Here is a 72,089-nt window from a genome sequence, read left to right as displayed (position 1 = left end):
GACAAACCTAACCTTTCTCAGAGTACATTCAAATTTGCCTACAAAATGTTGCACAGGCCTTCAGGCAGATTGCACACTAGCAATCTTAGGGGAAATTGAACTGATATTAGCGGGATTGATAAATTAATAACAGCAGATTTCTTAGTAACAAAGCAGATCCCACTGACATCAAGTTTGGGAAGTATCTCCATCAGGAGCATGAAAAACTTGGTGGAAATCTATGTAACCTGCACTCCCATGTTTTATCCATCACCAAGTCCTATAGCCTATTCTACTTGCATCGGCTCCTTGCTCCTCAAATCTCCAGCACACAGCTCACTTCTTTCAGTTTCAAAATTGAAGGACCCTGAGGCACTCACCCCACCATATCAACGAATCTAGAAGCTAAGGGGCCTGTGTATCCTGCTCTCCTTTCTGTTAATTGCGTATAATGTTTCTCTCACTTCTGCCGAAGGTAAACCCTCTGCTTACTCACCGGGTGCCCATAATTTTCACTCTCTCTCCTGTCTCCTGTCTTTCTTCTCCTCTCTATTGAATCACTCTTTTCGGCATTCAAACATGTTGTAATTTCTCCCATCTGAAAAACATTTTCTTAGCCCTATTTCCCTCCCTAGGTAGCACTTCGGTTTTGTTTCCCTTAACAGCAAAACTTTGTGAAAAAATTGTCTACTCTTCCTTTTCACTGCCTCCAATTTCTTTCTCTCTTGAACCATCGGAATTAGACACTCTCCCCCACCATGCCAACACCACTGATCTTATAAATGTCACCTCTGATGTGAAGTTTAGGAAGCAGAGCCACACACAGCAAAGGAGAATGAAAAGGACATGGCAATGAAGTAGGAAGAAAACTAGGATCATGTGCTGTCCTAGAAACTAAGGAAAGAAAGAATTCAAAAGGGAGAAAATGATGACTTGATTCAAAATCTGCGGAGAGGTAAAAATGACCTTTGGACTGCACAACTTGGAAGTCATGGGGGACGTTGACAAGAGTGGATTCCATGCAGACAGTTAAATGAAAACCTAATGGAGGGGGTTCAAAAGAGAATGGGAATGAGGCGAGTGATGGAGAGTCCCCCAAACCACCCCCAGGTTCAACAATTTGCTGAGAGTACTCATAGAACTCAGCATATAGTGTACTCACATCTATGATTTATTGCAGTGAAAGGATACAAAACAAAATCAGCAAAGGGAAAAGGTGCAAGGGGTGAAGTCTGAGGGAAACCAGGCCCAAGCATTCAAGGATCCTCGCCCAGTAGAGTCACATGGAATGTGTTTAATTCTGTGAGCACTGAGTTGTAACAACACGTGTGAAGTTGTGCCAACCAGAGAAGCTTATTAGAGACTCTGAACCCAAGGTTTTTGTTGGAGCCTGGACATGTAGGCAGCCTCTACTGGCATGTACCAAAATTCCAGATGCCCAGGTCAAAGCAGGTTTCAGCATAAACCACTTTGTTTATGCAAACAGTTTAGACACATTCAGTCAGTCTTATAACTAACAGTGGTGGGAGCCCTCCCAAAATCCAGGTTCCCTCATAAGCAGGCCTTTCAAAGTCAGGCCTGCTTATATTAACTCTTTTCTTCGCAAGGAGAGAGAGTCAGCAAGCAGAGACTACTCCTGTCATGAATTTTGCTGTAAAGAGGATAAGAGAAATCAGATGGCAGCTGAGGGAATATAGGATGTCAAAGGGTTTTATTTTATCTTAGTTTTAATGGGTAAAATTATAGGATGTTTGAAGGCTAAAGAGAATGATCCAGTAAGGAGAGAAGATTTGATGATGTGGGAGACAGAGGAATACTTAAGTAGAAAAGAAGAATGGGATTCAGCACACAACTGAAACATAAGCCTTATAATGGAATATGGGAAGTTCACCCATCACTTGAGTGATTATGATAACAAATATATGTCTGTCTTAGTTATAAATTTTATTAACAAGAGAGGTCAGTATGATGACAACTTATGTGACTAACTATACAAAATCAATAGCTGTCCTATATCAAAAAACTAATGAGGAAAGAAAATCCCCATTCACAGTCCCAAAAGAAAAATACATGTGGATAGAAACAGATACAATGTATGAAGGACTTTTATGAAAAACAGTATAAAATGTTACTGAAGGGCATAAAAACAGACAAGAAAAAATGGGGAGACATAATCAATGTTCTTGGAAAGAAAGACTAAATATTATAAGAGACTATTTTATCGTCAAATTAATTTAATCAGTTTTATTCATTCAAATCAAAACCAATTTCAGAGGGAAGAAATTTAAAAGAATAATTTAAAAACTTTTATGGACAAAATTATCCTCAAGTTATCTGAATCAAATTAATTTTGATTCATGTCAAAACTTAATTGGATTTTATAGGAGTAAAAAGTAAGTAGTACATTTTTTTCTTAATAATGTTTATTTTTGTATTATACAAATAATATATATTAAGTGTAGGAAAATTTAGAATACACATAAGGACATAGTCTTTAGAGTAAAATAAAACCATCTGCAAATGCAAGACCCAGAGACAGCCACTCTCTCTTTTTTCTTTTTTTTTAGATTGGCTCCTGAGCGTTAGCATCTGGCAACATCTGTTGCCAATCTTCTTTTTTTGCTTCTTCTTCTCCTCAAAGCTCCCCAGTACATAGTTGTATATTCTACTAGTCATAGGTCCTTCTGGTTCTGCTATGTGAGACATCATCTCAGCATGGCTTGATGAGCAATGCCATGTCCTCGCCCAGGATCTGAACTGGCAAAACGCTGGGCCACTGAAGTGGAGAGCATGAACTTAACCACTTGGCCACGGGGCTGGCCCTGCCACTCGCTCAACATTTTGTTGCACGCTCTTCCAGGCTTTCTCTGTTTGCAATCCTTGATTTGCATAGTACTAATATGCAAAAATTTCAGTTCAGTTATATCTCAGTCTCCCAACAAAAAGGTTTGAATTTCAGTTTCTTTGTTATATTAACTGTGAGTAACTGCACAAAGAACAAACTTTGCTTCTAGCTCTTCGGTCCACCAATCACTTCATAAATAACAGATGCACGTCAGGATGGGTGACCAATAGTATTATTTCTATCAAAGTCTGTCAGTGATTGGTCACTGCACATTTGTTATTCCATTTACACACAGACAGCAAAGATTGTAGCTGTGTTGCCTCCTTGTCTCCCAGTGATAAACCCACGTGACATTTTAGAAAACTGAATAAATTGAAAGAGGAAATTGGCCAACAAAGTGAAAGCTCAGCAAAAAGTAGTAATGTTAGAAGTGAAATTTGAATAGAATGTAAATGGAGTTATAGAAGAAATGGCTGACTTTCAGAATGCTGACACTGCCCCTGGAGGGAAACTTAGTGAAGGCAAACCGACAGACACAAATGAGAAACACAGTTGTGACAAAATAATGAAGATGTCCCAGAGGAAGTGATGCTAGCAAAAGTCTTTCCATTAAAGAAACTCTCAGAGATATTTCCTGACTTTGACAGCGGAAAGGGTAAAATGTTGGAAAATGACCCAAACTGAAAAAGGAGTATGACAATTAGCCATAGCATAGAAAAGATGCTTGCTCCCTATTGTAAGTTGTAAAACAAGAAGGCAAGCACTATTCAAACTACTCTTGATAATTTTTTATTAAGAAATAAAACACTTTAATTCCCAATGCTTCTAATGTTTTATATTGTTTACTAAATAGATATTAATTTTACTATTTTTTCATTTCTCTATACACTTATTACAGATAGTAAAAAGGAGCTTGCAGTGTCAGTTTTACAGTTCCACCATGCAAAGCAAGTGCTGCCTGTATTTCTTTCTCGCATTCATTCTCTCTCTTTCTCTCTTCTCTATCTCTGTCTCATATCAGTACTTTAACAAAAATGGTACCATAATAGAAATGTTTTAAATCGTTTTTGCTTCACATATGTGATTTCCACGTCAACAAATATAAATATACACCATTTTGCATTTACTGAATGCAAACTATTCCACTGACTGGTTGTGCCAACATTTATACAACGATTCTCCTATTAAAAACATTTGAGTTGCTGCTTTTGCTTTCTGATTATCAACAGTGCTACAATACACTTCCTAAAAGCAGAATTGCTAAGTCAAAGGGTAGGTATGTCTATTTTTTAATTGATAATATATAACTCAACTGAGTTTCCAAAACTTACACCAATTTACACTTCCTCCTGGAGTGAAAGAGAATCCAATACTCAGAATCCACATCAAAAGTGGGTGTTTTTAATCTTTCTAATCTTTGTTAATCCAAGAAGTAAAACACTTTATTGTTTTTTTTATTGAATTGTTGAACTGAATTGAACTTGTATTGGCACAAAATAAGAGATCATGGCAAATTTTATTTTACATTAGGAAGTGTAAATTTTTAGGTCAGATAGTTTAGAGGTAGTCATATGCAAAGAGGGTTTTCTTGTAGTTCTCCAAGGACTTTAACTGTTGTTGTATAGCAATCAATGTCACCTCCATCTTCACGGACTAGAAAATAGAGGTTACACAGAAACAGAATACAAGTTTTGGATTTTGTTTTGGTTCTTTTCATTGGCCCGCTGGCCACAGATGTTTAGATCTTCATAGTGGTCCTCATGGACATCTTCATATGCTAAAGATGCTTCTAACATTGGAATCCCAAGAAAATGGAGCAGGGATTAACAAATATTGGTTAAGGAATAGGTTTTATATCAAGAACATAAACGAAACACTGAGAAAGAAGAGAGCTGAGAAAAAAAGTAAATATGAGTTAAAGCTAAGCAATAAATCAAATTTATTTCAACATGAAAGGTTAATTATAAACTTTAAGTTAAGCAACAACTTCATGGTTTATTCTGTTGTGAAATGATGTCCTTGCTATTTATGAGATTTGGCTAGCATAGCAGTTTTTTAATAAATGACAAAATTTTAATACTGGAAATGTTCAAATTTCCAATTTTTCTTGAATCCTCAGAAGGGCTGATAACATGAGACCTCTCATTCCCACAAGGAAACTGTAGACAGACACTGAAAAGTAATCTGCTTCCTTTACAAAGGGGAAAATTTCATAGTCTCCAGCTCACCTTCTTTATTCGTTTATATTGCCTGCCTACCTTTTGCTCAAGAAAGTAAATCAATCTTGAATTTCCTTATAAATTTATATTACTAGGGGAAAGAAATGAAATCTTATTATGGACTCTGATTAACATATCAATTATACTTGAAAGGGACAGGAAATAAGTTTATTATTCTCTTTAGACATTTTATTTCAGAAAATGATTTTTTTTCTTTAATATTGTTCTGTTAAGTTCTTTCTGACTACCCTCCCGAACAGATGACCTAATGCTAAAACACTGTGAGTTAACTCACCATTTGGGGGTTACATAGATTTCCACTGAATTTTCCATGGTCCCAATGGAAGCACTTACAGGACTTGATGCCAGTGTGACCTGCTTTTTAGCTGAGAAACCTAGTCCTTTCATTTATCATCCCCATGATACTGGTCCACTTTTCTGTAAGAAAAGTGTATAATCCTCCTGAAGTCACTCTCAGTATTTTGTGGGCCATTTCAGCATCCTCCGAGATGGGTTATGCTTTTCTATTCCAACTGTAAATGATTCGCTTCAGAATTGACTTGGCTATGAAAAAATTCTCAAAATATGTGTTTCAGATAAGTAAGTGAATTTACATACTTACTTATATGTCTAGGCACTGGGCTGGCTCAGCCATTCTATAAAAAAATTCTCCACTTTTGAGTCTTATTTATTGTCAAACATTAGAAAGAGAGAATGAACGGCATTTAGCTGGTTTGCCATGAAGGGAACAGAATCCATTATGGTAATGAACAGAGACACGAACAGTCAAGTCTTAGCATGGTACTTCCCAGCTCTCTAAAATTAGCTGATTAAGCTGGGTCATCCACCACTTTCTTGATGGTCTCATAGCACACTGACTCCTCCCTGATAGAAGCTCTTTTCTACTCCGTGACTTACTACAGCTGCTTGTTTACTATTTGTCAGAGGTCTGTATCCTCATCATTTTTATAGACATGCCAGTGACTAGCTCCTTGGTCTGCCCAAAGGAAGCGCTCAGTAAATGTCAGTCCATTGACTGACTCAGACAGTGCCTGACTGAATACTCTTCATACTCCTATTGTGGGCAGGTATATCTCTTTCGTCCATCACGTCAATCACAATGTCCCATTAGCACCAGTGACTTTATGTCATATCCATCCTTTTCTCTTCATCCCTCCTTCCAAGATCCAGTATCAGGGACAGGTTATCTCTTACTTGGACTCTTGCGGTATCATCCTATTGTCTTCCCTGCCTGTCTTTCTAACACTACGTTCTAAGCATACCAATCCTCTTTTAACTCTTTAGTGCTCTCCCCTCCTTACAAAATGAAAACTCTTGGGATAATACAAAAGGCCCGTCAGGAACGCTCTAACCCCTGCCCAGCTGTCTAACTTCATTTCCTATTACACCTAGGATCCTATTATAAATTCCAGTTATCACTGAATAATATGTTCAGAAGCCCTGGATTTTGGAAGCACTTGGAGTGCTGGGCAAAATCCCTCTTGGTGGAGACATAGTACTCACTAAGAGAATTTGGAATCCACAGTTCTGATTAAACCACTTGCCACCTACCTCGTGAGCACCAAACGCTAAAAAATGGTTAGAGACAAAATCCAGAAGAAGTTTTCTCTGGGCTAAATGGATAGTTAGAAATGACTTTGAAGTGGATGTTAAGGCCCTGTATTTACGTAAGCAGGGACTAAGGACAACAAAGTAAATTTTAGTGCTGAAATCAGTGTTTAATCTAAAGGCTAATGATGACAAGAGGCTTGGTTTCTAACTGTTAAAATTAAAATTGAAATTTAGTATCTCCATGATGTGATACCACACCTAATAGAATGAATAAGATGGAAAAGACAAATAATATGAAGTGCTGGCAAGAATAAGACACAAGAACTCTCACGCAGTGCTGATGGCAGTGTAAATTTGTACAACCAATCTTGGGAGATGTCTACTAAAGCTGAATATATGCAAATCCTCTGACTCAACAATCCTACTTCTAGGCATAAGTCCAACAAAAATAAGTACCATGTTCACCAAAAGACACGTATAAGGATGTTCACAGCATCACTATTTGTAATTGGAAAAAAACTGGAAATGACCAAAATGCCCATCAATGATCATGTGGATGATTAAATTTTGAAATGTTCACACATGGGACACGATACAACGAGAATGAACAACCCACAACCACAATAATCTGAATGGAGCTCACGACCTTAATATTGAGCAAAGAAGACACAAAAGATACATACTGTATGATTTTATTCAGATAAAGATCGAAAATAGGCAAAATGAATCAATGCTGTCAGAAGTGAGGATAGCGTTATCCTGGAGGAATTGGGCAGTAGTGTCCAAAAGGGGCAAGAGGTGGGCTTTTGGGATTATGGTCATGCCCTCCTTCTTCATCTGAGTACTGGTTACATGGATGTTTTTAGATTGTGAGAAACCATTGAGTTGCACACTTACGATTTGTATACTTTTCTACGTATATTTTATACTTTGATAAAATTTTTTAAAATTGATATTAAACATCAAGTTGAAGTAATATAATGTGATAAAAAAGTTGGTTACCTTATAAATAACAGACACCCTGTCTTCATAGCTGAATCAATAAATTATGATCTGAGTTACAGCTTCCTCGTTTTAAAAATGGGGGAAATGATATCAGTTCTGTCTATTCATAGCATTGATTTGAAAATCAAGTAAGTTAATGGGCATAAAAAAAGAAACTTTGTAAACTGAAAATGCATACACATGGAAGGAACTGTTGGAACAAAGCAAGAGGGAGCTTTAATTTTAATTTTTAAATGATTTTGCACTGTTAAGAAATAACTCCCTTTGGCAAATGATAGTAATTGTAAGTGTTTTGGATCAAGTTTTAAAAAGCAGGTTTGTCAATTATATAATGGTCTTTAATGTACTCAGATTGTTGCTTTTGTTTCAGAAAACAGAAAATTACATGATAGCTTGTAAATGGCACATTCAATTTCACACACTGAGAATGCTTGAAAAGTGAAAGGTCCACATATAATGCAGGAACTCAAATTTAATGGCATCAAATGATACATAATTTGATTCGTTCAACCACATTTCCAGAAATTAATCACCAAGGGTCAGTATCTTTCTGTCCTTCGTGACTTGGTTTGTCAAAAGAAAACTGCCCTCTGCCATAGCACTGCTAATCAGCAGTAGGTGGTTCTTTGGATTTAGCATTTTAATCCAGTGATCAGCATCTGGAAACATTTTAAAAGGTCAGGCTGCTACTCCCTTACTCAATTTAGTAAAGTTTCACAAAACATAATGAGCTTTCTTTCTGTGCCTCCAGATATGCTTTAGAAACACCTTTAGAAATCAATGGAAACTTTGTTAGAGTAAAAATTGGGAGTAAGGATTAGGAGAGGAAATTGGAACGTACAACCTGTAGCTTCTTCCTCTCCCACTGATGTTTCTCTAGATCTGAGTGTCTGAACAGTGTCACAAGTGAACTTTCAGGATGGCTACTTCTCTGCGGGGTGGGAGGGTAGTGTCCTGCGCATTGTAAGATGTTCAGCAGCATCCCTGATCTCTAACCACCTGATGCCAATAGTACCTTCCCCCCAAGTTGTGACAGTCAAAAATGTCTCCCGCCATTGCCAAATATGTCCGAGGAGGGGAGAGAGGGTTAAAATTTCATCCAGTTGAGAACAACTGCTCTAGATGGTTATCTGCTAACATCTTTGTCTTCAGATCTTCTCTAAGACGTCTACACTTTTGTACAATATCTTCCAAACTTTCTGGAAACAGTCTGGATTGAAGGTGCCCCGCTCAGAGGGTGTGCAAGTAGCCTAGTGGTTTGGCAAAGTCATGTTGTCCTCTGGGCATAGTGGGTCACTCTCTGGTGTGTATATCTTTAGAGCATATCTCCACTGAGAGTATCGAATTTTGAAAGGATCAGAGAGAACAAGAATAGAAAACATGGGAAAAGAGGCAATCGCTGAGGGGAATGAAGATAAGATTCGGGTCTGCCTGGGAGGGGACTTCATGATGCCATTTCGTGTCCCCACGTCCCTGGCGCATACTAGTGCTGCCCTGCTCATATTCCCTTACACTTACTGGTGCGAGACTTCCAATTGCCAGCAACTGAGATTCTTTACCCTTTTTTCTGGCCACAGAACACCTTCAAGCTCGGAGTAAGGGCTGAATGAAAGAGCAGGGAAATTAGTTTCACTGGGAGCAGCCCTCAGTCTCTGATAGACTACATGGGAATTGGCGCATAATGATTCCAGCTGTCTTGTCCCTTGATGAATGGGAGTAGTGGATAATGATCCCAGCTCCCCCGACCCTCAATTGGGATATCCCTGAGGTGTGTGTTCTGTGCGGGCTCCCAGATTTCCCCGCAGGATGGAACTCGGCCGGTAACTTGGCTGCCTCCCCTTCCCTGTTTCACTTCCCCCACTTCACCACCAGTGTTGCCTCAGATCACCTCCAAATAAACTACTTGCACTTGAATCCTGTTTGGAGGTTTGGTTCTGAGGAAAATCAGAGCAAGAGGGTCTGGTGGGATACAGCTTTATGCTGTCACATCAGGTTCTAGAATATTCCCACCCCACAAAGCTAACCTTGGGAGAATTAGAATGCACAGGGCTTCACCCGGTCCAAGTTATTTGATCAGAAAGAAGGCCTTCTCCAGTTTAATGGGGAGTTTCATAGTAATAACCCTCTCTAAGAGGACAAACAGCACAACATAAGTGGGTGGTGTTTTCTTTGTCTATTTTTTGTCATCTACTCATGTAGGCACAAAATGTTCACAGTAATTCAAAGCTCTATGAACTGTAATTTACTCTTATAAGGTTATAATCTAGTAACAAACAATTTACAATGCCTGTTTAAAGGGGAAAAGAAAAAGGTTTCTGTAGGACCTCGAATCTCCACAGACGCCAAATGAGTAGCCCTAGAAAAGGAAATGTACTTGATTTATTTCCTAAAACATAGCTTATTCATATATCCAATTGATAAAATAGAATGCCTTTTACTTTAATGTCTGGGTTTAAAAATCTCTCCATATATAACTCTTCAGTATGTTTTCCTCAAAATTCAACTGGAATGGTTTTACATGATGAATTGAGCCATCTATCGTGAAGGAATGTAGTGAAAAACACAGGTGTGAACTACAAATGTTAAATGGACAGCGGACAAGCAGGAAGTGAGTGTTTATCAATATTGTGTGCATATGAGCACTTATTTACTTAATCTTTTTGAAATCAGGTTTAGGATTTTGACATAATATATAGCATTTCAAACCTTTTTGAAACTCAAGACAATGCATGAAATCTTTTAAACACTTATCTGTTTACTGATTGATTAGTTGATCAAAAACTATATTGAATTTTATTATTTATCCATATAATCAAGTTTAAAAAGAGGTTTTAAAAGTGTAAAAATGAATAACCCACAAAGAAACTTTCTAAAATACAGAAGGATACTAATAAAACTTAAAGAGAGATGTCATTTGAAATATATTAAACACTGTAATAGCTAAGATAGATCAAAAATGATGCAGAGTAAGAACAAGCGGAAATGAACAGAATGAAACATAACAAGACTAATCAAATAAATCACTAGGCATGGCAGGTTGAATGTACCAATGCTGTATCCATGCCCTTTGGTAGTTCCCTCCCATACTGACTCTGGGCTTGCCCATGTAGCTTGCTTTGGCCAATGAAACAGTGCTAACTTGATACAATCAGAGGCTTGAAAATGTGCTTACATATTCTTACACCATCTTTGAAAGCCCACCACTTCTCCGAGAACAAACCTGGGCTAGCCTGCTAGAGAGACCACAAAGAGCAGCGCTGAGCTGTTCTGGTTAAGACCATCCTAGACCAAGCACCCTCCAGACACCCCACTGGCTAAATGTGGATGCTTGAGAGAGCTCAGGCAAGATTAGCCAAGCCTGGCCCAGAAGCAGAACTGTGCAGCAGACCCAAAGACTTGATGGAAATGATAAAGGTTGTTTTAACACCACTAAGTCTTAGAGCGTTTTGTTCCGAGTAATATTAGATATACCCTATATATTAGGTACAGATAATCAATAATCACTGGAGTAGAAAACAAGATGGGAAATATTTGTCATGAATGTGGGTTAGCTCTTACACTTGGGATAGGATATTGAACACAAGAGTTAAACATATCAAATAAATGTAGGCACCGTAGAAAGGTTTCATGACCCCATTGTCAAAGGTGATTTCTCTATTAGGAGATTTGCTAAACGATGTAAAGTAAAAATCCAGAGAACATATACAGAAGTGCCACCATTCAACAGTTCTCAACAAGTACTAAGGTTAAACCATCTCCTGGACTGTTATATTTGAACTCATCGCTAGATTAATCAAAGCTTTGGAATTTTATTAGCAATTATTAAGTGTATTAAGAAATACTACTGATGTACGTATGCCATGTACACTATATATGCTACACCATTAGTATGTTTCAGCATGATTTTTTTCTTTTTTTGAGGAAGATTAGCCCTGAGCTAACATCTGCTGCCAATCCTCCTCTTTTTGCTGAGGAAGACTGGCCCTGAGCTAACATTCATGCCCATCTTCCTCTACTTTATATGTGAGATGCCTACCACAGCATGGCTTGCCAAGCGGTGCCATGTCCACACCCGGGATCTGAACCAGGCAACCCCAGGCTGCCAAAGCAGAATGTGCACACTTAACTGCTGCGCCACTGGGCTGGCCCCTCAGCATGATTTTTAAATGCTACTAGTCTGAAGTAAAGAACAATTGCTGCTGATTTCATAATAAAGTTTTAATAACAGTTTTTTAAAAAGAAAGTAAATGAGACTAGTGATTCTCAAACTTTGCTGCATATTAGAATCCCCTGTAGAGTTTTTAAAAAAATCCTAATGCCCAGGTGACAGCCGAGAGCAAATACACCAGAACCATGGGACTGTGACTCAGGCATCAACATTTTTTCAAGTTTCTAAGGTGATTCCAATGTGCAGCCAAGTTTGAGGACCAGTGATCTAGTCTGAGATCTGTGCCGTCCAATACCATAGCCAGTAGTCACATGTGGCTACTAATTATTTGAAATTTGGCTAAAGTGAGATGAGCTGTAAGTAGAAAATATACATCAGATTTTGAAGATGGAGTATTAAAACAAGTGTAAATATGTAATAGTTTTTATATTTATTACCTGTTGAAGTGATAATATTTGGGATATTTGGGTTAAATAAAATACATTATTAAAGTTAATTTCAACTATTTTGTTTTGTTTTTTTAAATATGACCACTAGAAAATTTAAAATTACATATGTACCTTGCATTTGAGGCTAAAATTTCTTTCTATTAGAGAGCACTGACCTAGACTGTCCCATTAAACTAGAATATAAGGTATGGAAATAACTATTTTAATATTCATGTGACTTTACAAAACTTTGCTTACTGAAGTACAAGTTTACATTCTAGAAAACTGGATCTAATGTTCTGTAGGAGGTTCATTTTTAAATTAAAAAATCCTCTGTAACCCAATATTGAGTTTGTTGCACTGTTTTTGTCATTGCTTATACAAAAAATTTATATACATTTCTTTTTATGATTATACATACTCAATATTTTAAATGTCATACTGATATAAAGTTTATTTAGGATTCAAAACTACAGGTATATGGGGGCCAGCCCCATGGCTGAGTGGTTAAGTTCATGTGCTCCACTGTGGCGGCCCAGGGTTTTACTGGTTCAGATCCTGGGTATGGACATGGCACCACTCCTCAAGCGATGCTGCAGTGGCATTTATTCCATATGCCAAAACTAGAAGGACCCAAAACTGAAAATATACAATTATGTACCAGGGGGCTTTGGGGAGAAAAAGGAAACATAAAATATTAAAAAAAAATACAGGTATAATTATGGGGCCCGCCAGGTGGCATATCGGTTAAGTTTGCGTACTTCAGCAGTCCTGGGTTCGCTGGCTCAGATCGGATCCCAGGTGCGGACTTACGCACCATGTATGGAGCCATGCTGTGGCAAGTGTCCCACATATAAAGTAGAGGAAGACAGGCACGGATAGTAGTTTAGGCCAATCTTCCTCAAAAATAAAGTAAAATAAGATGTGTTAAAAATACAGGTATAATTAAAATGTACAAAAGTTAACTTATTGAAAAGTTGTGTCAATCAATCGCATTTTGTCAGTAGGATAAAATATTAAAAGGAAGAGAGAGGTAGAACCTATAAAGAATAACCAATATTGTGGCTATTAGCCATTTTATTAAATTTTGATTTTTCATGATTAAATATTCTTATAGTGAGAACCACTTATACTGCCATTCTCTTTACTGGGTGGGCAACATTCTGCTTGTGATACTGATCAGGTTGAATTCTTTTGAATAGCATTAATAAAACAAAAATGATGGAAAGGAGAGTAGTGCACATGAATAGTGTAGAGCTAATTGTGTTTTAAGTCTAATTTAAACCATTTAATGCTAACACATTGGTTAAATTTATAAGGCACCATTTCAGGGTTTGTAATTGCTAAAAAAATCCGACTCAGGATGTATTTTAACTTATTTCACATCTCCTATCATCATCATTATTATTCATCAGATGATAATTAACATCTATGGCCAGAGGCCATTCCTTTCAATTTTATTAAAACTCTTCCTTTTCTAGTATAGGGTTTCCTTTAATCCCAGATTAATTTATTTCTCATTCACTGTGGCAAAGCTCCTGAAATGAATATGTTCACTAATTCTCATAATAAAATAATATCCTAATTAAAGTATATAAATATATATTTTAAAAATATATAAATGTAAATTAATAAATTACATAATAATTTGTAATTATTTATATAATTATTGATGAATAAATGACAAGCAATAGGATATATTGGAGTATATGAGGAAGCTATTTGGTTTAGAACTGATTTGGCCTGAACTTGTGTTTCCAGAAAGTTCTGATGTGTGCTGTTGAGCACGCATTCTACATCTGCTTTAAACATTTACAATGTCCCAAAGCTAAGAATGATGCCATTAAAGATAGGGATATGGTTTCCCCCATATCAGCATTTCTTTAAGGACAAGCATCTCTTCCCAGACACTAAGGATTAATTGCTGACTTGCTGTGTTCACCTTGTGACCACTGACCTGCTGACCATGGACATACTGTGCCAGCAAAAGTATCCCTTCACTATTGTAAAAGGGATATTCTTGTCACATGTGATGTATGCTCTTTGTCCCAAGATGGTATATGACCACTCTGTACACCCCACTTCTTTGGAGTATTTCCTTCCTTTGTGAAGGTACTCTCCCAGGTTATATGTCCTTAGGTTTGGCTCATAGTAAACTCACACCAATTTTGCTTTATAGATTGATTATGGATTATTTGCATTGACATTTCCTAAATAAATATAATTATTACTAAAATGCTGTATGTTTTCCCCAAATCACTTGCTTTTGCCAGTCCTGGAGTTGGTTTACTCTCATCCACAGTGGAATATTTCATTCTCAGCCAAAAGGAAAAAAGAGGTCACATCATGACAGCACTTGTTACAGGACAAACATGATGGTCATCTCTGTCCACCTGGCTAATGATTTCCAATTCAGTCATTCCTCGTCCTTTTATGAATCCAAACCCCACCTTTTGTTATTTTCATGTTAGTTTTTATGTATTTTCCTCATAAATCTCCATTATGTTGGGGAAATTTATCTCAGTTTTTTGTTTTCATTTTTTTTAACTCGAAAGTTAAATTCTCCTTTAAATAAAACAATAGGCATGACAATAAAGACAGTGAAAACAAAGAGAAGAGGAGATTACATCTGAATGGGTTGTAAATACCTCTCCTGCCCCACACCTGCTTACTGTATCCTGTAAACTCTGAAGCAAGTGAGTTGGTGGAACAAGAATGTTGCTTTGATACTTTTGATATTTATCAACTTTGCTCAAAATATTTTTAAAAGATGTTGCTCTATCCCATTGGCTTGCACCATACTAAACTGTGCAAAGCTGGGGCCACAACGGAGGCAGGATTGGAGAGTGAGCCCCCAACATGACCTTCTTGAACAAAGCACAATTGGCCCAATCATTTATGTCCCTCCTAAGGCAACTGCCACCTTCTGCCTTAAATTATACTTATGGTTATTAGTTTTTTTCCTAGGATTTGATAAATTCCTAGAGGGCAGGGATGCTGCTTAGTACATAATAAATGGCAATGTTTGTAGATTAAATGGAACATTTTACCCATTTTTGCATGCTCCCAATTGCTACAGGTGTGCCCCAGAAGGAATTCAATGAACACATTGATTGAGTGCTGTATCATGCACCTACTCTGAGACCGGGAATTACTTCAAAAGTAAGCTCTTCTTAGGTTTCTCCTTCCTAGTAGGAAGTAGAGTGACCTGAACAGGCACTTAAATTGCAATAAAATGTTCAGAGGTGAATTCATAGCTCTGCTTTACATCGTTGGTGTTTTAAGAGTACAGCTAGAGTTTCTTTTTACTTAAATGGCATTTATTTGCAAATAATTTAAATATTCATATGTATCACCTTTGTAGCATGTCAGAGCTAGGGAGACTAAAATCTTCTGTTACCTCTTAAATCTGTTTTAAATTTAATATTATTGCTCAGTGAACTGAGAAAATGCTTTCACAGTGCAAGTGTCTACCTTCGCTCTTCTTCTGGTTTTGTCTCTGATATTCACTCACAAGTAACAGCAGTTGTCATTTATTCGGCCCCTCCTACGTGCTGGGTGCTTTACTCACTTGTATTTAATTTTTTATAACCTCACAAGTTAAAGATTATAATCTCTGTTTTTCAGATTCAGATGATAATTAATTTACGTAATCTTCATAACCTTGCAAGGTATATTAGTCAGGGTTCTCCAGTGAAGCAGAACTAACATCTATCTATCTGTCTATCTATCGAGAGAGACACTCACGCGCTTGTGGAGGCTGGCAAGTCCAAAATCTGAAGGGTGGGCCTGCAAGGTGGAGACCCAGGGAAGAGCTGCAGTTCAAGTGCAAAGGCAGTCTGCTGGCAGAATTGATTGGATGAGGCCCGTCCCCATTACGGAGGGCCACCTGCTTCACTCAAAGTCTGCTGATTTAAGTGTTAGTCTCATCTGAAAAAAATATCTTCAGAGAAACATCTAGAACATGTTTGACCGAATACCTGAGTACTGTGGCCTGGCCAAACTGATACACAAAATTAACCATCCCACAGTAGATGAGCACAGTAAAGCTCAGAGATATTAAGTAACTTGCACAATTTCAGAGTTTGTTATGGAGATTCTGGACTTTATAAAAGAGATTTTTGTTTTCCAAAGCCCACGTGTCTTTCACTATATACTTGTTGTTCGTGTCGTTGAGTCCATTCAGACTCCTAGCAACCCTGTGTACAGCAGAGCAGAACCCTGTTTGGTCTTCTGTGCCATCCTCTCACATTCCAGCACTCTATCAGACAGTGCTCTGATGCTATTCATAGGGTTTTCATGGCCATTTCTTTTGGGAAGTGGGTGGCCAGGTCCTTCTTCCTAGTCTGTCTTAGTCTGAAATCTCTGCTGAAACCTGTCCACCAGGGGTGACCCTGCTAGTATTTGAAATACAGTGGCATAGCGTTCAGCATCACAGCAACACCCAGCTGCCACAGTATGATAATTGACAGATGGCTGGTGTGGTTCCCTGATGGGGAAACTGAACGTGGACTGTGGCAGTGAGGGCCTCAAATCTCAACCACCATCTCTCAAATTAACAGTTTTTCAGTTGAGTAGAAGTAAGTTCTTCCTGGGCCAAAGTCATGTTACAAGAAGCATTTAGTGACTGTAGCTGTATATTTTAGAAGTCTAATTTGTCCACTAATAAATATTTACCAAGGATGATAATTTAATCTAACGAAGTAGGTGTCCGTTGTTATCAACAGCTCTGTACACCCAAAGCAGCAGTGACAAAAGCTAGGGAATGCTCCTGTCCTTCACAATCTCTGAAAACTTTTCCATGCTTTCCCTTTCTGGTGCCAACACTTGAATTTAGGACTCTACTACTTCTTACTAGAATATATACTACATCATTTCACGTCTCTAGTCTTCATATTCCTAAATTCTGTATTTAATCAGATCACCATGGACCCCTCTCCTCCCATCTTTAGTATTTCTCAATTACCCATTGCAAAAAGCTTAAATTTTGAGGGTAAGCATTAAAAATCATTTCCAGACAAGCTTTGACTACCCTTCCACCCATGGTTTTTGCCTGTCACTATGAAGAATACACTCAGGTTAAACTTGTCCCCAACAGGGTTCATTAGCTGACATATTATTTTATTTTTTTTGCCACCTATGCCTTTGAATTCACCTTTCTGGCCAGGTGAACTTATCTTCTGACTCCAGCTCTTACTCCACCAGGCTTCTCAAAGAAGTTTTCCTCATCACCACAGCCAGCAGCAACTCTCCTTCTCCAATTTGCTGAAGAATGTAGTTAAGATCTGCAGTTTTAGGTACTGGGTGATCTTTATTTACGCACTCTCCTCATCTGTTCAAAGACTGGGCTCGAATCTGTGCCAGGGAAGATTCCCAAAGCCGAAAGCAATGGGTTCCGAAGGATGTCCTGCATCCTGCACACCGGCTCTACCAAAGTAGGTGCTCAATAAATGTTTAACATATTAAATGATGAATGAACCAGAGAAGAAAACTGCAGTTTCTGGGACAAGGGACTCCTGGCACTTTTCCACTTTCCTCCCTTTCACTGGTCCTGGGTTACCGCCGCTCCGCAACCGGACCCTAGGAAGGGACACACAGTGCGCATGCCCCGTATCCAAGGCCGCCTCCGGGCGAGCCGCTCGCTCGGCCCCGCCCCCTCCCGGCGCTAGGGCACGCGCGCGCGGCCCCGCGGAGCGTGCCCTGCGTGCGGGTGCTCGCCGAGCCCGCCGGGCGCTGGATCCGGAGTGCCCGGGCCGGGGCCTGAGGAGCGGGCACCGGGGCCGGGGCGGCGAGCGGCGAGCCGTGCAGAAGGCGGCAGCTCCCAAAGCGACGAGGAGCGCGGGCGGTGAGTGAGGGCGCCGCGGGTGAGGGAGCGGGCGCCTCCGCGCGTGCGCAGCGCCCGACTGCCCGGCTAGGGGCGCGCTCCCGGCCGCGGGCCGGAGGGGCAGAGCGCGGCGCGGCTGGGACCGGGACCCCGGGGCCGGCATGGGACCCCGGGATGCAGGGGCGCCGGGCTACCACCCCCGGCCTCGAGAGGCTGTGGCCGCGCGGGCGAGCCTCGTTAGGGGTTCCAGGCGGGACGGTGCGGGGCCCGCGCGGGGGTCCCATTGCCCCAGGCCAAGGGGCAGGGCCAGCTGCAGCCCAGGGATCCGGTGGGGGACGTGCTGCGGGGCGGGGGTGGGGGGGTGGGGGGCGGTGCGAGCCTCCCGCTCCCCCTCTGATCCAGCCGGCCGCACGGGCGCCCGCGGAGTTGCGCGACCCCCGGAGGGGACGGAGGTCAGGGGAGGGGGCGCGGCCGGGAGCCCTGGCGCCGAGCAGGTGGCGGGGCCGCGCTCCTCGCTCTGGGGGCGCACGGTTGGAAACCGGAGCAAACTTCCCCCAAGTAACTTTATTGAGGCGCTGCCAGCCGGATCCGGGGGGCGGGACCCGGACTGAGGGCTTCAGGGGCCGACACCCTGGCCTGGCCCAGCCCTGGGCGCAGCAGGGCCCCGGAGAATGACGGGGGGCTGCGGGGGTTCAGTTTCCTTCTGATCCTGGAGCTCGTCTTCCAAGTTCCGAGCGGCATTCACGGCCCATTCACTCTTAAAATAGATGTGTAAGTTTGATGTTTCAGTGAGAAGGATGTTTGGTCTCTTGGGAAGAAAAAGCTTATACTGCCCGGCCTTTTTATGTCAAAGAAAGTATTGTTAGGGCGTGCTGGGGATTCCTATTTATCAAGAAACCTATTGTCCTGTGTGTGCTTGGAGAAACCCAACTAATTCTATTATTAGCCTTAAAAAGACAAAGATAATTGTGCTTTCTTTTTCTTTTTCTTTTTTAATACTCTCCGCCACCTCGTCAAATCATGGAATACAGTAGTTCCCCAAATTCTCTGCACAAGAGAATGACTGGGGGATTTTAAAACTCTTAGGTTCAAATCGCACCCCTGACCAGTTAGAACAATGTGTGTTTTAAAGACCCCCCTAGGTGATTCCAATGTGCAGCAGAGTTTGGGAACCACTGGTTTAGTAGAAGAAACTCACGATTTGTTTTACGAAGTAGCATGCGGTTTGTAGCTTCGTTTTCCTTAGACGGGAACTCACAAAGTCTGGTCTGTCCCCCCCCCCCCCCCCCCCCGGGAGGGAGGGAGGGAAACGTCTCTAATGGCTCAAACTTTAGCTGAGCTATAGAATGACTCTGGCGTGTAGAACATTGTTCTAACTGGTCTTTTGAATTTCTCTTGGGCTTTGGAAGCCCATCTTCTCTCACCCCTGCCACGTTTTCATCTTTTAACCCTCTTTCAAACCCCCTCCCTTTACTCTCCCCGCGTCCGCTTTTTAACCATCCGCCAGCCTCTGGGAGGATCCGCCTCCCCCAGACCGTAGGGGCTCTGAAGGGTTCCTGCGGGTTCCCATAGCAGCGGGTCGTCCAGGGGAAGTGGGCGGGTCCTCTTACCTTCGGCTTTCTGAGTAGGACTCTTCCTTTCCTGCAGATGTTGAATTACCCTTTTCAGTTTTTGGCCTCCGAGCAGGTAAGGGTGAGCTCATCCGGTTCTAGTTTGTCTAAGTAATTACAGAGTTAGTTATTAATACCGTTGTATGGGGTCATACTTCTAGCAGCCGTGTCGTTCTCCCCTGAATATTCATTCTTTCCCAGTCTTTGCACTGAGAACTTGTTTTAACAAAGTTCCAAAATGAGTTGGAAACTATTTTTTTTTTTTTAAGAATTTTCCTTTGGGGCGCACAAACCTAAAGATTGTATGCATAATTTCTCTAAAGTCCTCTGACTTATTTAAGAAATTTAAAAAGTGAGATAAAATCCTATATCCATGCCAAAAACCTTTGATAATTTGTGGCAAAAAATGTTTTATCAGCTTTTAAGTTGTTCGGTTCCTAGAAAGTGCTTTGCCATGATTCTTTACAAAAAGTAAAAACCACTTGTAATGTTATACTTAAACATAACAAAGAAAAGGCACAGTTTGTCCAGATTCGCCCACTCCTTTCCTTCCCCAACACACACATCCAAATAAAGATAATTTTTAAAAATTCAATCTTTTATGCTCATAGTAGATATTCTGTAGCCATCTAATTCCAAGTTGCCTTGCAAGGAACTCTTAAAACAAAATAGTGTGGAAGTATGTCATTTTTGTATCTCAGGCTTTTTGTTGTTTGAAACCTTTCAAACTTTACTGTGTGAATAAATCAGAATTCAGTCAGTCGGTTCCAAAATGCTTTTAGTAGTCCACTGACGGAGGATGTATTGGGAGTTGAAGAGATTTTTCTCTTGCTACTATCTCGTTTTATGTGCTGAATTTCAGCTGACTGGACCATCAGGCAAATTCTGTAAGGCTGATGTCCATTTCACTCTGAGAAAAGAGTAATGATGGGAAACCCTCTCATTTGATGGACTTTGTCTTTCCGTTTTCGTTGCGTATTTAAAAATTGAGGCCTTCCAGGGGCCAGCCTGGTGGTGCAGCCATTAGGTTCGCACGTTCCACTTCAGCGGTCCAGGGTTCGTGGGTTCGGATCCCGGATACGGACATGACACCTCTTGGCAAGCCATGCTGTGGCAGGCGTCCCACATAGAAAGCAGAGGAAGATGAGCACGGATGTTAGCTCAGGGCCAGTCTTCCTCAAAAAACCAAAACAACAACAACAACAAAAAATCGAGGCCTTCTAAGCAACTACAGTTGAGAATTTCTGTTGTTTTTAAACATTCTGTTAAAAAAGCAGTTATCCCTGTTGTAGGCATTTTGGGAATTACAAAAAATAAAATTAAGAAAATAAAAATCACATTATCCAGAAATACACAACTCTTCCTGGGATGATGTGCTTCCATTTGTCACTTTTTGTTCATCTGCATAGACATGTTTAAACAAAATTGGCATTTTAATGTCATCTGTAGTTTTAAATACTGTCCTTTCACTTAATAATCATGGACATTTCCTATGCCCTTAAATCTTCTTTGAAAATAAGCCTTTTTCTTTTGAGTAAGCTTAGCCCTGAGCTAACATCTGTCGCTAATCTTCCTCTTTTTGCTGAGGAAGACTGGCCCTGAGCTCGCATCTGTGCCCATCTTCCTCTACTTTATACGTGGGATGCTGGTCACAGCATGGCTTGGTAAGTGGTGTGTAGGTCTGTGCCCCGGATCTGAAGCCCCGAACACCAGGGAGCCAAAGTGGAATGTGCGAACTTAACTGCTGCACCACAGGGCTGGCCCCTTGAAAATAAGATTTTTAATGATGGATATGCCAGAGTTTAACTAGTTTTCTATATTTCCATTTTTAGTGGTTGAGAATATGATATTGAGCATTGGTTGCAAATCTTAGCTTGGCCGCTTCCATTCTAAGTGAACTTAATTACCTAATTCTTTAATTGCATGTCCTTTATCTGTACAAGGAGGGTAATAAGGGTCCCTGCAACATAGAGTTTTGGGAGATGGAGTGAACCATGTAGAGACAGGTTCTCAACAGCGTCTGGCAAAGGGAGCAGGCTCAGAAAGTACTAGCAGACAGGCGGGCAGAGCTGGGATAAAAGTCCTTGTCTGAAAGACTTGGTGTGTGACTTGCTTAGGGCTAGATTTATAGCAGAATTCCTGGGGCAGAGGTGAACGCTTTTATGACTCTCCAGGCCTGTTGCCAAATTGCTTATGCCAAGACACATTGATCCCCTTACGCGCTGAATGGTGTTGGCACGCCAGTGTTTAATCTTTCCTAATTTTCTATAAAAATGTGGTCGTATTTTAATTTAATTTATATTTTTTGTTAACTAGTAAAATTAGTCATTTGCTTTTTGTTTGTTTGTTTTACCTGTTGAGAATTGTCCCTTTATCTACTTTGCCCACTTTATTAATTGATGATTTTTTAAAAAAATGATTTTAAATACCTGTTTTAAATAAAGAGTATTGTGGCTTTATCGTATTGGTAGTGATTTTTTTCCCCCACGGCTCATTATTTGCCCTTTAATTTACTTTATGGTGTTTTCCGAACAATACAATATTTCACTTTTTTATGGTCAGCTCTATCTTGTCCTTTATGCTTTTCCTTATAAACGTTTATGTTTGGAAAGCCTGGAGGTCAGGTGAATGAAACAAACATTTTGGAACTATGTTAGATTTTTAATTCTATCTTATCCTGTGGATATGGATTGTCTTACACCACCTCCTCCTCCCCAGCTAGCCAGTTCTCCCAGCATCATTTCTTAAATAGTGCATCCTTTCCTCATTGGTTTGTGGTCTTCCCTTTGTTATGTTTTAAAATCTAGGCTAGCTTTTCGGTCTGCTTCTGTTTTAGGTCTTACTCATCGATGCATTGATCTCTAATCTTAATCAATGCCAAATCTTTTTATTGTAGATTTCGAATACATAGAAATATCTGGTAGAGCAAGTCACACTGTTCTTTAAAAAATCATAATTACGGGGGGCTGGCCCTGTGGCCGAGTGGTTAAGTTCGCGCTCTCCGCTGCAGGCGGCCCAGTGTTTCGTTGGTTTGAGTCCTGGGCGCAGACATGGCACTGCTCGTCGAGCCACGCTGGGGTGGCGTCCCACATGCCACAACTAGAAGGGCCCACAACAAAGAATATACAGCTATGTACTGGGGGGCTTTGGGGAGAAGAAGGAAAAAAAAATCATAATTACGTTCATCTGTCCTTTCAGATAAAGATTATCTTTTTATCTTTCATACATGCACATAATTTAAGTCTAAGAGTACTAAAAGCCATATTGTAAAGTAAGGGGTCCCCTTTCCGCCCCCAGTCTCCTTGGCAGCCTTTTGGTTGTTCACTGTTTCTCCTGGGTTTTTCACAGGGCCATTCATAGGGTCTTTCCTCTTGGGCTGGGCAGAGTGGTCTTCCAGCGTCTGTGCTGAGGAACGGGTCTAGCAGCCGGTGTTCGGGAGGCATCTGACTGGAGTCTTAGCGTCCTCTGTGCAGAGTCACTTTGGGGAAGGTTCCTCTGCTCTCACAGTCCAGAGACTTGCCTGTTTTCTCTGTTCTTCTGAGAGTCGGTCTCCAGTCTTGCCGGGCTCTGGAACTGTCAGCAGAGCTTTCTGGTGAAGTGGGAAGGGCTTCCAGGGATGGAGGGTTTCTCAGACAGCCTGTACTAACCTTATTTAGCCTACCACCTTTTCCCCTCCAGTTTGTGAGTAAACTGGAGAGCTTCTCAACCTTCCTCACTGATGGTGTAGCTTTTCACTCTTTTAGGTCTGCTAAGTTGCTACTTGTCCATCTGCTTTCCACTTTCATGATTTTGTTGTGGTTTCCACTACAGTTCTTTAAGTCCTTGGGCCTTTGTCTTCTAGAAAGATCTCTTTACTACCATTTTAGTGGAGTTTAGAGAGGGTATAATTGAATGTTTTGTTAAACCTGCCATCTTAATCTGGAAGACTGTGGATAAATCCTTAGAACTAAGAAATATCCAGTTATGTTGTATTATGGTTCTTTGTCAAGAACTGCCGTCTACATGTAGAATTTTCAGTGTTTCTATTAAGGGTTATGAAAGGTTATTCAGACCGTCTCTCTGTCCTAGCAGAGGTTTTGTTTGTTCGTTTGTTTTTTTTTTTTTCACATAAGCCCTAATATTTCTTTTAGGGTTCTCCTTAGATATTTATGTTTTTGTTGGTGTTGTGGTAGGTTCTTCAAATTGACTATTGCTGGTATAAGACGGTTGTTGATTTTGTATGTTTATTTTATAGCTGGCTCTTATGCTAAGAGCTTTGCAGTTTATTCTCTTGGGTTTCCTAGTTATATAATCAATTGCATATAATGACACTTGTGTCTACTTCTTTCTAATAATTACACCTTTTATTTTGGTTTTATGGCATTAGTGTTAGCATTCTGGAACATTATAAAATGCTTCTGGAACATTATCAAATAGTAATGGTGATAATGTGGAAACTTGTGTTGTTCTTTATTTTAATAGGAAAAACAGTAGTACCGTAACAGCTTTTGGGTTATCATCGTTCCTTATCAGGACAAAGAAAATCTGTCCTTTTATTTCCAGTTTACCTTAAGGTATTTTTATTTTTTTAAGGGTAGAAATTGAATATTAGCAAATTACTGATAGCATCTGAAGTTTATCACTGTTATTTTCTTTTTTTTTTTGAGGAACATTAGCCCTGAGCTAACTGCTCCCTCTGAGCTAAATCTTCCTCTTTTTTGCTGGGAAAGACTGGCCCTGAGCTAACATCCCTGCCCATCTTCCTCTACTTTATATGTGGGACGCCTACCACACCATGGCGTGCCAAGTGGTGCCATGTCCGTACCTGGGATCTGAACCAGCGAACCCCAGGCTGCTGAGAAGCAGAACGTGCACACTTAACCGCTGCTGCACTGGGCTGGCCCCTATCGCTGGTATTTTTTAACAAATCTATTCATTTGAATCTCAAATTTTAAATTGGAGTAATTCCTTCCTTTTGGATAATTCTTTAGAAAAACAAGTTCAATTCATGAGAAAGTTGAAAGATAACATATTCAATGTGTAATTGTGTCTTTTGGGGTGAAGGTGAGATAGGATACAGGGCTTTTTCAAAAGAAAATAATCCAAGGGGCTGGCCTGGTGGCCTAGTGGTTAAGTGTGCGTGCTCCACTTTGGCAGCCTGAGGTTTGCAGGTTTGGATCCTGAGTGTGGACCTACACACCACACATGAAGCCACGCTGTGGTGGCATCTTACATACAAAAAATAGAGGAAGATTGGCATGAATGTTAGCTAAGGGCCAATCTTCTTCACCAAAAAAAAGTGAAAAGAAAAGAAATCCAAACTGCTAACTCCAGCAGTCAATTCTCTTCTTTACCTATTGGTAAAATTTGGTTTGTCATTCCCTCTTTTTTGACGTACTCTCTTCATTTGATTTTGAGGATACCTCACTCTCTTGATTTTCCTTCTATACCATCAGCCCTCTGGTTTCTTCTTTTTCAGTTGTTTTTTTAAACTTTGTGCTGGTTTCCTCTTCCCACCAGCTTGTTATTTTGGAATGCCTCAGGGCTTAGTTCTTGTAGGACTCTTGTCACAAACACTTGTAAGACTTTAATAAAATACCATGTAGCTTCTTAAGCCTCCCAAATGTGTATTTCCAGCTCAGGCAGCTCTCGTAAACTCCTGATGCTCAGACCCAGCTACTTTCTTGACTTCTTCACTTGAATATGTAAAAGACACCTCAATTTTAAACAGGAGTAAAACTGGATTTCTGATCTTCTCTGCAAGCCTGCCCTCCCTGCAGCCTGCCCCATTTTGGTGGGTGACACCTCCATTGTTTTTGGGTTATTCAAGCCAGAAACCTTGGACTCATTCTGGCTCTGCTCTTCCTCTCCCACTCTACATCCAGGCTGTGAGCAAATCCTGCTGCTTTATCTTCCGAATGCATCCAGAATCCTGTCTTCCAAACAAATCCAGTTCAACCCGTTTTCCTACCTCTGCTGCTCGCTTCCTTGTCCAAATCTCCAGCACCTCTAGTCTGGATTATTGCAGTGGTCTCTCCTTTCTCCTTCCCTGGCTTCCCTTTAATTTGTTATCAGAATGATCTTTGTAAAGCCTAAATCAGATTACGCTTGAAACCTTCCAGCGGCCTTCCATCTCACTCAGAATAAAAGTCAGATTCCTCATAATGATTCGCAGAGCCCGCCACAACCTGGTTACCACTAACTGCCGTCTCCTCCACATCCCTTCCGCCGCCTGCCTCTCTTGTTCTCCGTTCCAGCCATCCTTGCCTCCTTGCTCATCCTGAGCACATTGAGGTCTTTGTGCTGGGTTTTTCCCCTGTCTGTAATATTTTCTCCCCAGAATTATTCATGGCCCGACTCCCTCACCCCTTCTGAGTCCTCACTGAAATATCACCTTGTAGGGTCTCCTTATTTGTAATTGCAAGCTATGCCCTGTATTCCTCTTGCAAGTGCTCTACTTTTTCTTTTCCGTAGCATTTATTACCTTCTAGACTGCTATATGACCTATTTGTTTGTTTATTTTTGGTGAATTGTCTCCTTCCCTGACCCCTGCTAGAGCAAACGTTCCATGTGGGCAAGTATTTTGTCTGTTCAGTAATGTGTCCCAAGTGTTGGTACATAGAACGTGCTCAGTAAATATTTTTTGAATACATGAATGAGTGTAGTCTGCCTTTTCTGTTTTTTTCCCAATGAGTTTCTCATAAAGCAGCATAGTCCTTTGGCATCTGTGGATCCAACATTGATAATTTAGCATCCGACTAGCAAGGGGAAAGTTCCAGAAAATGTATAATTTATAATGGACATAATAATACATAGAGTGGTTGTGCGGATTAAATAGGATGCTGTCTGTAAAGTGCTAAACTGTGCCAATGTGTGGGACCAGGCGCTTAACTGTGTGAAAAGCCCAGCCACTGTCTTGATTCACATCTGAATGATGTGAATTGTGTTCTAGAAGCCATTCTCTTTGGATTTCAGTTTTTAACCAAGGGTGGTTAGTGACATCACCTTGGGAGCTTTTCAAAATACTCCATGCCTGGCGCTCCCTAGGAAATATCCGTGATGTATTGTTACTGTATCGGGTCTGTAACTGATCTGTTGAAGTGGAATGGAACCCATTGTTTTCTCCTTTTATGCTTTCTTGCTATTCAGGACATCTCTCATGTCCCCTTTAAACCTTTTTTCTTCTGAGGTTCTAGCTGAAATAAGTTCTTCTATAAGGAGATGTTGAAACCCTTCAAAGCCACGGAGAGACACATAATTGAGCATGATACTGAATTCACAAAATCAAAGGATCTCAGTCCTTTGCCTTCAGTTCCCAGACGAGAGCACACTGTAGTCATGCCTTCAGCAATCGTTATAGCAGTCATTTTAAAGTTTTGCTTACAGTGTTCCTAGAGTCTCCTTTTGTGTCCTTCAAATCCAAGAATATCTCAAAAACATGAGACTCCCTTTCCTTCTCTTTTAATAGAGCAAGAAATATTTGTATGGTTTCTACTGTCGCAATTGCTATGCAAATAGGTGGTGCCATGTACAAAAAAAGGATGATCATTTTAGAGATTGTGTAAGCAACCAAAGAATAGATAAACCAAAACCATAGTGTATGTAACTCTATAAATGCACAAACTCAAAAGCTGTTACTTAAACATAAAATGTGACAATTTTCAATTGCTACTTTTGTTTCCTCGAAGCATATCTAGTTCCTTATTTTGTTTACTTATTTTTTCTGTAATGTATATGAACAAGAGCAGTCCCTGTATTCAGTTAGAGAGTGTAAACGTTTTAGCCATGATCACTATACACATTAGAAATAAAATTTCACAACACTGAAGGTATGTTTGCTGGTTCTGGGTAGGCGAGATCACCATTTCCAAAAAACTGGATGAATAAAAGAAAAGATGGCAATTAACAAAAAAGTCTTCACTAAGAGAACAAATACATACACAGGTCTCAAAACCAGGTGTAGAACTATAAAAACAAGGTGTGTTTTCCAACTGGGCTGTGTGTTAATAGCCTAGACTGAGGGACATTTTGTGATTCAGCAGCAGAGAGGCAAGTCGATGCTTTCCATTCAGCCTTGGCCAGTAGTACTGACTGTTTAGGGTTCAAAATAAAATAAATTGTAACAGTGATATTTGCAAAAGAATGAGTCTTCACAATAACAAAGCCCGGATACAATGCTAATTGGAGTTTCAAAGGCAAGGCAAATTCATTGAGTAGATGCCTTCAGAACAGTGGTGCTTGGTGAGGGAGAAATTTTGGCCTTCAACTGTGATTATGCTTTAGGTCTCTGGATAGACAAAGGCGTACATATAGACTGCCTCCTGTTTTCATACCCTTGTTCACGGAAAATGTAGTGGAATGTACAGTGTAGTAGGTAAACCACATTTACATATGTTATTGGAGACGTTATTAGGGAATGATCTACATTCCTAGGAAGTCTAGACAATAAAATTCTTAATTTCAGTTACAGCAGGCATCTCTTCCCAAAATAATCTTACTGTCAACGTTAAAAATGGTGAGAAGCTCCCCAGAAGCACCTCCTGCCCAAGGTGCAGGTTCAGGCTCCAAACAGCTGTTGCTTTCTTTTGGGCAGCCCTTCCCCATCCCCATGTGAGACCCATTCTGGCAGGGATGCATCCCAGAGTGCTCCCTCCCTTCCTTGGTTTTCCCCTCACCCTCTTCTGTGGCCTTAGGAGACAGGGTGAGTTAAGTGCTTGAAGCTGGCGCCCATCTGTTGGAGAGTGGCGGTCAGCAGTGGAGGGAGAGCGCAGTCACTTCTGATCCCCTAGTAGTTAGTCCCTCATGGCAGACTTCCCAGCCCTCCCCCAGATGGTTTCAGTACATATTTTAATGAGTGCTGTAGAACTTCTTTATGTGAATTAGTAGATTTTCTGGTTAACTTAATACTATTCAGCAAGTATTTCTGTGGAACCTAGTGGAATCAGCCCATGCTCGCCTGAAATTCTGTGTTAATTTACTTTTCTCTTGTCGGTGCCATGAAAGACTCTTTAAAATGCCAACATTGATCCTGAACTCTTGGCTTTCATTGAGCTCCATATACTCAGAATCATCGCCAGTAGTGGTGTCCTCTACCAGGTGGCTGTTGGTTAGGGATGTCAGTATATAGGGGTGTTTGGGTTGGGTTATAGGAAAATCAGATGCTCAAGATTTTTGATTTTCCAGCCTTTCTCTAGTAATATATAATTATTTAGTATAAAGTCATTATGTGGATCACAATCCTACTAACATACACAACCTCTAAAATCGTTTTAAGAATGAAGCTGAGAAAGTGTTTGAACATCAGCTCTTTAGTAAAAGGCTATTTTTAAAGGAAAAGGTACTGCTGGTAGATTAAATATTTCCTTTGTCTGGACTTCTGCAAAGTCCTAACCTGAACTTTATTTCCAACAAACTGTTTTCTACTGCTTAATACATGGAAAGATTTTGATATCAAATACTATATTGTATAGAAATGGTTTATAGGAAGGTATTAAAATGGTGTGGGAGGAGGCAGATTCTACCTAATGTGTCTCTTTAAATGTAGGAAAAAAGTGAACAACAAATGTTCTTAAATATTGGCAGCCATGGTTACCTTAGGGGAACAGCACAGCTTGCTACTTCTAATTCTTCTAAAGCAGTGTGCTATAGGAGAAAGCAGATTATCAGAGAAAGATGCACTTCTTTCTTGATTGTTTATGTGAAGTTTCTAGGGACAGTTGTCTACTCAAAGTCCATTTACATTTTTCTCTGAAGGTCCTCAAGGAAGGTTTCTCTTGATATATCTTGCAGCTTGTGTTCTGTGACGTTTCAGAGGTTGCGGCAAAGCTAAGGTGCCAAACAGTGTCATAGAACAAATAGAATATTAGCTCCTTGAGTACTATTAATTTTTGTGGCAGAGATTGTCACATTTCTCGTATCCTCCATTCTGTCTACCTAATGTGCAAAAAAACTTCTTTGGTGTGAGTGATTGAGAATTAGTTATTGTTTTCTAGAAGAGTAAAACCAAAAAGCAGGTATGTGTTGAAACCTGGCCCTGATCACTTAGGGCTTTTGTTTTTTTAAGAATCTTTGTTAAAAACCTAGTGCAACTTACCACCAGTCAGACTTAGAATAAAATCAAAACTCCTTATGGGCATCTGTGGTTCTCATACTTTTTGGCCTTGGGACTCTTTTTTTTTTTTTTTGGAGGAAGATTAGCCCTGAGCTAACTGCTGCCAATCCTCTTCTTTTCGCTGAGAAAGACTGGCCCTGAGCTAACATCCGTGCTCATCTTCCTCTACTTTATATCTGGGACACCTGCCACAGCATGGCTTGCCAAGCGGTGCCATGTCTGCACCCGGGATCCAAACTGGTGAACTCTGGGCCTCCGAAGTGGAACGTGCGAACTTAACTGCTGCGCCACCTGGCTGGCTCCAGCCTTGGGACTCTTATAATCTTAAATATTTTGAGAAGACCAGAGAGCTTTTGTTTATAGGCGTTATATCTATTGATATCCACTGGAGGAGAAATGAAAACGAAGATAAATTTTAAAGATTTTATTTTTTTCCCCCTTTTTCTCCCCAAAGCCCCACTGGTACATAGTTGTATATTTTTAGTTGTGGGTCCTTCTAGTTGTGGCATGTGGGATGCCGCCTCAGCATGGCTTCATGAGCGGTGCCATATCCTTGCCCAGGATCTGAACTGGTGAAACCCTGGGCCGCTGCTGTGGAGCATGCGAACCCAACCACTTGGCCACGGGGCCGGCCCCAAATTTTAAATATTTACTTATTTGTTTAAAAATAAATAAATGTTTTGGTTGGAGCATATGAAGAAAATCTGGCCACACAGATACATAGTTGGAAAAGGAAGGAGTATTTTAATAGCCTTTTCAGATAATTATGGATATTCTTTGATACCTCATCAAAATTTGAATGGTAGTTTCTTAAAGGTTAGTTGACATGGAATTCAGAACCATCAGTGAACTTTTGTGCTCCAAAACCCATTGGTCTGTCTGATACATTGAATGGACCTTTTACCCATGCATGATTCTGTAACGTAATTACGTTGTTACTAGAAAACATCAGTTCACTGAGTTATGCAAATTTTCAAATGTTGACATGTTTCATTATACAATATCAAAAAAAGTTACATTCATTTAATGTCATCACCAATCTCATCAGAAACAGTCTAAGTATTGGGAAGCTCATGATGGTATAATCAAGATTTCCAAAATTCTGATTTTTGCTTGAAGGTTTGACTTTTATCATTGACAATAAATAGTCAGTTTTCCTTCAAGTGACAGGCTCACTTCATTCATTTTTGAGAGAATGTCTGCTAAATACTTAAGTGTGAATAAGCGTGCTTTGCATATTTTCTCAATCACAGTGGTGTTTCATGGAAAAAGTGGCTGGTTCAGCTCTCACACAAACAGTTGCACAAGTATTTTTCCTCAAGGCAACCATTCTATTTCAGTTTCACCAAAGATCCTTTACGCATACTTCCCATTTCATCATATGGAATAGTAAAAAGATGTGTACTCAAGGGCCAAGGTTTAGTAAAATAAACAGTTTTTACTGCTGCATTTCCCAGAGATTCCCCATGAAGCAGTACATTGGTTCTGGCAGAAGAATGCACAGTAGCTAATCTGCATTCATCAAGGTGTTTCACCACCATTCCTAAGTCCGCCAGCCCCCAGGTGTGGGTGCAGAGGAATGGGGAACAAAAGGCATGTTCTCTTTGGCTGCTCAGGGTCCACTGATGTGACCTTCAAGTGGCTTAGGAACCAGCAGCCTCAATAGTGAAAAGAAAAAAAGAGTCCCAGAGCCAGGCTATGGACCAGTCCTTATAGTCTGAAGCTCCTGTAGTAAACCGTTCCTTTTCAGTTTGGAGCAGGTGGCTCCTCCCCTGAGGGCTTTTGGTTGTGCATCACCACTACTAGGTGACGTGGGGGGCGTCGGAGGGCTTCCGTCACTTGTACCTACTTCAGGTACTTTCTTAATCAGTGCAATTCAAAACTTCTTAAAGTGCTTCTTAATACTTTAGAATCAAACACAACTTTAAACAGCAGGCGCAAAACAGAATGTATTTACCTCATCCCATTTTCCAAAGAATACACTTTTATGACCAGTTGAACTCCTTATTTGGAAATAGAAGCTATTTTTTTTATTTTCCAACACACAATTTAAACCACTACTTTGTAACAGTTTGTTTATATTGTCAACCCTACTAATGATTTTTAAAATCATTGCTGGTGGTAAAGTTTCCTGTCATAAACACAGGCTTTCCAGCCATGGCTGGGATAATCAGCTGTTCCACTACTGATATTACCATCTCCGTTTATTCTTACTACAGTGTTGTAAGAATATATAGATGAACATTGAGAATTTTGTATTTTTGGAAAAAAATCAAACACTTAATTACTTAACACTGTGGTGGTTCTTAGTAAAGTGAGGCACGGAAGCGCATGTGTATAAGAAGTGCACTTTTCTACTGTGCTGTGCTCTGCAGTCTTCTGAAAGTCATCCCTAGCTGCGTGGTTTGTTTGCAGGGTAGACGTGAGCTTCTAAACTGTTCGTATTCTCAGTCCTGAACACACAAGCCTGTTTCATGACTTTGTTTGAAGATTGGGTGTGTCTAATGTAGTGGAAATTCATCCATTCAATGTTAAGTATAGACAAAACACATTTCAAAGCCACATATAAAAGTCTTTTTAATTATCCATATTTTTAGGTTATTCATATGACTGCTTTTCTCCTTTCATGTGAATTGCTGAGAATTTTGTTATCCTTTCCGGTTCATTAAATCACTAAAATTCTCTGCTAGTGCTATAAATAAATATTGCCGGACCATGAATTGAGACTAGTTGATAAGGGCAGCTCTGTCCTGGTAACTGAGTCTTGCTCTTCGTTAAGCCACACTTTTCTTTGAATATGTGAATATCTACATCACGTTAAATTTTAGACTTCTCATGAAGCAAAGACTGGCTTTGAGCTCATGTGGGGACTTGCTTCAAGTTGAGCCTTAGTATTTTCGGTTGGCCTAGCTACAAGATGAATGCGATACTATAAAACCACGCTTGTGCTTAGACATGTTCAGAAGAGCCTCGGGACACATTTAATGGATGTCTAGGTTCTTTACCACTGTACCTCTTATAAACCTGCATCTCAGACAGCTAGAAATCTCGGAGACCACAGCTTCAGACCCTTTTAGCCCAGGACCAGCTGCTCTCTCCACAAATGCAATCTAGGTGGACTTGGAAGTGTTGGACTTCCTCCTTCCTCTTACATAATGATTGACAGCCGTTTGTGGATGTGGTGCCGGTAGCTCTTATTAGGAGTTATGGAGATGCAGGCCTCAGAGAACTCAGTCTAATCAGTCAACGTAAGGCAAGATGGAGTGTGGGAAGGTGCTGCATGGAGAGAGTCTGCAAGCACTGGGAAACCTTCCTTGTTGAGGTGTCTTGGGACTGCATTGTGCAGCTTGGATACGCTTCCGATGGGTGGGGTTGAGGGAAGAATGGGCAGTGAGGATGGCGGGAAGCAAGGGGCTCATTTGCAGTGCGGAATAGTCTTGTTTGCAAGGTGAGTGAATGAAGAGGACGAGTCAGAGAGCTTGGAGTCGCGTCATGGCATTGCAAACCATGTGGCTTCCTCTCCTGAGAAAGGTGAGACAGAATTTCTTCCCTTCTTCCTGGATAGATGCTTGGTCCACAGTCCTGGCCTGCTGATAGAACAGAGACCATCCTCTTTTCACATGGTAATCTCTTCAGGGAGAGCAGCCCAGAGTAGTTGGTTAAGACTTGGCCACATGCCACTTAATAAATATGCTTTTTTGTTTCCTTTTTGATGCTATGTTTTAAATTTTATGAGAGCATGTTACCTTAAGAAATACTGACATCAGCTAGGTCTTCTGTACTGAACTCTTAGTGGGTCATGGCATGCCTACAGCTGGCTAGTAAAATGTTTATGCCGAGCCCTGACTCCTGTAAATTTTGGTCCCTATTTTCAGACTGTTTGCTCTTCCTTGGTCTAGTTCCAGTCGTCATTGTTACCATGGATCCTGTATGAGTCCATGTAGCTCTTAACTGTGATGAAGTGATTTGCTTCTCTGTGTTATTAAAAAAATAATAAAAAGTAATTGTTAGGTTGCCACTTTTTGAAGACGTATTTTGACTTGAATGCTTTTGATCTGCTCATTATAGTTAAGGTACACATGTAAATAATGCCTACCTATTTTTATGTGCTGTAGAGATTGAGGAAACCCAAATTTAAGAACATATTTCCATGAATAGTCTTGACTTTCTAAGTGAGACTTATTTGAGCATTATTTTATGAGCAATTAAATTATTTTATTCTACACCTCTGGGCAGTTCAAGAACTGACCTACTTATATGGTAGCTCTTAATTAAAAAAAAAAAGACTTGCTGAATGTATTATTAGAATTGAATTTTTGTTTGAAATACCTTATTTTTTTAGTTCTGACATATGCAATGAAGTTAAGTATAGAACCCCCTGAGCTTTGATTCCGATTACAACAGCGTGAGAGATGGAAGCAACAAGGGAGTACTTTATCAGTGCCAAATAATTATTTCCTGCAGCAAATGGAAGCCGTCTCTGAATGGTGCTTGGTGTTTATATAGTTAAGGTTATGCCAACATTTACAGTACAGTGTGCCTTTATATTCTGTCCTTCACAACAGTCATGGGGAATTGTATACTTTAAAGCTAATTAAAAGTAGCATAAAACATATTTTTTGATTTGGACTTAGAACAGATTTTACTTTGAGTTTTTGCCAGAAGCTGGTTTCTATAATAATCCTCTGTCACAGGCTTCTAAATCTACTTGAATTTTTTGTTAGGCAATATTTTTGTGACTCAATTTAGAAGTGTATGTGCCTTTTTCCTTTTCACTTAGTGGTCCACTCCAGAAAAGATACGTTAGAAAGTGAGCGTGAAGGTTTCTTATAACTTCACATGTGTTCGTGTTGTCCCAAAGCGCACAATTTCTTAGTGTAGCGAATTTCTTATTTTTAGATCTTGTATTGTTTGCTTAAAATAACTATATTTCATTCTAGTCACATACATTGTAAAAATGAAGGGAGGCATTTCATTAAAAATTAATGGAGGCCCTTGTGAATGTGTGTCTTATGATGGTCAAAGTGCACAATTAGTAACTGGTCTATTCTTTTGCTAAAATAAGAAATGAAAGTTTGTTTTTCTGGCCTTGCCTTTACCAAACCTGTCCTTTTCATTTTACACTGATAAAAATTTAAAGTATAAGATCGGGGCCTGCCTGGTGGCATAGTGGTTAAGTTCGTGCCCTCTGCTTTGGTGGCCCAGGGTTTGCAGGTTTGGATCCTGGTCATGGACCTACTCACTGCTCGTCAAGCCATGCTGTGGCAGCATCCTCCTTACAAAATGAAGGAAGATTGGCACAGATGTAAGCTCAGGGCCAATCTTCCTTACCAAAAAAACTAAGATAATTTATGTCGTTATTTCAGGCATTTTAGCGGGTGGTAGTAAATTGAAGGATAGGAGCAATACTCGTTTCTAAGCACCCTTGAGTGACTTAAGGGCACAAGACACATTTAGGCCACTTGTATGTAGGAATCTTTTTTTATCTTACAGAACTTTTTCATTGAGAGTTGTGGATGTTGGGGAAATTGGTCTGTGACACATACCCCATTAATAATCAGGATTGATATAAAATATCTCTTGGTTTGAGGATTCTCTGGATTTTTTCTTCCCATCTCATGTGCTCATTGGAAAGGATGACTTTCCCAAATAGATCACGGCATTCTTTGGTTAAGGATATAAGTGAACAAGAGTTTTGGATTTTAATGACCTGATTGTGGAGATGTTTTCGGTTATTATCTTCCTAATCAGGAAAAAAAATGTCACTGGCAAAAGTAAAAAAATTATTATCTATGAAACAAATTTTTTTCTTTGACTAAAACACGTTATTTTTCTCCTCTGTCAACTAAAGCCAACAGACAATGTGGAGAAAGCTACAGCAATGGTTGGGCAAGGTTTTTTCCGTTCTACCATTTCCAGTAGGATTAATGCTCCTGTTAGATCAGAACCCTCTTCGGGCCTTCTCAGAGGAGACCTGATGCCTGATCTTACTTTTCTTTTGATAAATTGTTTTCAGGCACCTAGGAGAAAGTCATACGTATAATGGGATCATTGTAATATAATATTTTTACTTCCTAAACTAACATTTTAATATAGATTCAATTTTTTCTGAAAATAGTAATTTCTAAGGAGTCATTTAGCTCCTGGTTTAACCTGCGTATAACATTCTTGTAAGTTAATAAATCTTAGATTGATTGATAAAGTATCTTAAGCAAATATCACCCGGAGGGTTGATAGGCTTCTCCTAATCAGTTTTATGTACAGTCATGTGTCGCTTAACGATGGGGATATGTTCTCAGAAATGCGTTGTTAGGCGATTTTGTTGTTGTGTGAGCATCATAGAGTGTACTTAACACCAACTTAGATGGTATAGCCAGTACACACCTAGGTTATATGGTACTAATCTTATGGGACCACTGTCCTATACTTGGTCCATCGTTGACCAAAATGTGGTTATGCGGCACATGACTTTATGTGTATAGTTGTGTGCCATGAGAACATGTTAGAAATGTGTTAATACTAGAACTCCTACTAGACCCGGCACTGGGAATTCTCATTTTGGAATTTCCATGTAGACTTTGTACCATATCATCGGTTGTCATAGTAGCAGTCTCAGTTGAGAATTGTGATTATATACTTTATCAAATGACTACTCGATGAAAGCTCAATTATTCTAATGTAGTTCAGCCAGAATTCTGAGCCATCATCTTGCCTGGTTAGGGGAATAATTAACCAACCTAAAAAAGAGAGTCCTTTCTTTCTATTGAATTGTATATTTACTTTACTGACTGTAGGATGCTATCAGTGTAAGACACGCCATTATTTTATGTACCAAGAAGAAAGGGGAACAAAAGCCTAATAGGTATACTTATGAGATGCCATCAATTGTAAGATACAACCCAATTCCAGAGATGCTAAAATGGGGGGATGGGAGAGGAATCTTAGAATCAATAAAATATGGCACATATATATACACATAAGAGTTTGAGTTGGGCATTGATCGTAATCATAATATTAAAATGTATAAATAAATCACTATTTTTGCCACACATTATACAGATTCTTTAATAGAAGTGGAAAAGAGATTATGTAGTCAACACTTTTACACATGAGGAAACTTAGTATGAGATTGAGAGTATGTAAAATTAGCAGTTGGTTACCTTGTTTACCTTACCTTGTAAGTATCTTAAACTTTACGAAAGAATTCATAGTAGTATTCCTTTAAATAGCTATCTTTAGAGTATCTCATGATAAATTTTCTATATTCCTTTTCAAGATCATCTCATTTAACATATGATAGAGAATGATTTGGTATTTAGAGTTGTTTAGTATTCCAAACAAGGTACACATAGACACAGCTATAATCATCAAGTATCATGTTAAATGCCATATGGAATGTTACAAAGGATCATTGTTCCTGCCTTCAAAGAATTGTCACAGTCTACCTTTTGGCGTTTTTCCCCCCAAACCTAAAGTGTAATTTACGATTAATTGGAGCTCTGTGGTAAAAAGGAGACGACTTAGTGAGACTGTCCATGAGCGGTATCCTTCCAGGCAGTGCTGAGGTGTGCCTTGCTCAGATACTTGTCTTCGGTATCACCCTTGGTGCTAGAATTCAAACTGGGTCATTGTTGAGAGAGGCCAAATTGAGTTGCTAGTGTAGACATTGCTGGGTGGCTACCTTTGGCCTCTCTTTAGGAGCCGGGTACAGCAGGGCATCTGTCAACAGATGGTCTCACAGAGGTTCCAAGTCACTGCACGCATCCAGCCTGTATTGTGGGTTCCAGGCGCAGATTTGGGCATTGAGTGGGGACCTCATTACAATCCACAACACAAATCTTGATTATTGAACCTCACCTACAAAATCCAACCAAGATCACAGCAACCTGGGACCTGCTTGGCTCGTGGTGAGGCTGGAGCAAGCCTGCAGATGGGATGAAATGTCAGGAGCTGTGAAGCCTGGAAGATTACAAGGGCAGGGAGCCAGATTAATCTCTGGGTTTTTGTGTTTTGGCAGATTGTATCACAAATGTTTCCTGCTTTGGGTACAGTTGCTACTAATAGTGGAAGTTTACCTTTGCAGAGTGTTTTCAACTTTTATCAAACACTTTCACAAGCCTGTAATCGTGCTTTCACAATATGTGGGAAAGGGATGAGAGCTGGATATAATTACCCCCTTTGGCAGATGAGGAAAATGGGGCACATAGATATGAAGTAACTAACCTTAAGGTCACTTGTTCCTGGCTCTTGCTTTTTTCACTATACCTTGCTGCCAATCCTTGACTCCCTATTTATTTCCAAATTTAGAAAGCATATAGTCTGTTTTGCAGCAGCTGCTGCTATCTTTAGGGACTACCAACATTTTGTTGCCCATTTTTTTTACCTCCTAAAATCACAACCATAACTTTTGCTCGGTATTGAAGAGAAAAATAAGCAAACACAAAACACTCTTCCATCATGATTTACCAGGTTAAATTACTCTCCTCTGTTACATTCTGTGGATAATTTTTGTAAGTGATGTACATCTCTTCAGTCCACCCTACTGTATTTAATCCTCACTTAACCTCATTGCTATAGCTGTTTAGGTGTCTTGTAGTAAACCAAATACAAGCCCAGACAAGGAATCCAGAGTTAGAGCAAGTTAAACAAGAGTTGTCAGCATCATTAGTTGTTGACATAGAATTTGTTGGTGTTAACCATGAATGGCAGGTTTTCTAACTTTCATTTGACCTGGGGATCCTCTTCTGTTTATGAGCAGCTTCCTCGGGGCTGCTATGCTTTTATGTTCCTCCCTGTTACAGTTTCTCTCCATTTCTTGCCACAAAGTGTCCTTCCAGCTTTCCTCCTGCAGGGTGTGGAGTATCTATGTTTGTGGTTTTCATTTCTAAATTTTGCACATATATTTTCCTTTTAAAGTAGATTAGAAATATGTAGATAAAGCATTATGTAAGGATGTGGAGTAATTACTGTGGATGAAAATTAGAGTGAGTGGAACAGATAAAATTAGTCAAGCAGTCAGGAAATCTGCATTCTTGTCCAGACGTTGCCCCACTACTTAACTATGGACTTATCACAAATCCCTTAATCTTCTAGACACCTAGTTACCTTATCTGTGGGCCCAAGTTGCTTTAAATGATTTCTAGAGTCCCTTTCAGTTCCAAAGCTCATTCAGCTCCTCAAACTGAATAAACAAGATTCTACTAAATAAAGGTAGGATGTCTGGCACACCTTCCAGTGGTGAAGAGGATGGTCTAAATGAGTTTGGATTCTCTTGATAATTTTGTTACTATTGGGAATTGAATGAAAAGAGGTAAAGGTGGTTGAACTTTCTGACAATTATAAAGATCTTCTGAAACTCAGTATTATTAGCTGACCTTTTAAGCTTGGTTCCTAAACTTGCTCACAATCGCATGCCTGACACCTAATACACTGTATGATCAGCATGGTTTATTTTGGGAAAACTTTCACAAAAGATTGATGGGCTTCTTGACCTATTTACTTCATTAGGGCAGATTAACTGTGTGTCATAGCAGCTTTAAAATTCAAGAGATGTAGGACCAAGTAACGGCAATACTAGTTGGAAAAAAATTTTAGAGATGAAATTTGACAATAGACATTGGGCTGGTACCCTTTATTATTCTTCAGCCCAGTGGGTGATGTTTCTGGGCTATAGATTCAACAGATGGGTTTTAACTATTTATATTTAATTTCAAGAGGAGGAAAGGAGCCATAATTTGTGTTCAATGAAATAGACATAGAAATGAAAGCAGAGAATAGAGTGATACAAATATTTTGTATATTCAAATTGATCTTAGATTTTCATAGTCTTTTTATTGTGTTCCGAGTCATGAATTACTCTGAAAGATGGATGACAGCTATGGCTTCTCTTTCCAGAAAAATAAATGCAAACTCCCAATTTTGCCTGCAATTTGAGGGATTTCATGGGCTCCAATGGGTCAATGTAAACTTGCCTTCTTCCTCATTTGGTGGCTTCTGGTCCAAATTCTTGATGGAAAAGAACCCTGGAATGTTAAACCTTAAAAGCCCTTAGAAATAATCAATACCAGTGTTACTTAAACTGTAGTCATGAAATCAATGGAATGAATCAAGACCAGCATTAAAAAGAAAAGAAAAAAAGAATAAAATAGAAAATGTCAGAGTGTATCATAACATGCTAAGAGTAAGTTTTGTTTTGTGAACTCTTTCCGTTTGTATATGTGTGTGTGTTTATGTGTGTTGGTCCTGAGTCCGAATATAAAATGCATTTCTTACCGTAGATTGATGGTAATGTTTGAGAAACACCCATCTATTCTAGATGAACCTCTTCATTTTGTAGCTGAGGAAACTGAGGCCCTTAAAGGCTAAATGATTTCTTCAGACGAACACTGTTTCCCATCCTCCTGCACACAACCCCATTAATTTTTAGTGGCCAAGCCGGAACTGAACCAGATTACTTGATTGCTAATTTTGCTGTGCCACAGTGCTATTTTTTTTAAATAGAATTGTGAAGTAGATTATTTAAAAATACTAAGTGGTTCATCTGTTTTACATTTGGCATTTTTTAATCCTTTATTTTCCTCACTAAAATCGTCTCTCTTATTATCTTTTAAGATAATCTAGGCTTGAGCTTCTTCTTTCTAGAGAGTTGAGATATTTTGAGGCCTCTCACTTGGCTGTCTACACGCCTGAATTTTGAGATTTAGGGCCTGATCAGAAGAATTTCAGAATAAGATGTGAAGGTGTTAAGTTTTATGTCCAAGCCAAATTAAATTATTTTGAATTATTTGTCCATTCACTTGATAATTGAATGCAAAATGTGGCACCACATGTTGGTACTGGATCACTGGGGAAACGCTGTAACATTCGTTAGTTATCTACACGAGGTTCTCTCAAACCTGAATGTCATACAGATTACCTGGAGGGTCTTGTTAAAATGCAGATTCTGGCCCACAGTCTGGCTGAGATTCTGAGTTTCTAACAGGCTCCCAGGAGATGCTGCTGCTGCTCCTTGGACCACATTCTGAGTGGCAAGGACCTTATGTCACCTGCCCATTACCATGGTAAGGAAGATCTCAGTTGTCATTTTAACATTTCCATACTTTTCAGATGGCTGCAAAAATTCAAATATTCTTATTTTTTAAAAATTGGATTAGTTTTTGTAGTTACTAACATAACTTTAGAACAGCCATGCTTTCAGTCCCTACATCTGTGAGTTGTAATGCCCCCACTGCAGCACTGTTCTAGGTAACTCAGACTTAGCCCTGCTTCATTTTACTAGTATATTCAGGCTTTTCCACAAAACTTAATTTTCCAATTAACAGAAACGTTTAATTTCGGAAGGAACGTTTTCTAAAATATATAATATTCTTTCTTCAGCTATTACATGTGTTTTCCTTTTCTTTTTATTTTAGTGGTGTTAGAGCACTGTTTGTTTCAGGCTTTCTTGGTAAAGGATATTGAGCTGTATGTGAAATGAATAAAAACCACAAAGCCTCCTAAGGTCTTGTGCCTGCTTTTTTATGCTTTTTCTATTTTGTCTGTCCATCTGCCAGTTATGAGGATGTCTGTCTCAAATTAACTCGTATCCCTTTCCATTCTAGTTGATTATTCTCTCACCTGAAAAGCTGAAAAGCCGGCTACGGATGGGCTTCATCCCAGTCAGAAGGACCTCCCTGTCCTGGGGGCTTTCCTAGGAAGGTGGTGGTCAGCAAGTTCAGTAGAAGTTGGGAGGGAGAGAAAGCTTTTGGTTTTAACCATATCCTGAATAGTTAGCTCATATAGGAACTCATTTGTTTCTTCTTCATGCCTTTCTCCACGTGCTTTTTAAAACTAGTTTCGAGATCTCTCTCTTTCCAGCATTGTGTTAGTGTGTTTGAAGGCGATTTGGAAGTATGTGTATGTATGTGTGTGGTAGCCCTGTGATTGGGAACGTGATAATTGTGACAAATAAGCAGCACTTCAGGGTCCATCTAAAATGGGTGTGAATAACCTTGTGCTAAAGATCACGGTTCTCTTACACACAGTCTGTCTTGCTTTGCTTTGCAAACAGTTTTAACAATAATAATGATGACAAGAGGATATTCCTTGGTTCAGTTTAGTGATTTAGGATCCCAGGGATTTAAAGCCTGATTTCTGGTGTGTTGTGTTTAGTAGATTCTGAGTTATAATAGCAATCGAAGCTCCCGTTTGTGGGGCCCTCACTCAGCCAGGCATTCATCATTCAGATGAATGTTGTGCCACCAGCAGGGCTGTGGTCAGGAAGGGGGCATTAGATTGGGGGGCGGGCAGCACATGGCTGCTGCGTTCCAGCAAGTGAGAGGAATCCAGATATTGGGGGAGATTGAGCCTCTTCATTAGTCTCTCTCTAGAATAGATAAGCATGTGCGGAACCTACAGCAGGTGTTTTTGTTTTTTCTTAGCTCAACAAAGCTAGAAATTGTTAGATAATTCACATCTATGAAAACCGCATAGTACTTTATATCCTTCTGATTCAAAGCGGAGAGAACATGTTTGCATTTTAACTAGGCAGCGTCAGAACATTTATCATTTTGAATAGCCTTATTGTTGGTTTTGTGTTAGAAGTTGTGGATTATATTCTTTAATTTAAAATTATGACAAGGGTAAATGTAGCCATAACATTTAGGTTGGATTTTGAGATCCTGAACAGGGCCTCATCTGGCATATTTTTAGTCAGTTACAACCTTTAAACACTGATTACTGATATTACCGACGCTGGTGTTTTCTCATTTGAATCTTATTTTTACATCTAGAGTTTGTCTTATGTTTAGGTGCAGCTAAGCCTACTAGTGTAATCTTAGTCTAATTAACAGTATTTTGTGATCTGGGACTCTTGTCAAAGATCGTTATAGGAGCTAGAAAACATTGGGAGGCAAAGTGCACACATGACTTCTCTCCTTTTGCTGGAGACTGTAACTTGAATTCAAAGAGACTGAAAAAGAAGAAAAATAGCATTCTTTTCCATTAAGCTGTAGTACATATGTTTAGTATGGTTTTGCTATTAATAATCCCTTTTAGCTGGTAGAATGGAAGATTTTGTTTGATGTATTTGAAACTAAATGCTGCCGGGATAAAGATTTTAGTAGAAATATAGACTAGAAATCAGTCTCTACCCTTTGTTAATTCATCCTGCTTGTTTAACTGGAGAAATAAAAATGTACATCTACTGAAGAGAAATCTCTGGGCGTAAACTCTTCCTTTCCTGTTTTCAAATATATTTCATAGGTTTATCTTACGTAAATATACAGTAATACAGTACACAAGAGAAAGCAACTGCTGTTCCTTTAATATCAGAACTATGCACGTTACAATAGGTGTCACTGTTTTGCTTGGTCCAATCATGATTGGTGACTTCAGCTATTGGCTCCGAGCACTGGCTGTCTGACTCCATCTGCAGGGCTGTAATACCTACTCTCCTCCGATCCGTTCACCACACAACTTCGGCCGGCTGAACAGACTCGCGCGGCTCCAGCACATCTTGCTAACCTAATTCAGAAAACAAGTGCCACGGCTCTCTGCCTGTCATCTTTGCTCAGTGTAGCATTTTCAGGTGATCTAGGAAACTGGGTTATTTTTATGAGCAAATAAGAGAAACAGGAATCATGATGGGGATGTATTTAACAGACCCAGTACTGGATAAAACTTAAAGCCAGTTTCTATTCAACATAGTGAAAAGGTCACCTTGCCCAGCTGAGAAAAGAAGCAAAATATCAGCGTGTTGGTTTCTGTTAACATCTTAGCTCGTGCTGGCCTCTTTTCCTTGATGTTTGCACCAATTTGGGATATCTGGCTATAAAGAGAGACACACTGTACTCATGGTAGATGACAAGGAAAAGAACATGAAATGTCTCACCTTCTTCTTGATGCTTCCAGAGACGGTAAAGAACAGGTCCAAGAAAAGCTCGAAGAAAACAAATACCAGCAGCAGCAGCAGCAACAGCAGCAAGTTGCCTCCAGTTTGTTATGAAATCATTACCTTGAAGACTAAAAAGAAGAAGAAGATGGCTGCTGATATATTCCCCCGTAAAAAGCCAGCCCCCTCCAGCAGCACCACTGCCCAGCAGTACCACCAGCAGAATCTCAGCAACAATAACCTTATTCCGGCCCCCAATTGGCAGGGCCTTTATCCCACCATCAGAGAAAGGTAAGTGCCGGCAGGGCCAGCATATTTACTTTAAAAGTTTTCCTGTGTTGAAGTTTCTGCTTTTGCGTAACCTGTAATGTATTTTAACGTAAATCTGTGTTTCCTCTTTTCCCAGAGCTTTATTGGTAATGGAAAACTGCCCTGTATCTTTTCCAAAACAGTACAGCTGTTTTCCTCTTAGATAAAAATGTTTTTGCAAGCTGTAACATTTAAGTGACAGGGTTGTGTCTATGGGCCATAGAAGATAGAAACCTTTTATTTGTCCTTAGTCTAATGAAAAGTTTGGGTAACTTTTTTTAACTTTAGTTACTTTCCATGTGTTTGCAATGATTACAAATAGTTGTTTAGTTGGAACCTTTATTTGTAGTTTTACCCTGAAGTTATTAAACTCTTGCTTAGCTTGCAGATCTTTTGTGGGTTTTGTGTGTTGGGGAGGGGGTATTAAAAACTCGGCTGCTGTGAATTAATGAATTGCCTCTGTTTATAGAAATGCGGTGATGTTCAATAATGATTTGATGGCAGATGTACATTTTGTGGTTGGGCCACCAGGTGGGACTCAGCGGTTGCCAGGACACAAAGTAAGCAACAGCTGCATTACCCATTTAGTTCTGAGATTTACAAAGAGGGACCCTCTCTGAGCCTGGAACTTGGGGTGGGCAGCTTGCCGATGGCAGGCAGTGCATGTTGTACCCGACCACAGAGACGCAACAGCCTCTCCAAAAGGCCTTGGCCACGCTGAATTTTTTTCTTTGTTTCCTTCTACCCTGCTTTATATCCCGAATAAAAACATCCCCTCTTAACTCTCTGGTCATGGGAAGTTGTGACAGGTTGGGAAAGTCATGTGTTTACTCTTCCCCTAGAAATCAGTTAGATAAGCTTTTATTTTATTTATTTATTTTGTAATGAGGGAACTTGTGCATTAATCTGGTTAATCCTTGAGATAATTAGCATAGAGACAGTTTTGCATGAACAGCTACCTTATGCTTTCACAGCAAGATACCCTGTACCTTGACTTTCTCAAAAGAGCAGGTTTAGGTCTCTATGCCCACTAAACCTGATTGCTTAGAGTTGTTATTTGGGATTGATTTGAGAAAATGCTTTCAATTTAGTGCATGAAATAAGATTTCCCTTTCTCTACAGTATGTTTTAGCTGTTGGGAGCTCTGTGTTCCATGCAATGTTTTATGGAGAACTTGCTGAGGACAAAGATGAAATCCGTATACCAGATGTTGAACCTGCTGCTTTTCTTGCTATGTTGAAGTAAGCATCGTTCGTCTGTTGGGAAAGAGTTTGTTTATGCTGTATTTGTACTCTGCTGGTTTCACAGTTAAATGTAAGTTGTGTGTCACAGAAAAGGGAGGCTGATGAAGAAAGAGGGTGCTGCTTACCTTGTAAAGGTTTTGGAGAAAACTGCTGTGCATCCCTCAGTAGGAAGCGTGTGGAATGGTGCAGGCATTTATGTCACACCATGGCGTGGGATTTGGGGGCAAGTGGCACATATAGTGATTTGATTTTTAACAACTTATAATTAAAGAAAAATAACTTCCTGGTATAGGTACTACCTGATCGAGTGTGTTCTCTCTGGAAGCATTTTGTGTGAAGAAGTCTTTAAGGATGTAAATTAGATTTTTGTTTCACAATTCCAGAAATTATATACCTTGTTTAAATACCACCAGTTAGGAAATTTTTTAGTTTTCTAGGAGTTATTATTTCTTTTTAGCAAATGTAAAACATTTTTTGTTGAAGTAATCTGATCTTTATGCACACGTACTTACGCATACTCTTACATAAAGTCAGATAACGTTTCTTAAGGATAAGCATTTGCATTTGATAGTAGAGGAAAAGTTTTTGAGCGAGATGAATGGTTTTCTATGGATTTATACAGAAAAACTTTAATTGGTAACATAGCAATGTAAAGCTGTAAGATATATTTATTAAAAAATAGTTTTATGTTGCATGAGTCTTTTTCAGAATCCAGTACATATTAACCAGGTGAATAGAATTCACTTCTTTGACATGTGCTGGTGCTAGACAATGTGATAGTCCAGTCCAGCAAGTGATTAAAATCCAGTAATTGTTCTAAATAATATTTATATGATTTTTGTTAAATCTTTATTCTAGCACACCAAGTATATCAGAGTTCAAGGTTATCTGCTACTGTAGGGATTTCACTTCACTGGAATAAATATGTTTATTGAACAAATTACTCAGGGGGTCAAGTTGGACAGTAATCCCACAAATGGTTAAAATGTTGCTATGTATTGTCTGCTGCCTCCTGAAAAATAAGTATTATAGTTAATTCTAGAAGTTAAGCATTATAGTTATTTAATAACTTATAAGTATTTAATTCTTTGTTCGTGTTATAGTTTTGAAATCTAATTGCTGCTGACTAGAACTTTCGCAGTGGGAGATAGGGAAATTAAAGGCCAGTGAGCATGTGAGGTACCAAACGTAAACTAATCCACCGCTTTTAACCAACCAACACTGTGACCTTTATAATCTTTTAGAAATATACGTACAGAAACCAATTTTACCTGTCAGAGTTTTTGCTTTGTCTTGCTTTTTCCCGTCAAGTCGGCCTGGCGTATTTGACATTATCTGTTGTGGAGGAGAATGCTTACACTAGTTCAGCATTTTGGCTTCACTGCAGTTGAGTAGTGTTATGTTGTTCCAGATATATACGTAATTAGGAAACATGAGTAAGAAACACAGAGAGTTTTGGTTCAGCTAAGTCATTTGATTCATCATTTGACAAGCATCTTTTCTCACAAATACATTGCCTAGAAGATATCTTGATACAGCTTTTTAAAATTCTCCGTGCAGTGCATGTGAAGTGGTAAGAATCAGAAACGTAGTAAGGTGCCATTTGCTGCTGTGCCATAGTGGATCAGTACAGTGTTGTCACTGGGGATAGTGGAGGCCAGGTTTGCCTCACTCCTGCATCGTGGGTGAGTAGCAAGTACACCTGGAAAGGGGTTTGTCAAGAAAAAGGGACGATTGCTCACTTGACACTTCTAGGGTCAGAGCTATAAAGTGCTGACTGTGCTGGAGTCCTCCCTGCAGTCCTGATTCTCGGGTCAGAGCATCACCAGCAGCAGGAGTTTTGTCAAGTGCTCTCGCTGGTCATAGGTGGCTTAAGGAGAGAAAGGGCTTCTGGGAAACAGAAATACAGGTTCCGTTTGTGATTGTGGACATTTTTCTTACTGCCATCATTGTGGTTTTTTAATTTTTTACGGAAGCCCTTGCAAATTTCTTATTATGTGTGGAAGGAAAACTATGACTTACTATGTGAAAGGAAAACTTCACAGCAGGTAGCCAAACACCTTAGCTGGAGACATTTAGAAATGAAGTATCAGTCTGTATTTTTCACCTCTATGTAGTTCTCACTGACTGTGCTAGTCAACCGCAGAATCTCATAGAGGCAGACGGTTTCTTCCTTCACGTACCATTTTGATCAACTGCCATCATCCCCCAAAACATCAAGAAGTGTTTTATCTGCTAGTTGAAGGACACTTCACAGGAACACAGAGATAGTGCACATTTGGGTTTTCTTACTTTGTCTTTTAATTAAATATATCTGAAAACAAGAATTCTTTAATTTTGAAAGGGGAATGAATATGTGGGGGAGAAGAGTTTTTTTTTTTTTTAAAAGCCAGATGCAAAGCCTATGTTGGAGTCTTTGTAAAGGTAACTGGAAGATTGTTTTGAAGTCCATATTTGATAATATATTGAATTTGGAGCTACTTGAAAATATCTTATTTAATCTCAGGTTTTATTTTGTGGTTAGGAGAAATCCAAGTCATACTGAGTTAAAAGCATTAAGATATAGTCATTGCTGACATTACAGTATTAAAGGCATTTGTTTCTATCTGAATGTGCAGAAAAATTTTAAAGTAAAACTCTCTCTCTCTCTCTCTCTCTATATATGTATATTTTGCTCCTAAAACATAGGGGATTATACTTTGATTAGATATAATACAGGATATGTAATAGGTTTTGCTATTTTTTTCTTAATATTAACTATCTCTGATATGCAGTTCTTTCTCTAACAGTTCTAGTATCTTCTGATTTTGTTGAGAAGACATTGAATACAGCTTATAAAATAAAGGCTAGAATGGGTAACAAAAAGTTAATGTCTTTGGTTATACAAACTTACTACTGGGTTGAAGTATTAATAGTTTATGAATATATTTTAGATTTTTCTTTAATCCCTAATCATTTTTGTAACAACTATCACATAAGATGATTTTCTTGGAACTCAGTTGAAAATAGTTGCATCTTTTCTTGCTCGATGTGCTTGTTTTGTGAGAATTCCGTTTACATGCTCTGTGCTTCCTTTCAGATATATCTATTGTGATGAAATTGATTTGGCTGCTGACACAGTGCTGGCTACTCTTTATGCTGCCAAAAAGTACATTGTCCCTCATCTTGCCAGAGCCTGCGTTAATTTTCTGGAGACCAGCCTGAGCGCCAAGAACGCCTGCGTGCTCCTCTCCCAGAGCTGCCTGTTTGAGGAGCCAGACCTGACCCAACGTTGCTGGGAGGTCATTGACGCCCAGGCTGAGTTAGCTCTCAAGTCTGAGGGATTCTGTGATATTGACTTCCAGACACTAGAAAGTATCCTTCGCAGGGAAACTCTGAATGCCAAAGAAATTGTGGTTTTTGAGGCAGCTCTCAACTGGGCTGAAGTAGAATGCCAGCGACAAGATCTAGCTTTGAGCATTGAAAATAAGCGCAAGGTCCTTGGAAAGGCACTTTACTTGATCCGCATACCCACAATGGCCCTGGATGATTTTGCAAATGGTGCTGCACAGTCCGGAGTTTTAACTCTCAATGAGACCAACGACATCTTCCTCTGGTACACTGCAGCCAAGAAGCCCGAGTTGCAGTTTGTGAGTAAAGCCCGCAAGGGCCTTGTCCCCCAGCGCTGTCACCGTTTCCAGTCGTGTGCCTATCGGAGCAACCAGTGGCGCTATCGGGGCCGCTGTGACAGCATCCAGTTTGCAGTTGATAAGAGAGTGTTCATCGCTGGCTTTGGGCTCTATGGGTCCAGCTGTGGCTCTGCGGAGTACAGCGCCAAGATTGAACTCAAGCGGCAGGGCGTTGTCCTAGGGCAGAACTTGAGCAAGTACTTCTCAGACGGCTCCAGTAATACCTTCCCTGTGTGGTTTGAGTACCCAGTGCAGATTGAGCCAGACACCTTCTACACAGCCAGCGTGATACTGGACGGCAACGAACTCAGCTACTTCGGACAAGAAGGCATGACGGAAGTTCAGTGTGGGAAAGTGACAGTCCAGTTTCAGTGCTCATCGGATAGCACCAATGGCACTGGGGTACAGGGAGGGCAGATCCCTGAACTTATATTCTATGCTTGAACACTCCCCGAAGCAGTGTGAGCCCTGAGGAGCACATCTGGTTCCTCCTTGCTTGATGCTTAGCTCGTCCGCAGATACGTGATAAGCGCAGGGAATTTGTGATGAATGAAGCTGTAGGCAGTTTCTTATTTTTTTCAGCCTTTTAATTATGTACAGGCAAAAGTGCAGCATTCAGCTTTTAACTAGATGCTTAAAAGAGCCAAGTTCTTACTAAGACTCTGTGGGGTTTAGAGTGTGTCTGTATGCCTGGGGAGATTTTGTGCTCTTTTCTAACTGCCCCATTGACCTCTCAGTTTTGTCCCCCTAAAGAAAATTTTTGGATCACCTTGAATTTCCTTTTGGGCTTCATTTTGACAAATAGAAATAAATAGTCTAAAATAATAATGACAAGAGTTATTTTTAAACAGAACCCCTCTTCCCCAAAAAACAGATAGACCTCAGTGTACAATTTTGAAAGAAGTTTTGCTTCATAGTAAGTAATAATTTAGAAAGTAGGCAACAGTCATGTTTAGCTCTTACGTTATTTCCTTTTAAATATTTTACTTCTGGGCATTGCTTTTTCTTAAACCCTAAATTCATGAGATTGTTATATATTAAATACTGCAGAGTGTCAATGTAAAATAGGAAAATAAGAAATCAGATGTTTGTTTAGACCGTGACTTCTGCTACAAGCAGATTTATATTCTTTTAGTTTAGAAGACAGAATATTGCAGTACAGACACTTCTTTTAGAAGTAACTCAATTATAGAACTTTATTGTCTTTAGAAAAAAGTTGCAGGCCTATTAATTTAAACTAAAACAGTTTAAAAAGAAAGCCTGAAAATGTCCCATACTACAAATAGTTTAATTGGTGGCGCATTTGAATACACAGTTTGGAAAAGTCAAACTCTTTTCTTCTCCCCGCTTAACTTCTGATCCCCACCATTTACTTGTTTTCATAAGTCATACTGTATAGAATTCCTATTCCCCTTTTCCCATTAAAAGAGGACCAAACAATTGTTTAGATGAATGGAATAACAGTTTTGTAGCACTAGATGTTAATGTCATAAGATACTTTTATTCATTGATTTTTTTTTTTTAATTTGAGATGTACTTTACCTGATCTTTGACCACATACTGTCTTCTTAGTTCATTATAATTCTGTCCTGTTTCTGGACTGCTAGAATCTGTCTGGCCTCTGGCCATCTTAAAGTGCCAATATATGCCTGCAGGGTTTTAAAAAAATGTTCGGGGGAGATGCACTTGATTATACCTAATTTTAATGCATCAGCATCACATCCAGCTCTCTTATTTGTCCATGGATGATAGAAACAAAGGAGGGAAAAGCTCATCAAAAAGTTCTCCTCCAGTGATGGCTTGTGATGTTTAGTGCCTGTGACCCTGGTAGTGTCCAGTGTGTCCACTTCCAGTTGAAGTATCCATGTGTTTCTGGGCAGCTTTTCTGCTCAGTGATCCTGAGATGGCTTCCCCCGCCACCCAGAGTGTGGTCCCTGGCCGCCTCCTTCTCCTGCTCTACGAGCCCAAAGCTGGCTTGTTTGGAGCCAGGGGTTAGTCCTGGGGTGGGTACGTGTGCGTGGGCCCCTGTGCGCATGCAAGTGCGTTTACTGACTCAGGAATTGCCTCCTCCCTGCCTGGCCAGTGAGAGGTGGGACAGAAACGGTCCCCCTGCTGGCCCCAGCAAAGCCCCAGTGAGTGACTGTCCTTATCTTATCACTGTGCTTCTGGGCCACTTCTTCCCCTGTAGACATAGGCTTGTTGCTTTTGGCCAGCTTCCCTGATGGAGGAGAACACTGGATTATGGAAACGTTCTAATCCCCTTTGCCATCACCTATGTCTGTTGGCATGGACGATCAAAGCTGTTACCGGTGATTATAGATGAGTATTCCCAGGACAGCTTTCTAAAATTATCAAACGATTATTTCTTATTAGGGACATGACAGATAGGAGTGTTGGCAAAACATTGATGAAATAAAGGTACATTTTTAGTTAAAAAATACTTCTGCAAAGGATTTTGTTTTTAAATTATGGTTAAACCTTTCAGTAACTCATAGCTACCATGCAAATTGGTAGACTATGTACCTGATTAGAAGGCACTCGTTTTTAGGCCAGAGGAGAAGAAACGTTATTTAGCACTAATTTCATCATATGAGGTTTTGTTGGGGTGGGTGCGATAACCTTACAGTGAAGATTGTTCATTCAGTAACACTCACTGTCAGTGCTTCTGTGAGCTCAGCTGCCCTCCGTGTGGTGAAAGCCGCGTGAGATCCTGTACACTGGGTATAGAAGAACTTAATTTTGTGTTAATTACTAGGACTTTAAATTTTTTTCAAAAAGACAGTTCCACCGTTTAATTGGCTGGTGCCGAGAGCTGTGGGTTAAATTTGAAAATTGTATTTAGAATAAGAAATTTTCTATTGTAAATCCTATTCTCCCTTCTGCATTTTTAACAACATGGCATGAAGGCTAGTGTGCTTGCTTTATTTTCTTTGGTAATCTCGAATTTTGTAGCTTTTAAAACTAGAGAACATTGTTCTGACAAGGCGGGCAACTCTAGTGTATAAACACAACTTTATTAAACAGAATACTCTGTAGATGCTTTTCCCGATGTATCTGGCAGTCCTTGTCATTGTTCGTATTGGGGATAAGGGGAACTAGGCTAGCGGTTCTAATGTAACATTCTTTAAGCATATCTTAATATAGTATTTAAGTAAATGGTCTAATTTCTACATAATTATTGCACTGAAATGTCTTTTTTGTTTTTTAAGGTGTTTAAATAAGCTCAGCTAATTCAAGACACTAGCCCCTTGTGCATCAGAGTGCTTGAATTTAGTAGCTTACAGCATTATTTATGAAGGAAAAATCTATAAATATGAAGTACCTCATGTTGAATGTTATTGTACTGTATTTTTAATGTAACAGTGCAGATCTTGTTAGACACATGAATGTGTATAATCATGTTAAATGCAAATAAAAATAAAACTGGTTCATAGATTTGTTTTCCTTAGTATTTTTGTAGGTCCCTTGAAGTAGTAAAAAAATCATTCTGGCACTTTTGGTGCCACTGCCTTTTACAGAGATGGTTTTGCAGGACCATTTGTTTGCTAAGTATTCAGATATCTTTGATTCCTAAGAAGTGAAAATTTGAGGCAAAAGCATAAGAGAACAATGAATATGTTAATCAATTACATTGTTCGCAATTTGACTGTTGAGGTAATGAGAGGGAGTGAATGGATGCATTTATATTCCCCTTATGGCATTTGTGTTTGGCTGGCGTTCTGCCGCTGTAGTTGCTCAAACGTCTGTGGATCTCACTGGATGTAAGGGGGTATTGATACATCTAGCTTTAGATGTGACCAGTGCCCCTTCTTCCTGCTGTGTTACAATAGCTTAAGTCTAGGAATAAAAAAAATAAATGACATATGAGACTTCTGAATATAATTTTTATGTGCTCAACTAGTTTTCCATTGCATTGCCCTGTATCAATTATGTATATACACAAATACATTCATGCATAGTCATATACACACACAGAAATATTTTTTCTCTTCAGCTTTCTGTTGCTTTTATCCTAGAGTTTATTGTGAAACCGTGTATTTGCTTAACCACTTCATCTACTCAGAGTTCAGTTTCTATAGCATACCTGCTCAAAGGATTTTTGGAATTATTCCAAAGAATAAGGGAATTGGAAATACCCATTCTCATCAGCTTAATTACAAATACCCCTTGAACTGCAAAGCCTGGGAAGAAAGCAGGAAGGAGGAAAGCTTTCTTGAGGAACTAAGCAGTATGAAACTTGGGGGCCCAAACAAGCAAGTGGCCCTGAAAACCTGTGGTCATCCTAAGTGTTCATTAGATTTAGGGCTTTGTGTGCCTTTGAGGTGCTTCAGGAGAAGCTGACTACACTTTTTTTTTTTAGCCCTGAGCTAACTGCTGCCAATCCTCCTCTTTTTGCTGAGGAAGGCTGGCCCTGAGCTAACATCTATGCCTATCTTCCTCTACTTTATACGTGGGATGCCTACCACAGCATGGCGTGCCAAGTGATGCCATGTCCGCACCCAGGATCCGAACCCTGGGCCGCTGAAGGAACATGCGTACTTAACCGCTGTGCCACCGGGCCGGCCCCTGACTACACTTTTTGATTTCTAATTAGTACATTTCAACATTCTTTCTGAGCCATTTGCATTTATTGACCAACTACTCCCTTTGCTCAAAACTTCATGTTTTCTTCCCCTTTTTAAGACTGTATCATCTAACAAAACTAAAAGTGGGAAATTTTTCAAATATAGAATTTCCTCATTTATTCCATAACCAACATAAGCACTGGTGAGAAGAGCTTTTCAACCAAGACATTGTCAGGTGAGATGAAAATATTTGTTAGGAAGAAGAGGTGAAGACGCTAGTGACCTTGTCACATACCAAGCAGTGTAAGACACTAGCAGCTGTAGATGGGTTGCTGAAGAATCTGAGTACGCTTTCCCAACGTGGGCATCTCCCCCTGTTGCTTCTTCTGAACCATTTTTGAGGGAGGGTGTAATTCCTATTTATGCAGACCCTAACTGTTGTTATGGTCGTTTTCTATTTGCCCGTTTACTTAAATGTCCATTGGACAGTAATTTTACCAGCAGATGCTGCTGTCTCATATTTTGCCGTCTAAAAAGTCCCTAATCTTAAGATAACATAGTTAAACAAAACACCCACTCTTTACTTTGTCAACTCTGTAGTTTAAATAAATCAGGTCATAATTAAAGTTACCTATTAGACTACTGGTACTTAAACAGTGGTTTACTCCTACTGAGTTCTCTTTAAGCTGTTCTGGGTAGTAACCAGTCTAAGTGGTATGAAGGAGGGGCTGTTGACTTCCAGAATGATGTCCTTTTTTACTTCGTGTAACAACAGTAACAAAATTATTTCAAAATTAAGGTATCTGTTTTGTTTTTATGACTTTGGTGAGTAGTTTAATAGACTCTCTTTTTTTTTTTTTTTTTGTGGAATTTTTTTTTTATTTATTTTTTTTTTATTAATGTTATGATAGATTACAAGCTTGTGAGATTTCAGTTGTACATTTTTGTTAGTCATGTTGTGGGTACACCACTTCCCCCTTCGTACCCTCCCCCCACCCCCACTTTTCCCTGGTAACCACCGATCAGATCTCCTTCTCAATATACTAATTTCCACCTATGAGTGGAGTCATATAGAGATCGTCTTTCTCTGACTGACTTATTTCGCTTAACATAATGCCCTCGAGGTCCATCCACGTTGTTGTGAATGGGCCAATTTCGAATAGACTCTCTTTTACATCAGTTTTAGAGGATTGAAATTATACCTGAAAAAATTTAGAAATAAGGCATACGAGTGGCCTTGTTAATTTTAGCATGAAATGTTGCATTAAATCTTTATGAACAGCATATAGCATGAAGACCATTTTGTGAGAAACCAGAAAGGTCTATGAGATAATATTTTGATATGTAGCAGTTTTTACTCTGGGGCTGTACAATTTGCATTTTCCTTCCTAAACTACTATGTTCAAAAAGTCAAAAGATAATGACTAAGGAAGCTGCAAAATAATCTTTCAAAGCTTGAAGCAGAGGGTCCCACGTTCTGCTATACAGTAGAATACATAAAAAATGTACTTTCGAGAAACATTCTATGCATCTTACAGAATTTTCATTTTTGTGGTTGTCTTAACCAGTTCTAAACTTTATTTCGGCACCACTTTATAATAGTGCTGAAACAAACTCAGGACATCTGAGACAACAATTCAAAATTAAAGAAAAATTCCAATTCTAAGAATGTTTGGAGGCATTAATGGACTGATGGATACTTATTGTTTCCTGGATAATTTAGCTCCTGAGGAAAGAGATAAGATCTAATAAATCATTCAAAGGATTAACCCAACGTTTATTCATTCATTAATTATTTATTGATCCTTTGCCTCATCCCAAGCAAGAGGAGAGGTGCTGGGGAGTCAGAGACCAGTAAGACATGGTGTGTGCTTTCAGAAGCTTCTGGTCCAGTGTAGTGCTGGTGTGCTGTTAGCACACAGAATCATGGATTGCTGGCCTCCCTCCCCAGAAATTCTAATTTGGTGTATCTTGGATGGAACCTAAGAAACTGCTTAACCAATGAGCTTCCATACCGTCCACAGGTCACTCTGAGTGGCGCCGGTCTAAGTGAGTGGTGGGTAGGGAAGGGTCCTGTACACGAATAAACCAGTAGTGCTGAGGGGTGCTGGAGAAAACCTTTGGCTGCTAGGAACCCTGACAGGGCATCTAGGTTAGCCTCGGAGTGGAAGAGAAAGTATTGCTTAAGCTGGGTTTTGAAGGGTGCATTAGAGTTATCTAGCAAAGACTGGTGATGCTAGTTGGAGGGAGGGGAGAGGAATGAAGAGAATTCCAGAAGAGAAGCAGCAGGGGCGTAGATTGGCAAACAGCTCAATATGGCTCGAGTGGAGGGTACATGTGGAAGAACAAGGCCTCTACTGTGTGCCAGGTATGGAGCAAGATCATGAACTGCGCAGGAACATGAAGCCTTCGTCTGTTAGGCTAAACTAGCTGGCTTTTATCCACAGAATAAGGCAGTGACATTGAAGGGATTTGAGACAGAGGAGAGGACAGTTTTGTGTTTTAGAAACGTCTCTCTGAACTCCGGGAAGGAGAGACTGGATCGGATGGGAGGCAGGAGGAGCAGTTAGGACTGAATAATGCAAATGAAGACCAAAGAGGGCCAGGGAATGAAGAGAAGGATGATGATTCTAGAAAATGGAGGGGAGATCTGCAGGGCGCAGTGGCCGTAACATCCAGTTTAAAAGGGGCTGGCTGAAGCTGGAATGAAATTTGCCTTACATTTATCCTTACGGAGAGGAAAAGAAAACAGTTTTTTTACTGTGCTGTCGTCTGTAGATAATTGGTTTATGGATACCCACCCTTGATTCTAAAATTCTTTTAGGAAGAAGGGAAACGAGGATCTACATAACTAGTTAATAACTGAGATTCTGGAACAAGACTGCCTGGATTTGAAGCTTGGCTCTAGCTACATGTGACTTCAGGCAAGTTACTTAACCTCTCTGAGCCTCCGTTCCCTCTAAAAAGCTGCCAGTAGTAATAGTGCCCTCCCACAGGGTTCTTATGATGATTAAATAAATTAATATTTCCAAAGCACTTTTAACAGTACCTGGCAGACAGGAAGTGCCACGTGACTGTTGATTAAGTGAAGCAAAAAATAACAGGCCGTGAATTAAAACCGTGCCCTTTCCCCATCTGCCTCTATGAGAACCAGTTTACTTTTAGTTTGGACACACTTTTAATAAGTTGTCAATGCTGACAATTAAGAGTCAATTTGTTGCTGTTCTTTTAAATCACTGTGGTCAATAGCCAGGGAGTATATGAAGCTACAACGAGCTGTATGTTGAGGAGTTCTAATATTTTAACCAGATTTCCAAGAAGTATTTCAGTTTTGTCGTATTAATGAGAGACAAATGATGTAGAGGATTCTAGCACAGCAGATGCCTTGTATGCTAGGGAATTGTGTAGGATTCCTGAAAATTACTCTCTAAAAGCTGACCATGAGAGTACATAGTGAGTTTTTGGGAGAGCTTTGGAAGACATGTTCCAAGAGAGGTGTATTTGCAGGTAAGAGAATATCCCCTTTACTAGTTCTGTTAGAGTCAAGATAAGCTCCTTTTTCTTGGCCTACAGTGTTAGACAATTTTGGATATAACCCTTTCTCCAAATATTTTGGGATTAAAATCAGTTTTAGCGTTGAAATTATTTGTTGTGTGTTGACAGCTCGTTTGACTTTTATTATGAGTGATATGAATATTACAGGGAATATTTGAATGTTTTTATTCAAGCAAACATAGGTGTGCCAGAAGTACTGGCAACTGTGAGTTTGCATGTCCCCATTGCTGTTGGCACTTTGCCTCGCTTCTGTTGCTTTCCCCGTGAAGGGCCTCCATCTTCAGGCCCACCTAGTCCTGAGCCATGCCCAGGCCTCATTTGGCAATGATCCTGATATCCTGGAAGTTAATTCCTGGTCCCTTGTTCAGGGCTGGATTCTCTGTTTTGCAAAGTAAGCCTTCAGAAGCCTCAGACCCCAGAGATTCTCCTTCAGGGGCCAGTCACCTTATGCAGCTCAGAGCAGGTGTGTGGGGATTCTGATGCACAAGAACCGTTGAGAACCCCTGGAGTCGACAAACCTCCTGGAACCTTTGCTCCCACTCACTGGACATCTAGCTTCAGCACCCTGTTCCCCGCTGGAGACTCTGGCACCATAACTCCCAGAAATCAGTCTGGTGCTTGGCCTTGAGCCCCTGAAACCCTAGAGCTGACCCTAAACAAAACCACAGTCTGCGTTAGTGGATGAAATAAACCAGGGGTATCAGAAGGCCAAGCCTCTGACTCCCTGACTTCTTGAGCCTGACTTCTGCTGGATGATCTCACTCCCGTCAGTCTTCCTGTACCCCCAGCCCTCCATCTGCACCTCAAAAGCCCATAGATCCAGTCCTTTCAGCAGTGTTCTGGTCCCAACTCTAGTCCACTTGAACATATACTTGCTTGAGTTCTGATCACCATTAACTGGTCTCAGTGCCTGCCCATGTTTGGGACTCTAGTTCTGAGCCCTGTTTCTGTAACCATTCCACTTCCTTGAGAGATGTGCTGGCCGTATGCACGTCCACTCAGCCCGCAGCGTGTCCTATCCCAGCCTCCAAACCCAGGCTGGTATTCCTGCCCACTGCTCTTGACAGAGCTCCTTGCCCAGCCTGTTCTGTAGCCCCTCCCTGTTCTTTTCCTCTTACTTCTGACCTGACTCCCAGAATGGCAGACTTGAAATACATTTGTGACAGCTTTCTGTTGCCCAAATAATGCATAACAAACACACAAAACCTCACTAGCACACAGTAATACATCTATGCTCTCATGTCTAGGAACAGCTGTGGGTTATCTGGCAGCTCTGTGGGCTTGAGTGGCCTCACTCACATGTGGGGGTTGGCTGCCTTCAGCTGGGGCGACTTTGCTCCACTTGTCTCATCTTCCAGCAAGCTAGCCGGGCATGGTCTCATGGCGATGGCAGAGGCACAAGAAAATCACCTGCAACGGGAAGAAATGTGTGAGGCCTCTTGAGACTGGGCTCAGAACTCGTATACCGTCTCTGATGCTATGTTCTACTGGCTAAAACAGGTCACAAGGCCACCCAGATCCAAGGGGTGGAGAGTTAGACTCTTTCTTTACTGAGAAGCACTGCAAAGTCATGTGTCAAGAGCTCAGGATAAAGAGAGGGGTGTCCTATTGGGCCATGTATGCCATAAGTTGGCCACAGCATTTCACCTGAGTGTTAGAGGTGCCCACATGTAGACACTGTGCTCCTTTCCAACCTAAACCCCAGGCTCAGTGCCACTTGAAGCTATCCGCAGAGAATCTACTTGCCCAAACAGCATTAGTGAACATGAGGATTTTACTGAAGATTTTATAGGAGGGAGGAGGAGGAATCTCTCTCATACTCACATAAACTGCCCAAACATCCATTTGTTCGGTCTCCTCCCCATGTTACCAGTTGGATCTGCTAACCAGAGTTGCTTGCTGGTGCCAAGGCCCCAGGCACGGATGTATCTTCTCATCAGGCCACATCTCACCCCCTAGCTCCAGCTCCTCAAAGTGGAGCCCTCACCTGGAGTGAGACTACACCTCATTAGATGGAATATTTTTGTCTTGTCACTTACAACATCACTTCCACTCTTGTGTACTTCCCAGTGAGCATTGCTGTACAATTTTACTGGGAAGACCAGGCCCTAGTGAAGCAAGAAAAGGTTGTGGATAGGAAGGAGTCTTTCCCTCTCTGTTTCTAGCAACACCCCACGGAAACCTTAGATGATCCAAGAGCTTCTTCTAGGTACAAGAAGATGGGGAGAGAGGAAGTGTTGGCCCTCAGAGGGTCGGGAAGGAAAGAGGGACTTGTACTTTGCTATGAAAGCTCCGCCAACCCTTGGGACCAGGGAGAACTGAAGAGAGAGGGTTGGCTGGAGGAGGGAGAAAGGATGGGGTCTCAGATACACAGGGAGCCTCACACTGCTTCTCCACCTGGAGCTTCTCTCCATTTCTTCATCTCTTCAGGAACCTCCGACCTGGACCAACTTATAGTGTTTGACCTGGGGAAGCTCAGCAGGTGGAAAAGTTTAGGATGAATCCACGAGCCAGTGGCCTGGGCACATCACCTGTACTCCTAAGGCAAGGACTGTTTGGCAAGGACTTGCTTAATCTGCTCTGCATTTTGTGACCATATCATCAAGTCTTCATCAATAGAACAGGTTTCTCACGTGGCCATTCCTACACTGCTTTGTCACATCATGTGCATATTTGCAAGTCAGCTCTATTCTCTGGTCTTTGGGGAAATAGTGCCCTTGATCCTGCTTCCATTCCCTTCTTCTCTGAAGAACTCCTGCCTCACCAGTGCCCCTGGAGGAAAGCCCTGGCTGCTTTCTCTCTGTTGCTTTCCCACAGTACAGAAAGTTTTAACTGTTGCAGTGGCCAAGAACCTGCGTTCCTTACTGAGGAACTGTGCTTGGTTACCATCAGTAACCAGTCAGAAACCTGGTTGCTGGAAAGAGTTGTTAAATCACTCCACTCCTTCCCCAAAATTCAGATTTATTTGCCGCATGGGTTTATCAGAAATCAAGAGAGAAGCAGCTTATGCCGTTTCACTTGTTTACACTTCTAACATCTATTTTCCTTAAATAAAGAAATACCCAAGTAGGACAATTATAATATACTTTAAAAATTTTCATGTTCACCAATTAGTGTTGTTACCCCTTATAAAAGTTCCATGACTGTAGGTATAGTTTGGGTTGGAGGTAACATTCGGGGTGAATGGGAACCACGTGACATGGCTTCCCAGAGACTGGCTCTGTCATCCATCCCAATCAGGAAATTGGGGCTGCAGAAATAAACCCAAATGTATGCAATCGACTAATATTTGACAAGGGAGCCAAGAATACTCAAAGGAGAAAAGACAGTCCCTTCAATAAAGGGTGTTGGGATAATTGGACAGCCACACGCCAAAGAGTGGAACTAGACCCCTATCTTACACCATACACAAAAATTAACTCAAAAGGGATTAAAGACTTAAATGTAAGCCTGAAATCATGAAACTCCTAGAAGTAAACATTGGAAAAAAAATTCTCGATATGGGTCTTGGCAATGATCTTTTGGATGTGACACCCAAAGCACAAGCAACAAAATGAAAAATAAATAAGTGGTACTACATCAGACTAAAAAGCTTCTGCACGGCAACAGAAGCAGTCAACAAAGTGAAAAGATAACCTGTGGAATGGGAAAAAAATTTGCAAACCATGTATGTGATAAAAGGTTGATATCCAAAATATGTAAAGAACTCATACAACTCAATGGCAAAAAACAAATAATCCAATTAAAAATGAGCAAATGACCTGATAGACAGTTTTCTAAAGAAGATAAAACAATGGCCAAGAGGTACATGACACAGTTCTCGACACTATTAATCATTAGGGAAGTGCAAATCAAAACCATAATGATCTATCACCTCATGTCTGTTAGAGTGGCCATCATCAAGAAGATAAGTGATAACAAATGCTGGTGTGGGCGTGGAGAAAAAGGAATCCTTGTGCACTGTTGGTAGAATTGTAAATTGGTGCATCCACTATGGAAAACAGTATGGAGGTTCCTCAAAAAATTAAAAATAGAACTACCATATGATCCAGCATTCTACTTCTGGGAATAGATCCAAAGAAAACAAAAACATTAACTCGAAAAGATGTCTGCACTCTCATGTTCATAGCAGCATTATTCACAATTGCCAAGACGTGGAAACAACCTGTGTCCATCAAGAGATGAAGGGATAAAGAAAATGTGGTGGGTATATATATATACACACACACACAATGGAATATTATTTAGCCATAAAAAACGAGGAAATCCCACCATTTGCAACAACATGGATGGACCTTGAGGGCCTTATGCTAAGTGAAATTAGTCAGATAGAGAAAGACAAATACTGTATGATCTCACTTACATGTGGAATCTTAAACAACAAACATGCAAACTCATAGGCAAAGAATCAGATTTGTAGTTACTAGAGGTAGGAGGTCGGGGGAGGAGGAACTGGATGAAGGTGGTCAAAAGGTACAAACTTCCGGTTATAAAATAAATAAGTACTGGGGACGTACTGCACAGCATGATGACTGTAGTTAACTGTGACGTAAAATACATATGAAAGTTATTAAGAGAGTAAATCTTAAGCGTTTTCCCATAAGGAAAACAAATTTTCTTTCTTCTTTTGCTTTCTCTTTTTATTGTATCTATAGGAGATGATGGATGCTAACTGACATATTGTGCTAATCATTTCCCAATATATTAAGTCAAACCATTATACTGACACCTTAAACTTATACATTGAAGTATGTCAATTATATCTCAATAAAACTGGAAGAAAAAAGAATCCTGGGGCTGGATTTGCACACCTTGCAGGCCACACCTCTTTCCAGGCACAGAACATTAGAGCTTCTCATCCCCATTTTCTGCCTCCTCCCACTGCATTCGGGGGAATGCACTTCTCCATAAACACAACTCCCCAAGAAAGCAGAACCAAGCAGAGTGAACTGCTTCCATTTCTAATAAGATTTCAGTGTACAGGTTTACTATATGTGCAAGAAAACTTTATTTGGGGATGTTTGGGGGGATGTTTGTGGTGGGTTTTATTGCCATTCATTAATATTTCATTTATTCAGCCAGAGTTAAGAAGTTAGGTGGGAAATGAACTAAACTCTTCCGTGTAATTGCAAAGAAACACCCACTTTTTCGGGTAAACAGTTATTAGATTGATAAAACCAAATCTTCCATATATGCGAGTCGCCTTGGCCTCCAACTTAAAGCTTCAGAAACGAGTATGGATGTGACTAGAAACAGGATCCTGCAAGCAAAATAAATCAGAGATCAGGGAGAGGGAGAGTGCGTGAGTGCCTCACCATTTCCTCTGAGATGTGAGTCTTTGGAAGAAGGATGGAGGAAAGGAGTCACTTCCTTTGGGTGGAAGGAGTGATGTCAGAGTAGTGACAAGCTGCTGGGGATAGGGGAGGTGGCTCTGTTGGATCTCCCTGGTCTGCCACCCACACCCTGTCAGAAGCCTTTGTAGGTTTGCCAAGTCTTTTGCTAGAGTCCCATGAATGACCTTCTCAGGTCTGTTCCTCTGGGGCTTTTCAGCTCCTGGGCCAAATAGAGCCCAGAGTGCAGGCCAGACCTGCCAGCCATTCAGAGTTGAGGAGTGAGGTGAGAAACCAGGCCATCCCCATCTCTCCATGAAGTACTGCACTTAGGCCTTGTAGCAGCTGAAAATATGTATGAGCTTTGTCCTTCACCAGAAAGAACCCAGTCTCGCTCATGGCCACCTCAGATGTATCTGGAGTCCAGAGGATGGTGTCGAAGCTTCCTTACTGCTCTGCTCTGCCCAGCCCTCAGGCTGAGTGAAGTCAGCCTCACATGGGGAGCCTCACAGAGGTCCTCTTGGCTTGCATGCATCCCTCCTTCCTTTTCTACTCTTCTTGCCTCAATGGCATCATCCCACTGCTGCTCATTGGCCTCCAGCTATAGCCCTTGGACTTTGCAATCCATCCCATTTCCTGACCACCTCCATCCTCACATTCATCAGAGAAGATGTTGAAGGTGAGAGAGATTTTCTGTCGTGGAACTGCGTTCACCTCTCACAGCTAAAAGACCATTTCACAGCAGATGAGAGAATAGGGAGGGACAAAGCAGGTGAAGAGCTGGGGGATGCCATGTCATCACAGTGATGAAGAAGAGTGTGAACAAAGGTAAATGTAGCCAGACACCTGATCCCTGAACCATTGACGAGAAAAGACTAGACAAGTGGCTTCTTACAGCCTAAATAAATAAAATGAGCCAGTTGTCAGGCTTTGCCATGTGACTGCCATTTACACAGGGACTGTGCAGTCTTCCCAAATTCCCACTAAGATTCCCTGGTTAGAAAAACAAATTACTGTGTGTGGCCAGAATGCAGTCTTTCATAGGTCATTATCAGAACAGGTCTCTTGTCAATACCAGGCCTGATTGGGACCAGCTCTCAGAATCATTTAGTTTGTCTTGTCAGGGGAGGCTTTTTAACTGCTTCCTGCTGTCCTTTCATTTTGTGCTAACCCCAAAAGGCAGTGTTAAATTGATGTCATCTTTCCAATTTCTTCTGAGAAGCATTTTCCCTTCTGGTTAACAATGGAAACATTTGCGCAATAATCGGAGGAGAGTAGTGGCCAAACATGAATGCTATGACAACCCCTCACTGGGATGAATGCATGTATTTATCTGCAGGTTCCCATCGTTCTGGAGGACACAAAGAAGGATGCATCTCATTCAGGTAGCAAAATAAAGAAAGAAAAATAAAGAAGTAAAATAAAAGCAAGCCCAAACCAAGAAGAAACCCATTGCGCCAGTCAAGAAGAGGATTCAATTTGAGAGATTACTGTAAAATTACCACCAAACAAAAAAACTGAAGAGAATTTTGATAATTGTTGAGCTGGGAAACATGAGTTTCATTGGACAATCTGTGTTTGTGTATCTTTGAAAATTTCCCTAATAAAAAATTATTTTAAATTGTGGTAGGAATTGGATCAAAAAGCTCATATGTGGCACATGATTCCTAGGTGGAGACCATTTTCCCCCTCACTTTGATTTGCAAGTGCAGCAGGACCCATTCCAGTATCTTACAGCAGACAGCAGGTTTGAAAGTGAACCTGGCTCGTTTTAGACACATGTGTGGACAAAGCGTTCTCTGTGATCAGCCCACCTCTGGCATCATGTGACGTATGCTAAGATTTTCACAGCTGCTGGACTTCTGAATTTTAAAACCTAAATTATGCATCCCCTCAAATGCAGGATTTGACATTTATATGTAGCTGCTTAAATGAAGACTCCTGCTTCATAAAAATTCCTAATTAAATGGGAAAGCATTCTAAATTCTTGATCTTTGTTAATCATATCTGGGCGAAGCCTGGAAGTTTAGATCATGATTTCATTAGGGCATTCTTACAGTTCCCTTGGTGGCAACATAATCTAATTTTAGCAAATTTTAATTGCAAGTGCAGCGAGGGTTTTTGTGGATGGGAGTTGAGTCTCAGATATTCTGGCTTCTGGAAGTAACACCACCATCCCCTCCACCTCAGACCCTCCATCTAGCCATGCCCAGCCCTAACAGTTATAGGGCCCAGGGCAACTGTACAAATGGCTGCCTAGATAGTATATGTATAAATACTAAAAGTTATAAATCAAGCTAAAAAACTGCTAAATAAAATATATTCTGGCATTCTACCTTGAGAAATACGACTTCATAGCAACCTGGAAGGCCAGGTTCAAATTTTGAATTCTTGGCCCTGCAGAGTTCTGCAATGGGCAATATAATAGTTGAGGAGAAGTAGTCCCTGGCTCCTGGGTTCCTACCAGTAGCCCACATGCTTTCTCTTACAACCCCTGACTTTATGTCTTCTCAGCCCAGACAAATTTATCCATCCCAACCCAACACCAAAGAGCTACCACTTGGCCACCCTGGGGCCTGGGGGTGTACACACTGTTGGCATGGCCTATGCTCATGAGGAAGTGGGCTTGAGGCCATGAGGACAGAGGATTCCAGGATCCCATATACTATGTGATGCAGAGATTGGAGTATGGGTTCTAGGCACACATGTCCCCTTGACTGATTTGCAAGGGGTTCAGGGGACCCATGGGAAAGAATTTGGCCCCTCATCCTCTATCAGGTCCTAAATGTTAGAGTGTCCCCCAGGGCTCAGCTTTGAGCCCTATAATCTTTCCTTTCATACTTTCTTTCTAAATGATCTCATCTGGTTCCATGGTTTTATATCCCTCATTCATTCATTCAATAGATATTTGTATTTCTAAGTACTGAGGATACAATAGTGGACAAAAGGGCCAGAAATCCCTGTGTCATAGAGCTTACACTCTAGTGGGGAGACTGATGATGAGTAAGATGTGCCAGTTTTAAGCATGAGTCTAAATTCTTTGTTAGTCCATCCAATGCAAGGCAGGGTCAATGTCTATTCTCTTGAACTTGGGTGATCTATAGATACCAGTGGAAGTGATGCTGTGTGACTAACAAGGCTAGGTCATCAAAGGCCATGACCTTGGTCACTGGAAATGCTCACTCCTGGAACCTTGCATGGTCACGTAAGAAATAGACCACCATGCTGTAGAGCCACATGTTGGTCAACACTCCCAGCTAAGTCAGTCCTATATCCCAGGCCAGAGACGTGGGAGTAGGAAGCCATCTTGGAAGTAGGTCCTCCAGGCCCAGCTGTTCCAACCCCCACAATTTACATCACTCCCAGCTGGGGTGCCAGACATCAGGGAACAGAGAGAGTCTGTCCTCACTGTGCCTTTTCCAGTAATGATCCAGTGAATCTGTGAACAAAATAAAATGATTATTGTTCGTTCCACTAAGTTTTGGGGCAGTAGAATGACTTCTAAATTTGTGTCTCCAGGCAGACCTGAGTTCCAGGTTGTATATTCACCTACCTTCCTGCAACTCCATTTGGATCTCATAGTGGACATCTCAAAATGCCCACTCCACAAAGAAAGTCTTGATTACCACCACTGCTTCCTAACGAAAAACAAAACAAACGAAAACCAACTCGCCCACCTTCCCAATCTTAGTAAAAGCCACAACTCCCAATCTAATTGCTTTAGGCGGAGTCATCCTGGATTCTTTTTCCATGATTTCCCACATCTTATCCATTAGCAAATCCTGCTGTTTTGATAATCGGTCCATTTTTCCTCAACTCCTCTGCCCATGTACTAGCCCTAATCACTATGGTCTCTTACCTGAAACAGTCTCCTAACACATTCCCATGCATCGAAACCTAGCCACTCTACTCTGTTTTTCAAACAGCAGGCAGGGAGATTTTTCAAAAACGTAAATCAGGATTTCCAGGTCACGATGGTGCAATGAGTGAACACTTCAATGCTTCTCGACAGCCTCCCCTGCCAAGTTGTCTACGTAAATAGTAATGAAGGTTATGTATTAAAAGTGAAAAATAGAAAAGACAAACCTGGGATTAAAAACAGAGTAAATATGTCTAGGAAAAGGAAATGGAATGAAATAGTAAGTCCTGGGAAGGCATAAGTGCTCCATGAAATATTTCTTCTGAGGAGCCCCTTGCTGGAAGTCGTAGACTGGGAGTGGTTTCCCAAACTCATAGGAGTGGGAAAAGAATCATCCCATTGCTGCCTCTGACTATAGCTCCTGGCGAGTGCTGGCATGGAGAGTTGGATGGCACACATACAGCCTTGAGACTGGGAGCTGAGCCCCGACTGTCTCTGTACCACCGTCTGAAGTCTAGTTCTGAATTGTAGGAGTGGAGGGCCAGGGGGAGGGAACTGTAAAAGCATTAGACAGGGAGGGGTGTGCACAAAAGGAAGGAGGCGTGTGTTGGGGGTAGGATCTCCCCTTTAAAGTAAGCCTGTAAACTAAAAGTCTCATACACATGAAATAATCTACTGCTAAGAAAAACAATAAAATAAAAACTCAGAATGTAAATTCACTCTTAGAAGATCTGTGCATCAGTTAGGTATTGCTATGTAACAAATCACCCCAAAACTCAGTAAAACAATTACTGAGTTTAATTTATTTAATTTATTTAAACAATTAATGTAAACAATTAACTTTTTAAATGTTCCAACAAAGACTTTCAGTATTATTAAGGCCTATCTACCAAATAGATATATCTACTTGCACTAGAAAGAGAATCAGAATTTATGAATCACAAAGTTTCAGCGAATGGAGTCTGACAGACTTGAAGGATGGAACAGATGAAGCCAGATTGTAGGCAGTGGCACTGATGTCAAGAGAGGAAAACAAAAATCACCGCAAGTAAGGAAAGTTATTGGTCATTCTCAGTAACTGAGCTGGGAGAGGGGAGCAGAAATATTAGGTTTGGTGTGAGAACTCCAACTGGTAGGGGTTCCTCTGCACCACGGTGAGGAGGGAGATGTAGACTAAAATGGGGAAATACATTTCACTAAGGGACCGTGCAGCTTCTTCTATCCACAAACACATACACACACACTCATGCGTGCACACACATGCAAAGAAAGAGAGTCCTTTCCATTCAGCCAGAGAGGTGAACACCAGAGCTCAAGGAGTGGCTGGTGGCTCTGAGAACATGACCCGCTGGAAGTCTCTTCAACACCAGGGCATCTGGAGACATCTGGCGGTGGCAACGCAGGTGGCGGTGACAGAAATAGCAGTAGCATCAGAGAGAACAGGTGCCCAGGACAGATCCATGTAGACATAGCCGTGTGGAGCAGTGAGCTAAGAGAGGCAACTGCAGGTGACAGAGTAGAGGTTAGAAAGAATTAAACATGAGACAAAGAAAACTAGCCTCTGCCAACTCTGGTGACTGCTAGAGAGATACAAGGAAAGGGGTGGGCTGAGATCCTGCCATTTGGCTGTGGTAGTCAGTGAGTCCATGGACTTTAGGATGAAGAGATGAGGTAGCATTCCTTGGGAGCTGCAAGCTGGTAAGGCTGAGAGGACATTCAGGTAATAGAAAGGACTGATCTGGAAGGAAACCTACAACTCTGAGCACTAACTTGTATATCTAAATCTGCAGAATCATTTGTGGCAGTCAGCCTCCAAGATGGCCTCCAATGATCCCCATGTCCTGGTATTCAGACCACCATGAGGTTCCCCATAGGCTGATCCATGAAACCAGTAGGATATCACACAAATAATGTTGTGTCATTTTAGTGGCTAGGTCATACAAGCAAGACGTCATAGCTTCTGAGCTGCTTTTTCGGATCACTCACTTTGGGAAGCCAGTGGCCATGTGGTGAGGACACTCAAGTCATTCTATGGAAAGATCCAAGTGGCACGGATGTGAAGGGTCCTGATACCAGCCTTGTGAGTGGGTCTGAAAGCAGATCCTCTGGAACCAGTCAAGCCTTCAGCCAACTGCAGCCTCAGCCCACATGTTGACCTTCACCTCAGGAGAGACCTCAAACCAGAAGTACCCCATTAAACTCCATCTGGATTTCTGACCCACAAAAACTGCGTGAGATAATAAATGTTTATTGTTTTTTAAGCCCCTTCATTTTAGGGTAATTTGTGATGTCCCAAGAGATAACTAATACAGATTTTGGCACCAGAAATGAGGTCAGACAAAGGATCCTTTAGAGATATTAAGAATGTGTTTTCTCACAGATTCTATAGATACAGTATTCTGATAAGTTCAAACCCCACGGGCCTGGGATGACTCAGTTGGCCTGGGATGACTCAGTTGACGCCAGCAGTCTATCCTGGACTTGTAAACATGTGGGTGACAGGAATCAGAGAAACCACACAAACACTTTTCAGGCTTCTACCTGTGTCAGATTTCTGTCTGCCCCACTGGGCAAAGAGAATCACATATCCAAGCACAGAGTCGCCTGGGAGGGTAATAGTCAAGGGCGTGGATATAGGCAGTTGTGATAAATCGGGGCCATTAATGTGGTTAATATACCATAACAGTCTACTAAGGTCTCTTTAAATATGTCAAGCTACAGGAAAATGTTCAAGATGACAAATCCCTTATTCACATGTGCCTGTTTTCCATAGCTGTTTAATCTAATCCAATTTTCCTTAAGTTTTAATGAGTGATTCCTTAAATGTACACAGAATTTTTAATGTTAAATCCTCTCCAATCCATTTGGCCAGTTTTCACACCAAAATCCTTTGGAGTTACCTTCTTTCATCAGTTGCCAGAGGCTTCCCCTAAGCTTTGATGTGCTGTCTAGTAATAAAAACCTGACTGCTTACAAATACTATTTTTAAAATGCCATTAAATTGTTTTTTAGAACTGCAGATCTCACTCCCAGCACACACATTCCTGAGCTCTTTTTCTTCCAAAAGCAAAAGAAAATGCACGGCATGGGATGTTTGCTAGCAAAAACCCCTTGATTATCTCTCCCTGATTGGAAGGAGATAGTATCCTTCCCTTCATGGCAGCTCTTTGCCCTTGGAAGTTCAACTGCCGTTCTCCATTTTGTACTGGATGGTTCTTTTGCAACATTTATACCTGTCTGGTTAGTGTGCTTATATTGCACATGCTTTCTTTTCCTTTTTTTTTAATTTTAAGGGTGATTTTAATCCCTTTTCAGTTGCATTTCAAAAAACTTTGAACACAACTTTTTAAAGCATATTTAAGCAAAACTTGATTGTGTTTTCACTTAACTCTCAGCAGAGCGGCACAGTGGTTTCATGACATTGATACGTACTGCAGGAGTCCCCTGTTACAGAAAGCACCTGGAGAAAACAATGTGTGAGTTATGGGCCTTGAAAGTCTACACTGGATACTCATGGGAAAATGTGCCCCACTTAGTATAGTCAGCTCTCCTCTTTTAAGGCATTCTGAGTTTAAAAGACATGGGATTTGGTCTATTAATATTTTTTATGTGGAGTGTGAGAAACCATTAGTACTTAAAACATTGACATTTGTGGATTTGACATTGTGGTTTCAAGAATATTCAAGCAACCTGAAACTTGAGGGCAGTTAGTAATTTGTCATTTTGTTGAGGCAAGACATTTAGTCTGAATGTGCTGGGAAGCTGGCTTTTGGGTAAGAGTCACTCAGCCCAGTGGGGACACCTCACCATCTTCATTGCATTCCATTATCACCCACCTGGGCACTCTTGAAGTAATGATGGTAGACAGGTTGTTCGCCCGCAATGGTTGCATCCATCTCTACTCCCCACCTTTCTCTTATCCCCTTCCTCATAATTGTTGATCTTCTTTGGGGTTTCCTCTTCTACTTCCCCATTGCAACTCAACGTGGGCCTTGACTGGATTAGATCCAACCATAGTGAGTGGTTTAGGGGTGACCAAGTGACTTAATGCAATCAAGGCAACCTTAGAAGATCTGTGTATCATTTAGCTATTGCTTTGTAATGAACCACCCCAAATCTCAGCTGCTTTAAACAATAAGCATGTGGTATGACTCTACAAGTCAGCTGTGTAGTTCTTGTGATCTCAGTTGGGCTTTCCTGTGTGTCTGTGATCACCTGCAGGTCAGTAAGTGGCCCTGCTGCTCCAGGCCAGACTCTCTTATGTGCATGGAGGTTGGTCGGCCCTAGCTTGGTCTAGGTTGCGCTCAATTGAGATGGCTTATCTCTGCTCCGTGTGATCTCTCTTTGCGCATCAGGGAAGTCAAGCCTTGTTCTTATGGTGGAGACAGGATTCCAAGTGACAGTGGAAATGTACGATTTTCTTGAGGCCTAGAACTAGCACCTTGTCACTTCCACTATATTCTACTGGCTAAAGCAAGTCACGAGGCCAGTCTAAATTCAAGGGGTGGAGAAAGAGACTCCACTTTACGATGAGAGGAAATACAAGCCCACATGACAAAGGGCATGGTTTCAGGGAGAGGTGGAGAATTGGGGTCATTTGACAATCAGTCTCCCAGAGTCAGAGTGAAATGTCAAGATCAAGATTGACTCTCTCTTTCTGTCTCACTTCTGGATATCAACAAGGAAATATATGGAGGCCCTTAGAGCTGCTTGCAGCGTTTCTGCTATCATGAGGGAAGCCAGCCTGAGGACAGGGACAACATACAGAGGAAAACAGAACCAAAAGAATTGCAGAAGGAAAGTGCCACAGCCTCATGATCTTGTGGATCAAACCAACACTCATCCTGCGCTTTACAGATATGCCAGTAAATTCTGATCTTGTTTGAGCCTGTGTGTGATTGAAGTTTTCTCCTTGGGACAAAAAGACACCTAAATGCAATTCAACAAAACAATAGCTTTTCTTCTCCCTTAAAATTGCTCCTCCTCCAAGAAATTCAGCTGCTTGTGCTTCTGTGGAAGTCAGAAGAATGTAGAGATGTGTAGGAGACAGTTCTTAGTCAGAAAATCAAAGTTTCATATAAATTAAAGAGTGAAATATCTTATTCAACAGAAATTCACATCTTTGACTTTAATCCTATATTTATGGGATATTTAAGAGTCTGAACGGGTCACTTAAAATTTTCAGTTATAATTTACTGTCTCTTATGGAAAAAATTACATGTTTCAGTAGACTATTCCTCAAGCTGTTCTTTTTTTTCTTTTAAATTATGTCTTTTGAAATGCTCTCTCAGTTTATTTTCTCTCTATTCCCACCACATCAAGATTTTGTTGATCTTTGCTTTCTATGGCTTATTTTTAAAAATACTATTGGTAGGTTGAATATTCTTTTCCTAAAGTATACACAACCCTTCATGATTCCAACAAAATTTCTAGGGGGCGTTGAACTTACACTCTCCTCACCCAGTTTGAGAATTATAGCTTTAATAGTATTTGAAAATTTGTAGATTCACAAAGGACCTTGGGACGTTATCTTTCCTGAGTTTCAAGAATCTACTCTATTTGCCATTCATTTAAACACTACATGGATATATAAAGCTTAGTGTTGTCACCATTGGCCAAATAATTTATTAATAGTTTCAAGTTCCAGTGGAAAGAACCCTAGGAAGAAGCCCAGGCATATAGCTTCTAAACCCAGTAGTGCTACTAAATGGCTGTGACTCCTTAGGCAAATCACATGACAGCTCCCTAGGACAATTCCCTTGTTGATAGAATCAGAATCACGCTTCATCTTCGTTTACTGACAGACTTCAGCAAGTTCAAGTGAAGAATAGGAAGAAGTGGGCCAGCCCTGGTGGCCTAGTGGTGAAGTTTGGTGTGCTGCGCTTTGGCAGCCCGGGTTCGGTTCCTGGATGTGGACCTACCCCACTCATCTGTCAGTGGCCGTGCTGT

The 72,089-nt window shown here is 40.5% G+C and overlaps 1 protein-coding gene across 2 annotated transcripts; it reads left to right on the top strand.

Annotated features, from left to right (window-relative positions):
• Nucleotides 1–17,850: 17,850 nt before the first annotated feature.
• Nucleotides 17,851–52,264, top strand: BTBD3 (BTB domain containing 3). Of its 2 annotated transcripts, XM_023626112.2 has the most exons (5): nt 17,851–18,061; nt 43,631–43,901; nt 44,389–44,479; nt 45,042–45,160; nt 48,243–52,264. In XM_023626112.2, exons 2-5 carry the CDS (start codon nt 43,759–43,761, stop codon nt 49,273–49,275), a joined length of 1,386 nt encoding a protein of 461 aa, XP_023481880.1. In that variant the 5' UTR covers nt 17,851–18,061; nt 43,631–43,758; the 3' UTR covers nt 49,276–52,264. The 2 variants fall into 2 exon arrangements, with proteins under 2 accessions (XP_023481880.1, XP_001492736.4); XM_001492686.6 differs by lacking the exon at nt 17,851–18,061 and having other exon boundaries at nt 18,958–43,901.
• The last annotated feature ends 19,825 nt before the right edge of the window (nt 52,265–72,089 follow it).

Source organism: Equus caballus, chromosome 22 (assembly GCF_041296265.1).
Source record: "Equus caballus isolate H_3958 breed thoroughbred chromosome 22, TB-T2T, whole genome shotgun sequence".
Classification (NCBI taxonomy): Eukaryota; Metazoa; Chordata; class Mammalia; order Perissodactyla; family Equidae; genus Equus; species Equus caballus.
The sequence above is the reverse complement of the archived record's forward strand: the minus strand, read 5'-3'. Positions and strand labels throughout refer to the sequence as shown.

Bases quoted from the DNA above. Each gene is read 5' to 3' on its own strand.
- BTBD3 (XM_001492686.6), top strand. From the start codon at position 43,573: ATGGTAGATGACAAGGAAAAGAACATGAAATGTCTCACCTTCTTCTTG. The intron at 43,902-44,388 runs GTAAGTGCCGGC...CTCTGTTTATAG, and splicing joins TATCCCACCATCAGAGAAAG to AAATGCGGTGATGTTCAATA. The intron at 44,480-45,041 runs GTAAGCAACAGC...CTTTCTCTACAG, and splicing joins AGCGGTTGCCAGGACACAAA to TATGTTTTAGCTGTTGGGAG.